This window comes from Triticum urartu, chromosome 6A (genome assembly GCF_056163025.1).
Source record: "Triticum urartu cultivar PI428250 chromosome 6A, HENAU_Tu73, whole genome shotgun sequence".
NCBI classification, from domain to species: Eukaryota; Viridiplantae; Streptophyta; class Magnoliopsida; order Poales; family Poaceae; genus Triticum; species Triticum urartu.
The window spans coordinates 593,365,321-593,437,409 of record NC_141878.1 but is presented as its reverse complement, the minus strand read 5'-3'; the positions used below and the strand labels follow the sequence as shown (position 1 = coordinate 593,437,409).

Genomic DNA, 72,089 nt, shown 5'->3' with positions numbered 1-72,089 from the left:
TTTTGCGACAAGTCGAGCTTTGTAGACAGTAACATTACCGTCAGCGTCAGTCTTCTTCTTGAAGATCCATTTATTCTCAATTGCTTGCCGACCATCGGGCAAGTCAACCAAAGTCCAAACTTTGTTCTCATACATGGATCCCATCTCAGATTTCATGGCTTCAAGCCATTTTGCGGAATCTGGGCTCACCATCGCTTCTTCATAGTTCGTAGGTTCATCATGATCTAGTAGCATGACTTCCAGAACAGGATTACCGTACCACTCTGGCGCGGATCTTACTCTGGTTGATCTACGAGGTTCAGTAGTATCTTGTTCTGAAGTTTCATGATCATTATCATTAGCTTCCTCACTAATCGGTGTAGGTGTCGTAGAAACAGGTTTCTGTGATGTACTACTTTCCAATAAGGGAGCAGGTACAGTTACCTCGTCAAGTTCTACTTTCCTCCCACTCACTTCTTTCGAGAGAAACTCCTTCTCTAGAAAGGATCCATTCTTAGCAACGAATGTCTTGCCTTCGGATCTGTGATAGAAGGTGTACCCAACAGTCTCCTTTGGGTATCCTATGAAGACACATTTCTCCGATTTGGGTTCGAGCTTATCAGGTTGAAGCTTTTTCACATAAGCATCGCAACCCCAAACTTTAAGAAACGACAACTTTGGTTTCTTGCCAAACCATAGTTCATAAGGCGTTGTCTCAACGGATTTTGATGGTGCCCTATTTAACGTGAATGCGGCCGTCTCTAAAGCATAACCCCAAAACGATAGCGGTAAATCAGTAAGAGACATCATAGATCGCACCATATCTAGTAAAGTATGATTACGACGTTCGGACACACCATTACGCTGTGGTGTTCCGGGTGGCGTGAGTTGCGAAACTATTCCGCATTGTTTCAAATGTACACCAAACTCGTAACTCAAATATTCTCCTCCACGATCAGATCGTAGAAACTTTATTTTCTTGTTACGATGATTTTCAACTTCACTCTGAAATTCTTTGAACTTTTCAAATGTTTCAGACTTGTGTTTCATTAAGTAGATATACCCATATCTGCTTAAGTCATCTGTGAAGGTGAGAAAATAACGATATCCGCCACGAGCCTCAATATTCATCGGACCACATACATCTGTATGTATGATTTCCAACAAATTTGTTGCTCTCTCCATAGTACCGGAGAACGGTGTTTTAGTCATCTTGCCCATGAGGCACGGTTCACAAGTACCAAGTGATTCATAATCAAGTGGTTCCAAAAGTCCATCAATATGGAGTTTCTGTTGGGGAACGTAGCAGAAATTCAAAATTTTCCTACGTGTCACCAAGATCTATCTATGGAGAGACCAGCAACGAGGGGAAGGAGAGTGCATCTACATACCCTTGTAGATCGCTAAGCGGAAGCGTTCAAGTGAACGGGGTTGATGGAGTCGTACTCGTCGTGATTCAAATCACCGATGACCAAGTGCCGAACGCACGGCACCTCCGCGTTCAACACACGTACAGCCCGGTGACGTCTCCCATGCCTTGATCCAGCAAGGAGAGAGGGAGAGGTTGAGGAAGACTCCATCCAGCAGCAGCACAACGGCGTGTTGGTGATGGAGGAGCGTGGCAATCCTGCAGGGCTTCGCCAAGCACCGCAGAAGAGGAGAAGAACTTGGGAGAGAGGGAGGGGCTGCACCAAAGGCAAAAGGTATGTTTGAGAGGCCCTCCTACCCCACTATATATAGGGATCCCAAGGGGGGATGCGCCAGCCCCTAGGAGATCCAATCTCCAAGGGGGCGGCGGCCAGGGGAGGAGTCCTCCCCCCCCCAAGGCACCTAGGAGGTGCCTTCCCCTGATGGGACTCTTCCTTTAGGGTTTCCCCTTCACCCTAGGCGCATGGGCCCTAGGGGAAGTGGCGCCCCAGCCCACTTTGGGCTGGATCCCTTCTTACTTCAGCCCATGGGACCCTCCGGGATAGGTGGCCCCACCCGGTGGACCCCCGGGACCCTTCCGGTGGTCCCGGTACAATACCGATGACCCCGAAACTTGTCCCGATGGCCGAAACAGGACTTCCTATATATAAATCTTTACCTCCGGACCATTCCGGAACTCCTCGTGACGTCCGGGATCTCATCCGGGACTCCGAACAACATTCGGTAACCACATACAAGCTTCCTTTACAACCCTAGCGTCATCGAACCTTAAGTGTGTAGACCCTACGGGTTCGGGAGACATGCAGACATGACCGAGACGTTCTCCTGTCAATAACCAACAGCGGGATCTGGATACCCATGTTGGCTCCCACATGTTCCACGATGATCTCATCGGATGAACCACGATGTCAAGGACTTAATCAATCCCGTATTCAATTCCCTTTGTCTATCGGTACGATACTTGCCCGAGATTCGATCGTCGGTATCTCGATACCTTGTTCAATCTCGTTACCGGCAAGTCTCTTTACTCGTTCCGTAACACATCATCCCGTGATTAACTCCTTGATCACATTGTGCACATTATGATGATGTCCTACCGAGTGGGCCCAGAGACACCTCTCCGTTTACACGGAGTGACAAATCCCAGTCTCGATTCGTGCCAACTCAACAGACACTTTCGGAGATACCTGTAATGTACCTTTATAGCCACCCAGTTACGTTGTGACGTTTGGCACACCCAAAGCACTCCTACGGTATCCGGGAGTTGCACAATCTCATGGTCTAAGGAAATGATACTTGACATTAGAAAAGCTTCAGCATACGAACTACACGATCTAGTGCTATGCTTAGGATTGGGTCTTGTCCATCACATCATTCTCCTAATGATGTGATCCCGTTATCAACGACATCCAATGTCCATGGTTAGGAAACCATAACCATCTATTGATCAACGAGCTAGTCAACTAGAGGCTCACTAGGGACATGGTGTTGTCTATGTATCCACACATGTATCTGAGTTTCCTATCAATACAATTATATCATGGATAATAAACGATTATCATGAACAAGGAAATATAATAATAATCAATTTATTATTGCCTCTAGGGCATATTTCCAACAGTCTCCCACTTGCACTAGAGTCAATAATCTAGTTCACATCGCCATGTGATTAACACTCACAGGTCACATCGCCATGTGACTAACACCCAAAGAGTTCTGGGTTTGATCATGTTGCTTGTGAGAGAGGTTTTAGTCAACGGGTCTGAACCTTTCAGATCCGTGTGTGCTTTACAAATCTCTATGTCATCTCCTAGATGAAGCTACCACGTTCTATTTGGAGCTGATCCAAATAACTGTTCTACTTGGAGCTATTCTAAATTGTTGCTCCATTATATGTATCCGGTATCTCCACTCAGAGCTATCCGGATAGGTGTTAAGCTTGCATCGTCGTAACTCTTTACGTCGAACTCTTCATCACCTCCATAACCGAGAAAAATTCCTTAGTCCACTAGTTACTAAGGATAACTTTGACCGCTGTCCTGTGATCCATTCTTGGATCACTCTTGTACCCCTTGACTGACTCATGGCAAGGCACACTTCAGGTGCGGCACACAGCATAGCATACTGTAGAGCCTATGTCTTATGCATAGGGGACGACCTTCGTCCTTTCTCTCTATTCTGCCGTGGTCGAGCTTTTAAGTCTTAACTTCATACCTTACAACTCAGGCAAGAAGTCCTTCTTTGACTGATCCATCTTGAACACCTTCAAGATCATGTCAAGGTATGTGCTCATTTGAAAGTACCATTAAGCGTTTTGATCTATCCTTATAGATCTTGATGCTCAATGTTCAAGTAGCTTAATCCAGGCTTTCCATTGAAAAACACTTTCCAAATAACCCTATATGCTTTCCAGAAATTCTACGTCATTTCTGATCAACAATATGTCAACAACATATACTCATCAGAAATTCTATAGTGCTCCCACTCACTTCTTTGGAAATACAAGTTTCTCATAAACTTTGTATAAACCCAAAATCTTTGATCATCTCATCAAAGCATACATTCCAACTCCGAGATGCTTACTCCATTCCTTACAAGGATTGCTGGAGCTTTGCATACTTATCAGCATCTTTCAGGATTGACAAAACCTTCCGGTTGTATCACATACAACCTTTCCTCAAGAAAAACGTCGAGGAAACAATGTTTTGACATCCTATCTGCAAGATTTCATAAATAATGCAGTAATCGCTAATATAATTCCAACAGACCTTTAGCATCGCTACGGGTGAGAAAGTCTCATCGTAGTCAACTCCTTGAACTTGTCGGAAAACATCTTAACGACAAGTCGAGCTTTCTTAATGGTGACATTTACCATCATTGTCCGTCTTCCTTTTAAAATCCATCTGCACTCAATAGCCTTACGACCATCGAGCCGTTCTGCCAAAGTCTACACTTTGTTTTCATACATGGATCCTCTCTCGGATTTTATGGCCTCGAGCCATTTATCGGAATCTGGGCCCACCATCGCTTCTCCATAGCTCGTAGGTTCATTGTTGTCTAGCAACATGACTTCCAAGACAGGATCACGTACCACTCTGAAGTAGTACGCATCCTTGTCATCCCACGAGGTTTGGTAGTGACTTGATCTAAAGTTTCATGATCACTATCATAAGCTTCCACTTCAATTGGTGTAGGTGCCATAGGAACAACTTCCTGTGCCCTGACACACACTAGTTGAAGAGACGGTTTAATAACCTCATCAAGTCTCCACCATCCTCCCACTCAATTCTTTCGAGAGAAACTTTTCCTCGAGAAAGGACCCGATTCTAGAAACAATCCCTTATTGCTTTCGGATCTGAGACAGGAGGTATACCCAACTGTTTTGGGTGTCCTATGAAGATGCATTTATCCGCTTTGGGTTCGAGCTTATCAGCCTGAAACTTTTTCACATAAGAAGCCCCAAACTTTTAAGAAATGACAGCTTAGGTTTCTCTAAACCATAGTTCATACGGTGTCATCTCATCGGAATTACGTGGTGCCCTATTTAAAGTGAATGTGGTTGTCTTTAATGCCTAACCCATAAACTATCGTGGTAATTCGATAAGAGACATCATGGTATGCATCATATCCAATAGGGTGCAGTTATGATGTTCGGACACACCATCACACTATGGTGTTCCAGACTGTATTAGTTGTGAAACAATTTCCACAATGTCTTAATTCTGTGCCAAACTCGTAATTCAGATATTCATCTCTATGATCATATCATAGATATTTTATCATCTTGTCACGACGATCTTTCAACTTCAGCCTAAAATTACTTGAACCTTTCAATAATTCAGACTCGTGATTCATCAAGTAAATATACTCAACATCTACTCAAATCATCTGTGAAGTAAGAACATAACGATATCCACTACACGCCTCAGCACTCATTGGACTGCACACATCAAAATGTATTACTTCCAACAAGTTGCTTTCTAGTTCCATTTTACTGAAACCGAGGCTTTCAGTCATCTTGCCCATGTGGTATGATTTGCATGTCTCAAGTGATTCAAAAATCAGGTGAGTCCAAACGGTCCATTTGCATGGAGCTTCTTCATGCGTTTTATACCGATATGACTTACGTGGCTGTGCCACAAGTAGGTGGTACTATCATTACTATCTTTTGGCATGAACATGTGTATCACTACGATCGAGATTCAATAAACCATTCATTTTAGGTGTAAGACCATTGAAGGTATTATTCAAATAAACAGAGTAACCATTATTCTCCTTAAATGAATAAACGTATTGCGATAGACATAATCCAATCATGTCTATGCTCAACACAAACACCAATCTCGATGGTAGAAGGAGCGTACGATATTTGATTATATCAACATTGGAAACACTTCCAACACATATCATCAGCTCACCTTTATCTAGTCTCCGTTTATTCCGTAGCTTTTATTTCGAGTTACTAACACTTAGCAACCGGACCGGTATCTAATACCCTGGTGCTACCAGGAGTACTAGTAAAGTACACATCAACACAATGTATATCCAATATACTTCTATCGACCTTGCCAGCCTTCTCATCTACCAAGTATCTAGGGTAATTCTACTCCAGTGGCTGTTCCCCTTATTACAGAAGCACTCAGTCTCGGGTTTGGGTTCAACCTTGGGTTTCTTCACTAGAGCAGCAACTGAATTGCCGTTTCATGAAGTATCCCTTTGTTCCCTTGCCCTTCTTGAAACTAGTGGTTTCACCAACCATCAACAATTGATGCTCCTTCTTGATTTCTACTTTCGTGGTGTCAGACATCGCGAATATCTCAAGGATCATCATATATGTCCCTGATATATTATAGTTCATCACGAAGCTCTAGCAGCTTGGTGGTAATGACTTCGGAGAAACATCACTATATCATCTGGAAGATCAACTCCCACTCGATTCAAATGATTGTTGTACTCAGACAATCTGAGCACAAGCTCAACAATTGAGCTTTTCTCCCTTAGTTTGCAGGCTAAGAAAATCGTTGGAGGTCTTATACCTCTTGACGTGGGCACGAGCCTGAAATCCCAATTTCAGCCCTCGAAACATCTCATATGTTTCGCGACGTTTCAAAAAACGTCTTCGGTGCCTCAACTCTAAACCGTTTAACTGAACTATCACGTAGTTATCAAAACGTGTATGTCAGATGTTCGCAACATCCACAGACGACGTTCGAGGTTCAGCACACTGAGCGGTGCATTAAGGACATAAGCCTTCTATGAAGCAATGAGGACAATCCTCGGTTTACGGACCTAGTCCGCATAATTTCTACTATCAACTTTCAACTAAATTTTCTCTAGGAACATATCTAAACAGTAGAACTGAAGCGCGAGCTACGACATAATTTGCAAAATCCTTTTGACTATGTTCAGGATAATTAAGTTCATCTTATGAACTCCCACTCAGATAGACATCCCTCTAGTCATCTAAGTGATTACATGATCCGAGTCAACTAGGCCGTGTCCGATCATCACGTGAGACGAACTAGTCAACGTCGGTGAACATCTTCATGTTGATCGTATCTTCTATACGAGTCATGCTCGACCTTTCGGTCTTCTGTGTTCCGAGGCCATGTCTGTACATGCTAGGCTCGTCAAGTTAACCCTAAGTGTTTTGCATGTGTTCCGAGGCCATGTCTGTACATGCTAGGCTCGTCAACACCCGTTGTATTTGAACATTAGAATCTAACACCCGATCATCACGTGGTGCTTCGAAACATGAACTGTCGCAACGGTGCACAGTTAGGGGAGAACACTTCTTGAAATTGTTGTAAGGGATCATCTTATTTGCTACCGTCGTTCTAAGCAAATAAGATGTATAAACATGATAAACATCACATGCAATCAAATAGTGACATGATATGGCCATCATCACTTTGCTCCTTTTGATCTCCATCTTCGGGGCTCCATGATCATCATCGTCACCGGCATGACACCATGATCTCCATCATCATGATCTCCATCATTGTGTCTCCATGAAGTTGTCATGTCATCTATTACTTCTACTACTACAGCTAACGGTTAGCAACAAAGTAAAGTAATTACATGACGTTTATGTTGACACGCAGGTCATAAATAAATAAAGACAACTCCTATGGCTCCTGCCGGTTGTCATACTCATCGACATGCAAGTCGTGATTCCTATTACAAGAACATGATCAATCTCATACATCACATATATCATTCATCACATCCTTTGGCCATATCACATCACATAGCATACCCTACAAAAACAAGTTAGACGTCCTCTAATTGTTGTTTGCATGTTTTACGTGGCTGCTATGGGTTTCTTGCAAGAACGTTTCTTACCTACGCAAAGACCACAACGTGATATGCCAATTGCTATTTACCCTTCATAAGGACCCTGTTCATTGAATCCGATCCGACTAAAGTGGGAGAGACAGACACCCGCCAGCCACCTTATGCAACTAGTGCATGTTTGTCGGTGGAACCGGTCTCACGTAAGAGTACGTGTAAGGTCGGTCCGGGCCGCTTCATCCCACGATGCCGCCGAATCAAGATAAGACTAGTAACGGTAAGCATATTGAACAAAATCAACGCCCACAACTACTTTGTGTTCTACTCGTGCATAGAATCTACGTAATAGACCTAGCTCATGATGCCACTGTTGGGGAACATAGCAGAAATTCAAAATTTTCCTACGTGTCACCAAGATCTATCTATGGAGAGACCAGCAACGAGGGGAAGGAGAGTGCATCTACATACCCTTGTAGATCACTAAGCGGAAGCGTTCAAGTGAACGGGGTTGATGGAGTCGTACTCGTCGTGATTCAAATCACCGATGACCAAGTGCCGAACGCACGGCACCTCCGCGTTCAACACACGTACAGCCCGGTGACGTCTCCCATGCCTTGATCCAGCAAGGAGAGAGGGAGAGGTTGAGGAAGACTCCATCTAGCAGCAGCACAACGGCGTGGTGGTGATGGAGGAGCGTGGCAATCCTGCAGGGCTTCGCCAAGCACCGCAGAAGAGGAGAAGAACTTGGGAGAGAGGGAGGTGCTGCACCAAAGGCAAAAGGTATGTTTGAGAGGCCCTCCTACCCCACTATATATAGGGATCCCAAGGGGGGGTGCGCCAGCCCCTAGGAGATCCAATCTCCAAGGGGGCGGCGGCCAGGGGAGGAGTCCTTCCCCCCCAAGGCACCTAGGAGGTGCCTTCCCCTGATGGGACTCTTCCTTTAGGGTTTCCCCTTCACCCTAGGCGCATGGGCCCTAGGGGAAGTGGCGCCCCAGCCCACTTTGGGCTGGATCCCTTCTTACTTCAGCCCATGGGACCCTCCGGGATAGGTGGCCCCACCCGGTGGACCCCCGGGACCCTTCCGGTGGTCCCGGTACAATACCGATGACCCCGAAACTTGTCCCGATGGCCGAAACAGGACTTCCTATATATAAATCTTTACCTCCGGACCATTCCAGAACTCCTTGTGACGTCCGGGATCTCATCCGGGACTCCGAACAACATTCGGTAACCACATACAAGCTTCCTTTACAACCCTAGCGTCATCGAACCTTAAGTGTGTAGACCCTACGGGTTCGGGAGACATGCAGACATGACCGAGACGTTCTCCTATCAATAACCAACAGCGGGATCTGGATACCCATGTTGGCTCCCACATGTTCCACGATGATCTCATTGGATGAACCACGATGTCAAGGACTTAATCAATCCCGTATTCAATTCCCTTTGTCTATCGGTACGATACTTGCCCGAGATTCGATCGTCGGTATCTCGATACCTTGTTCAATCTCGTTACCGGCAAGTCTCTTTACTCGTTCCGTAACACATCATCCCGTGATTAACTCCTTGATCACATTGTGCACATTATGATGATGTCCTACCGAGTGGGCCCAGAGATACCTCTCCGTTTACACGGAGTGACAAATCCCAGTCTCGATTCGTGCCAACCCAACAGACACTTTCGGAGATACCTGTAATGTACCTTTATAGCCACCCAGTTACGTTGTGACATTTGGCACACCCAAAGCACTCCTACGGTATCCGGGAGTTGCACAATCTCATGGTCTAAGGAAATGATACTTGACATTAGAAAAGCTTCAGCATACGAACTACACGATCTAGTGCTATGCTTAGGATTGGGTCTTGTCCATCACATCATTCTCCTAATGATGTGATCCCGTTATCAACGACATCCAATGTCCATGGTTAGGAAACCATAACCATCTATTGATCAACGAGCTAGTCAACTAGAGGCTCACTAGGGACATGGTGTTGTCTATGTATCCACACATGTATCTGAGTTTCCTATCAATACAATTATAGCATGGATAATAAACGATTATCATGAACAAGGAAATATAATAATAATCAATTTATTATTGCCTCTAGGGCATATTTCCAACAGTTTCTTCATGCGCTTTATACCGATATGACCTAAACGGAAGTGCCACAAATAAGTTGCACTATCATTACCAACTCTGCATCTTTTGGCTTCAACATTATGAATATGTGTGTTACTACTATCGAGATTCATCAAAAATAGACCATTCTTCAAAGGTGCATGACCATAAAAGATATTACTCATATAAATAGAACAACCATTATTCTCTGATTTAAATGAATAACCGTCTCGCATCAAACAAGATCCAGATATAATGTTCATGCTCAACGCTGGCACCAAATAACAATTATTTAGGTCTAATACTAATCCCGAAGGTAGATGTAGAGGTAGCGTGCCGACCGCGATCACATCGACTTTGGAACCATTTCCCACGCGCATTGTCACCTCGTCCTTTGCCAGTGTTCGCTTAATCCGTAGTCCCTGTTTCAAGTTGCAAATATTAGCAACAGAACCAGTATCAAATACCCAGGTGCTACTGCGAGCTCTAGTAAGGTACACATCAATAACATGTATATCACATATACCTTTGTTCACCTTGCCATCCTTCTTATCCGCCAAATACTTGGGGCAGTTCCGCTTCCAGTGACCAGTCTGCTTGCAGTAGAAGCACTCAGTTTCAGGCTTAGGTCCAGACTTGGGTTTCTTCTCTTGAGCAGCAACTTGCTTGTTGTTCTTCTTGAAGTTCTCCTTCTTTTTCCCTTTGCCCCTTTTCTTGAAACCAGTGGTCTTGTTGACCATCAACACTTGATGCTCCTTTTTGATTTCTACCTCCGCCGCTTTGAGCATTGCGAAGAGCTCGGGAATAGTCTTATTCATCCCTTGCATATTATAGTTCATCACGAAGATCTTGTAGCTTGGTGGCAGTGATTGGAGAATTCTGTCAATGATGCAATCATCTGGAAGATTAACTCCCAATTGAATCAAGTGATTATTATACCCAGACATTTTGAGTATATGCTCACTGACAGAACTGTTCTCCTCCATCTTGCAGCTATAGAACTTATTGGAGACTTCGTATCTCTCAATCCGGGCATTTTCTTGAAATATTAACTTCAACTCCTGGAACATCTCATATGCTCCATGACGTTCAAAACGTCGTTGAAGTCCCGATTCTAAGCCGTAAAGCATGGCACACTGAACTATTGAGTAGTCATCAACTTTGCTCTGCCAGACGTTCATAACATCTGGTGTTGCTCCAGCAGCAGGCCTGGCACCCAGCGGTGCTTCTAGGACGTAATTATTCTGTGCAGCAATGAGGATAATCCTCAAGTTACGGACCCAGTCCATGTAATTGCTACCATCATCTTTCAACTTTGCTTTCTCAAGGAACGCATTAAAATTCAACGGAACAACACCACGGGCCATCTATCTACAATCAAACATAAATAAGCAAGATACTATCAGGTACTAAGTTCATGATAAATTTAAGTTCAATTAATCAAATTAATTAAAGAACTCCCACTTAGATAGACATCCCTCTAATCCTCTAAGTGATCACGTGATCCAAATCAACTAAACCATAACCGATCATCACGTGAAATGGAGTAGTTTTCAATGGTGAACATCGCTATGTTGATCATATCTACTATATGATTCACGCTTGATCTTTTGATCTCAGTGTTCCGAGGCCATATCTGCATATGCTAGGCTTGTCAAGTTTAACCTGAGTATTCTGCATGTGCAAAACTGGCTTGCACCCGTTGTAGATGGACGTAGAGCTTATCACACCCGATCATCACGTGGCGTCTGGGCACGACGAACTTTGGCAACGGTGCATACTCAGGGAGAACACTTTTATCTTGATAATTCAGTGAGAGATCATCTTATAATGCTACCGTCAATCAAAGCAAGATAAGATGCATAAAAGATAAACATCACATGCAATCAATATAAGTGATATGATATGGCCATCATCATCTTGTGCCTGTGATCTCCATCTCCGAAGCACCGTCATGATCACCATCTTCACCGGCGCGACACCTTGATCTCCATCGTAGCATCGTTGTCATCTCGCCAATCTTATGCTTCCACGACTATCGCTACCGCTTAGTGATAAAGTAAAGCATTACAGCGCGATTGCATTGCATACAATAAAGCGACAACCATATGGCTCCTGCCAGTTGCCGATAACTCGGTTACAAAACATGATCATCTCATACAATAAAATTTAGCATCATGTCTTGACCATATCACATCACAACATGCCCTGCAAAAACAAGTTAGACGTCCTCTACTTTGTTGTTGCAAGTTTTACGTGGCTGCTACGGGCTTAAGTAAGAACCAATCTTACCTACGCATCAAAACCACAACAATAGTTTGTCAAGTTGGTGCTGTTTTAACCTTCGCAAGGACCGGGCGTAGCCATCCTCGGTTCAACTAAAGTTGGAGAAACTGTCACCCGCAAGCCACCTCTGTGCAAAGCACGTCGGGAGAACCGGTCTCGCGTAAGCGTACGCGTAATGTTGGTCCGGGCCGCTTCGTCCAACAATACCGCCGAACCAAAGTATGACATGCTGGTAAGCAGTATGACTTATATCGCCCACAACTCACTTGTGTTCTACTCGTGCATATAACATCAACACATAAAACCTAGGCTCGGATGCCACTGTTGGGGAACGTAGTAATTTCAAAAAAATTCCTACGCACACGCAAGATCATGGTGATGCATAGCAACGAGAGGGGAGAGTGTTGTCTACGTACCCTCGTAGACCGAAGCGGAAGCGTTGACACAACGTAGAGGAAGTAGTCGTACGTCTTCCCGATCCAACCGATCCAAGTACCGTTACTCCGGCACCTCTGACTTCTTGGCACACATTCAGCTCGATGACACACCCCGGGCTTCGATCCAGCAAAGCTTCGGGGATGAGTTCCGTCAACACGATGGCGTGGTGACGATGATGATGTTCTACCGACGCAGGGCTTCGCCTAAGCACTGCAACGATATGACCGAGGTGGAATATGGTGGAGGGGGGCACCGCACACGGCTAAGGAACGATCACGAAGATCAACTTGTGTGTTCTAGGGTGCCCCCTGCCTCCGTATATAAAGGATCCAAGGGGGGGTGCGGCCGGCCCTAGAGGAGGCGCGCAGGAGGAGTCCTACTCCTACCGGGAGTAGGACTCCCCTCCCTTTCCTTGTCCAAGTAGGAGAGGTGGAAGGAGAGAAGGAAAAGGGGGGGGGGCGCCGCCCCTCCCTCCTTGTCCAATTCGGACTAGGGGGAGAGGGGGCGCGCAGCCTGCCCTGGCAGCCCCTTCCTCTTCTCCACTTTAGGCCCATGAGGCCCATTAACCCCCCGGGGGGTTCCGGTAACCCCCCGGTGCTCCGGTTTTATCCGAAACTTCCGCGGAACACTTCTGGTGTCCGAATATAGTCGTCCAATATATCAATCTTTATGTCTCGACCATTTCGAGACTCCTCGTCATGTCCGTGATCACATCCGGGACTCCGAACTAACTTTGGTACATCAAAACTCATAATATAACTGTCATCGAAACCTTAAGCGTGCGGACCCTACGGTTCGAGAACAATGTAGACATGACCGAGACACGTCTCCGGTCAATAACCAATAGCGGGACCTGGATGCCCATATTGGCTCCTACATATTCTACGAAGATCTTTATCGGTTAGACCGCATAACAGTATACGTTGTTCCCTTTGTCATCGGTATGTTACTTGCCCGAGATTCGATCGTCGGTATCCAATACCTAGTTCAATCTCGTTACCGGTAAGTCTCTTTACTCGTTCCGTAATACATCATCCCGCAACTAACTCATTAGTTGCAATGCTTGCAAGGCTTAAGTGATGTGCATTACCGAGAGGGCCCAGAGATACCTCTCCGACGATCGAAGTGACAAATCCTAATCTCGAAATACGTCAACCCAACATGTGCCTTTGGAGACACCTGTAGAGCACCTTTATAATCACCCAGTTACGTTGTGACGTTTGGTAGCACACAAAGTGTTCCTCCGGCACACGGGAGTTACATAATCTCATAGTCATAGGAACATGTATAAGTCATGAAGAAAGTAATAGCAACATACTAAACGATCGGGTGCTAAGCTAATGGAATGGGTCATGTCAATCAGATCATTCAACTAATGATGTGATCCCGTTAATCAAATAACAACTCTTTGTCTATGGTTAGGAAACATAACCATCTTTGATTAACGAGCTAGTCAAGTAGAGGCATACTAGTGACACTCTGTTTGTCTATGTATTCACACATGTATTATGTTTCCGGTTAATACAATTCTAGCATGAATAATAAACATTTATCATGATATAAGAAAATAAATAATAACTTTATTATTGCCTCTAGGGCATATTTCCTTCAACCCCCAACATTAGGCCCCAGATTGATTTGAACCGGTTCATGTCAATCTTTGAAAACCTTATGAACTGGCCTTTAGTCTTCTGTCTTGCGTGAAAGTTGTAACCCGCCGTGACGTCATCCTCTGGCTCCGGGTTAAATCATCGTGACATCATCTTCAATAAAAACTTATATTTTAATTCATCATATCTTCAATGGATCTTTGCCTTTACTGACCCTCCCGAAAATCGAGGGGTCGGGGCCGCTGGATAATGATGTCTCGGCCTCCTCGTTTCTCGCGCCGTCTCAGTCGGTCCTCCTTATAAATAGGCGTGACCTAGGTCTTTTTCATTTCCTTCGGTCGTCTTCTTCCTTGCACTCCCTCTTCTACCGCTCGAGCTCCGCCGCCGCCACCGTCGGAAACCTCGTCTTCACCGACTCAGGCCGCTGCATCACCCTGTTTTTTGACCAGAGAACAACGGCAACCCTCCGCAGTTCTTCCACATCGGTGAGTTTTCTTTCCCCCCTTTCTCAGATCTGCATTAGTACTGTCTTGAGTTCGTCGACGTTCATCGTCGCCCGACGCAACCTCCATTAGTTCTTACCTCTAATACCTTGTTCAGATCGTAAAAACCACATAGAACTGCTGCGGAGGATGTTGTGTGCTTATTCTGTATGAAAACAGATCTCATTTCCTTGTTTTGGAAGCCCTCCTTGAGTATATGAACTTCCCTGTACTGTTTTAGGTCTAGAAATTTTTTCTTTCCAGACCATCGTTTGATCCAAAATAAGAATTGCAATTTGTGAAACCTGTTTGCTCCACACTTAGCCAAAAACTGTGTCTGTTGATTCTGTTTCAGTCATAGTAGTCCGTGTAACCGGTTTAAGATAATACCGGCTGTCAGCACCACTTGCCTCTGGTGTCTTAAGAAAACCTTAATCATCTTTAATACCTGCAGCTGTTTAAACATTATTACATAGTTACCTGTATGTCATTAGGCTCCTTCTTAAGCCGCTATCTTAAATAACCCAATAATGTTTATTTTCTGGGTTATAATAAACCGGAAAATTTCCTTTATCTTGTTGTAGGCTTCAATTTAGCCAATGGCACCCAAAGCTGTTAAACCTCCGGTTACCTGCAACTGGGTCCCATCCATTGTTACAGAGAGCAAACTGTCCAAGTTTGTAAATTCCGGCCATCTGCCCAAGAAGGATGTCATGTATTATCATGCTCCTGACCCGTCTGAAGAGAAATCTCAACCCAAGGAAGGGGAGGTGATCATTTTTACCGATCACATGAGCCGGGGATTTGCTCCTCCCGGTTCAAAATTCTTTAGAGACGTTTTGTACTTCTTTGACTTAAGACCTCAAGACATCAGGCCCAATTCCATGTCAAATATCTACAACTTCCAAGTTTTCTGTGAGGTATACCTTGGAGAAGAACCCAACCTACTTTTGTTCAGGGAATTGTTCTATTTGAACCGGCAGAATGAGCGGGCCAATGGGCCCAGTCTGGAGCTTGGTGGCATATCGATTCAAAGGCGGAGAGACTGCCTGTTCCCTTATGCTGAATTGCCGAGTCATCCAAAGGACTGGAACCAGACATGGTTCTACTGCCAAGATACTTCTCCGGCTGGTGAAAACCCGCTGCCCGGCTTCCGTGCACTGCGCCTTGAACCTACTCACCCGCTGCCGGATAAGTTGACTGCTATTGAACGTCTGCCACTCACCCCCAAGATCAAGAAGATTAAAGCTCTTTTAGGGAACGGCTTAGATGGCATTGACCTGGTCCGAGTCTGGGTTGCTTGGAGAATAATTCTGTTAAGCCGCCGCCCCGGCTTAATGTGTAATTATTCAGGCGAGAAAGATGACCCTCAGCGTCATAGTCCTGACGACTTACCAGATGACATAGTGGAAGCTACAACTCAGTCTTTGTTGAAAGAGGGCACAGTGAATAGTAATGCTTTCGGCTTACTTCCTTTTTGCAAGAAGAACCCGGCCCCTGCAGTAAGTTTCCAGCCGTCGGGTTATTTTTTATCATGTTATACTATATTCTTACGCATAACCCTTTATAACCTTTTACAGGCAAATGATAACTTCTGGAAAATCCAATATGATCATGAGGCGGCCAAGCAAGCCAGGGCGGCCAAGAGAGTCGAAGGAAAACTGCCAAGCCCACCACTTCAAGGAAAAGGAAGCCAAGCGCTTCTGAGCTGTTTCAGCTTAATGATTCTGATGATAATGAGGAAGAGGTAACTTTTTAATTTCCCTTTCTCCTTTATCACTACCTTACTGATATTAACCTTCTTTCAGGAAGACACGGGCAACAGCCAACCCGTCGAGGAAGAGGTAACTATAATCCCTCCGACTCCGAGCTTCGGCCGCGTCAGAAAATTCGAAGAGTAACCCGAAAAGTAAGATTTTCACACCCTTTGGCTTACCAAGATCCTGACTTTCTTTTGAAGCAACAGCAATTTGAAAACCGGAGGCAGACCGGGACCAGCAAGGATGTAGAGCTATCTTCTGGCCTGCCTGACACAACCCGGAAGCGTCGGACTGAGGTTATCTCCAACTTATACCCCCTTTTTACCTTTGGCGGGTCTAATCCGTCAACCTCTCAATTCATCTGACTCCAATTACCAGGATACCTCTCCTTCATCCGGCGAGTCCATGCAATCAAACATGCCGGCTTTTAAGACTGCCCCTGGGTAATATCAATTTATTCACCTTATGTTTTTCTTTCTTCATGTTTCTTTACTCATTTCTCTGCTTTGCCCACAACGTGCAGGTTAAGCCCAGGAAGAAAACCAAGAAGGATAAACCGGTCCAAACCCCTGTGGTGACTGACCCGGAACAGGGTATAGCTGCTCCCGACTCTTCCACACATCAACCGCCGCCTGAGCCGGCTCAAGATATTCTTGATGGTTCTGTTAACCCGGAGGCACCTAGCCTAGTCAAAACGGCTGACCCAGATGTGGAATTTCTCAAGGCTCAATTCGTTGAGCCGGCCAGGCCTACCGTCCTTGCCAAATGCTCGGCTAAAGAGGAGTTACTAGAACACCGTAAGGCCAAGATGGATATCACCGACTATACTCATTTAAGTATTGGAGAGATCGTCTCGGGCTATATCAACCAGGTGCAAAACAGCCGTGACCTGGAAATTGACATGGTGAAGCAAATACAGCAAAAATCCGAGATATGACTTATGCTTCCTTACTTTCAATCATACTTACTGTACCAGCCCCCAAGTCTATTGCTTATGAATAAATATGCTGTAGACTTAGAAAAATTGTTAGAGCTGCTTGCCCGGCTTAAAGAAAAAAATATTTAAACCGGATGTAACACAATACCTTTAACTTGCGATACACATTAGCCCCCAAGTGCCAAGTATCTTTGCTTGCAAAGTATTTGGGACTTAATATCCAGGACCGGCTTAATAATTTAGAAAGCTTCGGTATACATTAGCCCCCAAGTGGCAAGTACCTTTGCTTGCAAAGTGCATGGGACTTAATATTATTTACCGTAATCTTGACTACTATCCGGTGCAATGCAGGCCACCGCAAGTCAATTTGAATCGGAGATTGCTGACCTGAAGAACCGCCTGGCAGCCCAGGAGATTGAAATTCAAAAGGCCAACTCCAAATTTGAATTCAGCGTCTCTGAACAAGAGAAGCTGAAGAAAAAATTTGAGTCAGAGAAGAAAATTTGGGCTGACAAAAAGGCCGGACTGGTGACCCGGGCCGAGACAGCAGAGGCGTCGCTGGCAAACGCAACAGCCGAACTGACCGGCTTACAACGCCAGATATCTCGGATGGTCTCAGCGATCTTTGGTAAGTTATCTTAAGCAAGCATTAAATATTGTAAATATTCCTTCAATTGTTACCTGAGGTTTACCTTATACTTACCAATACAGGCCCCAGGAGCACAAACCTCAAGCATAATATGCTGATCAAATTGAAGGCGGTGTATACTCTAGTAGAACAACTGTACATCGGGTAACAACGTGCCTTGGCCGTTGTAGCCTTATCAAATGATGTGCCCCACCTCTTGCAAGATGTGTTACAACGGCTTGCTGTACTTCCTCAGCGGATTCAAGAGTTGAGACGGGCCCAAGCAAGAGCCGGAGCAATAGCCGCTTTGAGTCGGGCCAAAGCCTGGTTACCAGAGCTAGACCCGACCGACATCGCTCTTGGGTATCCAAGTTTAAAGGAGGGTGGCACTCCATTTGATGAAAAGGATTTCACCACCTGCGTGAGGGATATACGCCCTGTGGCCACTCAAATTGGAAACGACACTGACCTCACCAAGTGTTAGTCGGGTTATGACAAGGAGAATCGGAGAATCCCCACGCCGCATTATGACGATGTCAGCTTGATCCCTCCAATTCGTAAGCACACCTTTGCCCCTGAAGTCGACCCAACCGGTTTAATAGATGATGAAGCTGAGTTTGAGGCCTTGAGTGGCATTGACTGGGCCTCATCATCCTTCCAGGACAAAGCAGTCGGCGGAGAGGCAGAGAAGGATAACCCGGAGGCTTCAAGTCAACCCCAAGAGTAGATTGCCAGGCGCCACTTGCTTATGTCATTGTAGAAAAACAATGCCGCATCATTCAGACTCGGGGAGTCTTGTAACAGAGTAGAAAATACTTTGAGTTTTGCTATGCCTTTGCGCATGCTTATGGCCCTTAATAATTGCATAAGCCGCCGTCACTATGCACTTTGTAGTTTATATGAATCTGTTATGTCTTTTGCAGAAATGTCTTGCATTGCCCTGTGATGCTTACGGCTGCTTTTCCGGCTTATATAAGCCAACCCCTGAGGGTAAGTTTAACTCCTGAAAATTGGCACATAAAAGTTCACCTGGTACTTAACAACCTGATATAACCAATATTAATCTTGGAGGATTGCAATGTATTCCATTGTATTTTCAAGAGGGTCGCAAGATATCCAATGTTGATACTTGTAAAATATGATGAACAAAATTCAAGGGTTTCTGATTCGAATACGATCAGTGAACCATTCCAAAGGGGTTGAGCTAAGATTCAGATACGATCTGTTAGCCCCCAGTGGCTGTGGCGATGCCGATCAAGTGGGTATCGACAGCTATGTTCTCTTTGGTTCGAATACGACCTATGTTTGAACAGGAAGCCCCCAAGTGACCATAAGAGTTGTTTAATGATGCTGATTCGAATACGATCCACGTCAGACCCAAAGGGGGTTAAGCTATGATTCAAATATGATCAAGAAGCCCCCAAGTGGGTTTGGCAGTATGCCGATCAAGTGGGTATCGACAACTATGTCCTCTTTGGTTCGAATACGACCTATGTTTGAACAGGAAGCCCCCAAGTGATCACGGCTAGATTCAGATATGATCATAAGCCAGACCAAAGGAAAGCTGGATTCAGATATGATCCGCTTCTCCTTGGTTATCTCCACCACCTGACAAAGAAAACACATAAACCTTTTTTTGGGAGTGGAAAAAAGGACAGAGGTCCTGCTTTATTGCTTTATGTAATATACATAGTATAAGTATATACACATTAGAGCCGATGGCTCAAGTATAATAAGGCCGAAGATGAGCGATATTCCACGGCCGACGGGTCTCCTCCTCCGACTTACGTGAGTCTTTGTGCTCCCGAACGTCGACAAGGTAGTATGATCCGTTGTTCAGATTCTTGCTGACCACAAAGGGTCCTTCCCAAGGAGGGGATAGCTTGTGCATGTCAGATTGATCCTGGATGAGTCGGAGCACTAAGTCGCCTTCCTGAAAGGTTCTGGACCTAACCCGACGGCTGTGGTAGCGGCGCAGGTCTTGCTGGTAAATCGCCAAGTCTCGCTCTTCATCCAACAGGTCAAGTGCGTCTTGCCGAGCTTTTTCATTGTCTTCCTCAACATAAGCTGCCACACGGGGTGAGTCATGACGGATGTCACTTGGCAGGACCGCCTCTGCTCCATACACCATAAAGAAAGGCGTGTAACCCGTAGATCTGTTAGGTGTAGTATTGATGCTCCAAAGTAACTCCTCCACCCAACAACCCGGCGTCCGCTGCAAGGGGACCAAGAGCCGGGGCTTGATACCCCTCAAGATTTCTTGATTAGCTCGTTCTGCTTGACCATTGGATTGAGGGTGAGCCACAGCTGAAACTTCAAGCCGGATATGCTCTCGTTGACAGAATTCTTCCATAGCTCCTTTGGAGAGGTTAGTGCCATTATCAGTTATAATGCTGTGTGGAAAACCAAAGCGAAAAATCACCTTTTTCATAAACTGGACCGCCGTGGCCGCATCACACTTACTGACTGGCTCCGCCTCCACCCACTTTGTGAACTTGTCAACCACCACCAAGAGGTGCGTCTTTTTATCCTTAGACCTTTTGAAAGGCCCGACCATATCAAGCCCCCAGACTGCAAACGACCAAGTAATTGGAATCATCCTCAATTCTTGAGCCGGCACATGGGCTCGTCGTGAGAATTTCTGACATCCATCACATTTACTGACCAGGTCTTCTGCATCAGCATGAGCCGTCAGCCAATAAAACCCATGACGGAAGGCTTTGGCCACAAGAGATTTTGAGCCGGTGTGATGACCACAATCGCCTTCATGAATCTCACGAAGGATCTCATGACCCTCTGTAGGTGACACGCAACGTTGAAATGCTCTAGTGACGCTGCAGTGATGTAACTCGCCATTCACAATTGTCATGGACTTGGACCGCCGGACGATTTGTCTTGCCAAGGTCTCATCTTCAGGCAACTCTCCTCGGGTCATGTAAGCCAAATAAGGAACTGTTCAATCCGGGATAACGTGGAGAGCCGCCACCAGTTGTGCCTCCGGGTCTGGTATTGCCAGATCTTCCTCTGTAGGTAACTTAACAGAAGGATTATGCAAAACATTAAGAAAGGTGTTAGGCGGCACCGGCTTACGCTGAGACCCCAGCCGGCTTAAGGCATCAGCCGCCTCGTTCTTCCTTCGATCAATGTGTTCCACCACATAACCCTTGAAATGTCCAGCCACAGCATCGACTTCACGACGGTAAGCCGCCATAAGGGGATCTTTAGAGTCCCACTTGCCTGACACCTGTTGAGCCACAAGGTCTGAGTCTCCCAAGCATCTTACCTGGCTCAAGTTCATCTCTTTGGCCATCCGGAGACCATGGAGTAGGGCCTCGTACTCAGCTGCATTGTTAGTACAAGGAAACATAAGCCGGAGCACATAACAAAATTTGTCACCTCGAGGGGAAGTTAACACGACTCCAGCCCCCGAGCCTTCCAACTGTTTGGACCCATCAAAGTGAATAGTACAATAAGTGTTATCGGGCTTCTCCTCAGGTGCCTGTAGCTCTGTCCAGTCATTGATGAAATCCACCAAAGCTTGAGACTTAATGGCAGTGCGTGGTACGTACTTCAGACCATGAGGCCCGAGCTCAATGGCCCACTTGGCGACTCGTCCTGTAGCCTCTCTGTTCTGAATAATGTCTCCCAAGGGGGCAGAACTTACCACAGTGATAGGGTGACCTTGGAAGTATTGCTTCAGCTTCCGGCTTGCCATGAACACCCCATAAACAAGTTTCTGCCAATGAGGATATCTTTGTTTTGACTCGATGAGTACCTCACTCACATAATAAACCGGCCGTTGAACCGGATGTTCCTTACCAGCCTCCTTGCGCTCTACCACAATTGCCACACTGACGGCTCGTGAATTAGTAGCCACATATAACAGCAAAGGCGCTTTGTCAATGGGAGCTGCAAGAACTGGCGGCTCAGATAACTGCCTCTTCAAATCCTCAAAAGCAGCATTAGCAGCATTACTCCAGACAAAGGTGTCTGCCTTCTTCATCAGTTGGTACAGCGGTAGGGCCTTCTCACCTAACCGGCTTATGAACCGGCTTAAAGCGGCAACACGACCCGCCAGTCGCTGAACATCATTGATACATGCCGGTTTAGCCAAAGAAGTGATTACCTTAATCTTCTCTGGATTAGCCTCGATGCCCCTGTTTGAGACCAAGAATCCCAAAAGCTTGCCTGCAGGCACACCAAATACACACTTCTCCGGGTTAAGCATCATTTTGTAAACCCGGAGATTGTCAAAGGTTTCTCTGAGATCAGATATCAAGGTTTCCGCCTCTCTGGATTTCACCACTATGTCATCCACATAAGCATGAACATTGCACCCAATCTGATTGTGGAGACAATTCTGTACACACCGTTGATAAGTCGCCTGGGCACTCTTGAGCCCAAAAGGCATAGACACATAGCAGAAGGCTCCAAACGGAGTGATGAAAGCCGTCTTCTCCTGGTCCTTAACTGCCATCTTGATCTAATGATAACCAGAGTAAGCATCCAAAAAGCTCAAACGCGCACAACCCGCCGTAGCATCGATGATTTGATCAATACGGGGGAGAGCGAAAGGATCAGCCGGACAAGCCTTATTTAAGTCCGTGTAATCCACACACATCCGCCAGGTGCCGTTTTTCTTGAGCACGAGCACCGGGTTAGCCAACCACTCCGGGTGAAACACTTCGACAATGAACCCGGCCGCCAAGAGCCAGGCGACCTCTTCTCCTATAGCTTTTTGTCGTTCCTCATTGAATCGCCGCAGAAACTGCCTGACTGGCTTATACTTCGGATCAATATTAAGAGTGTGCTCAGCGAGTCCTCTCGGTACACTCGGCATGTCAGAAGGCTTCCATGCAAAGATGTCGCGGTTCTCACGGATGAACTCGATGAGCGCGCTTTCCTATTTAGGATCCAAGTTGGCACTAATGCTGAATTGCTTAGACGAATTTCCCGGAGTAAAATCAACAAGCTTAGTCTCTGCAGCTGATTTAAACTTCATGGCCGGGTCATGCTCCGTAGTCGGCTTCTTGAGGGAGGTCATATCCGCCGGGTCAACGTTATCTTGATAAAATTTGACCTCCTCTGCTGCACAGACAGACTCGGCATAAGCCGCATCGCCTTCTTCGCACTCCAGGGCCACCTTTCGGCTTCCATGCACAGTGATGGTACCCTTGTAACCCGGCATCTTGAGCTGTAAATAAACATAACACGGCCGCGCCATGAACTTGGCATAAGCCGGCCGCCTGAACAAAGCATGATATGGACTCTTGATTTTTACCACTTCAAAAGTTAACTTTTCTGCCCTAGAATCATGCTCGTCTCCAAAGGCCACCTCTAGCTCAATCTTACCCACAGGATACGCCGACTTACCAGGCACCACTCCATGGAAGACGGTGTTGGAAGTCTTTAAATTCTTGTCAGTTAAGCCCATGCGCCGAAAGGTCTCGTAATAGAGGATGTTGATGCTGCTCCCTCCATCCATGAGCACCTTAGTAAATTTATAACCACCAACCTGCGGTGCCACCACCAAGGCCAGTTGACCTGGATTATCAACCCGGGGAGGGTGATCCTCCCTGCTCCAGACAATAGGCTATTCCGACCACCTCAAGTAACAAGGGACTACCGGCTCAACAGAATTCACAGCCCTCTTATGAATTTTCTGATCACGTTTACACAAACTTGTGGTGAACACGTGATACAGCCCACTGTTTAGCTGTTTTGGATGACTGTGATAACCCGACTGCTGCTGCTGCTGACCTCCTTGACCGGACTGTTGTTGATTATAACCACCCTAGCTTCCCTGAAAACCGGATCCTGAACCGCCGCCCGGGCCATGAAAGCCGCCAGCTCCTGAGCCGCCACCTGGGCCTTGATTGCCATCAAAAGTATTAGAATTCTTGAAAGCCTTCATGATTGCGCAATCCTTTCATAAATGAGTCGCTGGTCGTTCCCGTGTGACGTGTTTTGGGCAGGGCTCATTGAGTAGTTGCTCAAGAGACGGACCTGACCCGCCAAACCGAGGGGGTGGCTTTCCTTTGCGCTTCTGATTGTTACCCTGTGCATTGGCCACAAATTTCGGGTTACTGTCCGCCTTACGCTTACTGCCTCCTTGACTCGCTGGGTTATGCTGCTGACCCTTTCCATTACCGTTCTTCTTTCCCTTCCCTGTCTTTTCCTCATCAGACGCGGGATCCTTGGTACTATCAGAATCGACATACTTGACTAGAGCCGCCATCAGCGTCCCCATATCGTTGTAATCACGCTTAAGGCGCCCCAGTTTCTATTTTAGAGGCTCAAAGCGGCAATTCTTCTCCAGCATGAGAACTGCTGAGCCGGCATCCATCTTGTCAGACGAATGTATTATATCTTTGACTCGGCGCACCCAATGAGTCGTAGATTAACCTTCCTCCTGCTTACAATTTGTCAGGTCCACAATTGACATAGACTGCTTGCAAGTGTCCTTGAAGTTCTGGATGAAACGGGCCTTTAGCTCCGCCCATGAACTAATGGAATTGGGTGGCAAACCCTTTAACCAAGAACGGGCCGTTCCGTCCAACATCATGGTGAAGTATTTAGCCATCGCTTCATCACTAACCTCCAGAAGCTCCATGGCCATCTCGTAACTTTCAATCCACGCCCCAGGCTGTAAATCGGCCGCATAATTCGGCACTTTTTGAGGTCCCTTGAAATCCTTGGGCAGACGTACATTACGTAGAGCCAGTACCAGACAAGGAACTCCTCCGGTTCTAGTAGCAACACCCGCCTCAACGGAAGTCGTCGGGTAAGCCGGTGAGTCCTGTTGGGCTGCTAACTGAGCCGCTAGCTGAGTCGCCCGCTCGTCCTCCTGACGTATCCGATCCTGAACCGGGTTATACCCGCCGGGCTGGTTCCGGCGCTGAGCGCTACCTGACAAGGCCTCTGACTCCATGTGTCTACTGTAACTCGGGCTCCGGTTTTGACAAGGTGGAGCTAACCAGGGCGGAGGAGTTGAGTGAATCATGTCCCGGCTGTAGGAGTAGGTCTCTTGCTGAGCCAGGGCTGTTTGGACAAGTTCCCTGATCCTCCGGGTTTCCACCGCTGTCGGATCATCACCATCTACTGGGAGAGACGCCAAACGTGCTGATGCTGCGATTAAGTTCTCCATGGGGTTGGAGAAGTGACCCGGTGGCATTGGTACGTAATGGGGCGGTGCCATATTGCCGTGAAGAGGCGCCGTCACCGGAGGCTGGACTGGGCCTCCTGCTCCGGCTGTCATAAACTGATTTGCACCTGGCGGGTTACTTGGGCCGGGACCGGGTGTAGGAAAGAGATTCCGAGGATCATAAATCTGAGGTAAACGGGACTGAATTTTCTGATGTCTCCTCATTACCTCATTAGATGCGTTCAAGCTCAACGTGAGCTGAAAGGCCTCTGCCTGAAGTTGCTGCGCCCGTACGTCCAAAGCCGCCCGCTCTGTGGCTAATCTAGTATCTTCAGCTGCTAAGGTTTCCTTGGCCCGGGCGATCTCATCGCGAACCTGTGCCACCTCTGCCTCATGCTCAGATTGGTTTGCAGGGACGACTGTAACAGTTAACAAGGCCGTAAGTTTATCCATGAGATCCATCAACACCTGAGCCGGTGAGCGCACAGGGCCTCCTGCCCCGGCTGCTCCTAACCCGGACATTATCGCCGCTGAGGCCGTAGAATTTTGGCCGGGTTGAGTACCAGCCATGAAGACTACTGCCCAGTTTGGCGACTCTGAGGGGTCCAGAATAGTGCTGCCATCGGAACAGCCCCCAAGCACACCATCTTGAACTTGATACAGCGAATCTGTTGAGCCGGCGGATGAATCACCGTCAGAGAGGACGGCCGGCTCACCATCACCTTCAGATCCTTCAGAAAGTTCACCTCCGTGGATGCAACCCACAAAGGCACGCTTCACGACGGGTTGAGCTCGGGCAGGTTTCGCACGCTGAGCCGTCTTGACGAGGTCGGTGCAGCTGTCCGGCTCAGGGCCCGGCTCACCAATCCGACCGATGAAGACGTGAATTCCGCCAAAGGGGACCTGGTACCCGTACTCAATTGAGCCGGCATCGGGGCCCCAGCCTTCGTCGTCGATGTAGATCTTGCCGCGACGACTCTTGGTCATCCGGCCAACTGCGTATCCCTTGAGCCCTTCAAAGCTGCCCTTCAAGAACTCAAATCCACCGTGTGCTGGCCCCACGGTGGGTGAGGGAGTCCTGGATTAGGGGTGTTCGGGTAGCCGGACTATACCTTCAGCCGGACTCCTGGATTATGAAGATACAAGATTGAAGACTTCGTCCCGTGTCCGGATGGGACTTTCCTTGGCGTGGAAGGCAAGCTTGGCGATGCGGATATTCAAGATCTCCTACCATTGTAACCGACTCTATGTAACCCTAACCCTATCCGGTGTCTATATAAACCGGAGGGTTGTAGTCCATAGGACAGAATCAACTCCATACACAACAATCATACCATAGGCTAGCTTCTAGGGTTTAGCCTCCTCGATCTCGTGGTAGATCTACTCTTGTACTACCCATATCATCAATATTAATCAAGCAGGACGTAGGGTTTTACCTCCATCAAGAGGGCCCGAACCTGGGTAAAACATCATGTTCCCTGCCTCCTGTTACCATCCGGCCTAGACGCACAGTTCGGGACCCGCTACCCGAGATCCGCCGGTTTTGACACCGACATTGGTGCTTTCATTGAGAGTCCCTCTGTGTCGTCGCCTTTAGGCCCGATGGCTCCTTTGATCATCAACAACGATACGGTCCAGGGTGAGATTTTTCTCCCCGGACAAATCTTCGTCTTCGGCGGCTTCGCTCTGCGGGCCAATTCGCTCGGCCACCTGGAGCAGATCGAAAGCTATGCCCCTGGCCATCAAGTCAGGTTTGGAAGCTTAAACTACACGGCTGACATCCGCGGAGACTTTATCTTCGACGGGTTCGAGCCACGGCCAAGCGCGCCGCACTATCTCGAGGGGCATGATCTAGCTCTGCCTCCGGACAGTGTCGTAGAGGCCGCACACGCATCGGTTCCGATCCCTAACTCGGAGCCTATTGCGCCAATCGAGGATGAGCGGTTGGACGTCACCTCGGGGGCTGCGATCTCAAAGGCGATCGAGCCGAACGCTAGCCCCGCACTCTGCACGACCCGTGACTCCGAGGATCCGGACTCCTCCCCAGACTCCGAACCCCCCGCGCCACTGCCAATCGAATCCGATTGGGCCCGGATAATGGAGTTCACCGCCGCAGACATCTTTCAGCATTCGCCTTTTGGCGACATCCTGAATTCTCTGAAGTCTCTCTCTTTATTAGGAGAGCCCTGGCCGGACTACGGTCAGCAAGGGTGGAATACGGCCGATGAGGAAATTCAAAGCCCACCCACCACCCACTTTGTAGCCACTGTCGATGATCTAACCGACATGCTTGACTTCAGCTCCGAAGACATCGACAGCATGGACGACGATGTAGGAGACAAACAGGAACCAGCACCTGTAGGGCGCTGGAAGGCCACCTCGTCATATGACATATATATGGTGGATACTCCAAAAGATGGAGATGGCGATGGAACAGTCGGGGATGACCACCCCCAAGAAACAGCCAAAATGCCGGCATCAGCGGCGCCGCTCTAAATCCCGCCAAAACAAAAAGGGTGATTCCGGCACGGGAGATAATACTACCCCGGATAGCGCCGAAGAACACCCACCTCAGCAAGATTCGGCACAGGAAGATGGAGAAGCCAGCCCTCACGAGAGAGCGGCAGACCGAGAGGTCGAGGATGATAACTATACGCCTCCCTCCGAAGACGAGGCAAGCCTCGATGACGACGAATTCGTCATACCATCAGACCCCGCCGAACAAGAGCGTTTTAAACGCAGGCTTTTAGCCACGGCAAGCAGCCTCAAGAAAAAGCAGCAATAGCTTAGAGCTGCCCAAAATTTGCTAGCTGACAGATGGACTGAAATCCCTGCGGCCGAAGAGTATGAACTCGAACGCCCCTCCAAGAGTTACCTGAAGCGCAGGCCGCTACCCCGATCAGAGGAGGAAGCACCTACATCACCAGCGCACGACATGGCAGACCGGCCACCTCGCGGCCACAACAGAGAGGCCTCTCGGCCCTCCACCCAAGCCATGCCCCGACGCCGCTCAACTAAGGCACGGGAAAATGCGCCCGACCTGCGAGACATACTGGAGGATAAGGCAAGACAAACAAGATCGATCTACGGATCGCGCAGGCGCCCTACGGCATGTGACAATGATCTTCACTCCGGATACAACAAATCCGGCCGGGCCAAACACAAAAGACATAGCTCTTTCGAGCTGCGTCGTGATATAGCCCAGTACAGAGGCGCCGCACACCCGCTATGCTTCACAAATGAAGTAATGGATCATAAAATCCCAGAGGGTTTCAAACCCGTAAACATCGAATCATACGATGGCACAACAGATCCGGCGGTATGGATCGAGGATTATCTCCTTCACATCCACATGGCATGCGGCGATGATCTACACGCCATCAAATACCTCCCGCTCAAACTTAAAGGACCGGCTCGGCATTGGCTTAACAGCTTGCCAGCAGACTCAATTGGTTCTTGGGAGGACCTGGAAGCCGCATTCCTCGACAACTTCCAGGGCACCTATGTGCGACCGCCGGATGCCGACGACTTAAGCCACATAATTCAGCAGCCAGAGGAATCGGCCAGACAATTCTGGACACGGTTCCTAACAAAGAAAAACCAGATAGTCGACTGTCCGGACGCAGAGGCCCTAGCAGCCTTCAAGCATAACATCCGCGACGAGTGGCTTGCCCGGCACCTGGGACAGGAAAAGCCAAAATCCATGGCAGCCCTCACGACACTCATGACCCGCTTTTGCGCGGGAGAAGACAACTGGCTAGCTCGCAGTAACAACTTATCAAAGAACCCTGGTAATTCAGATACCAAGGACAAAAGTGGCAGGACACGTCGGAATAAGCAAAAATGCCGCGTTAGCAGCGACAGCAATGAAGACACGGCAGTCAATGCCGGATTCAAAGGCTATAAATCTGGTCAGCGGAAAAAGCCATTCAAAAAGAATACTCAGGGCCCGTCCAGTTTGGACCGAATACTCGATCGCTTGTGCCAGATACATGGCACCCCCAAAAGGCCAGCCAATCACACTAACAGGGATTATTGGGTGTTCAAGCAGGCAGGCAAGTTATGGGCCGAAAACAGAGACAAGGGGCTGCACAGCGACGACGAGGAGCCCAAGCCGACGAACAACAATGGATAGAAGGGCTTTCCCCCACAAGTGCGGACGGTGAACATGATATACGCAACCCACATTCCCAAGAAGGAGCGGAAGCGTGCGCTACGGGACGTATACGCGATAGAGCCAGTCGCCCCAAAGTTCAACCCATGGTCCTCCTACCCGATCACCTTTGATCGAAGGGACCATCCCACTAGCATCCGTCATGGCGGCTTCTCCGCATTGGTTCTCGACCCAATCATCGACGTATTTCATCTCACAAGAGTCCTCATGGACGGCGGCAGTAGCCTGAACCTGCTTTATCAGGACACAGTGCGAAAAATGGGCATAGATCCCTCAAGGATTAATCACACAAGAACGACCTTTAAAGGCATTATACCAGGTGTAGAAGCCAACTGTACAGGCTCAGTAACACTTGACGTGGTCTTCGGATCCCCGGACAATTTCCGAAGCGAAGAGTTAATCTTCGATATAGTCCCGTTTCGCAGTGGCTATCACGCCCTGCTCGGACGAACCGCATTCACAAAGTTCAATGCGGTGCCGCACTATGCATATCTCAAGCTCAATATGCCAGGCCCTCGAGGAGTAATTACGGTCAATGGAAACACCGAACGCTCCCTCCGTACGGAGGAGCATACGGCGGCTCTCGCAGCGGAGGTACAAAGTAGCCTTCTCAGGCAATTCTCCAGTCCGGCCATTAAAAATCCAGACACTGCCAAGCGCGCCCGGAGTAACCCACAGTAGGACCGCCTGGCACACTCTGAGCAAGCGTAGCAATGCGGCCCCAACCCCAACTTTCACGACATAGCGAAACCAGTACCTCACGTACATAACTACGCCCTTGAAATACCATGGGCACAGGGGAAGGGGCACAACAACGGCACGCCCAAAATACGGCTTAAAACATACTAGGGGCTGCCGGACTCTTTTTAATTTTTTTTCTTACTTTCAGGACTCCATACTTCGGACGACCTGTTCGGCAATTCGGCTGCCGAAAAATGATGCAAGATCCAGGGAGGCAGACAAGCCATGCCGCATTATGGAACTCCCAGGTGGTCTCTGTTACGAGCGGTATACCTGTTTTAAATATAATTCCGCGACCTGCCCCTGGTCAGGACATACTGAATAGTCCAATATCTTTTGCTTACCGCACTATTTGTATCGTTCGGCTTTGATAAATAGCCTCTCTATAAACAATGCTTAGCTTCTTGCTTATTTTTTGCATTATCTTCTTCTCACATTTATGTTTATTAAATGACATGATTGCACCCGTACACCATGGTACGGCAAACATGCCAGGGGCTTCAGTACCCCTCATAATGGTGTGAGAAGTCCGTACACTTTCACAAGTGCGGCACCCCGAACTTCTAGCACTATATGCATCGGCTCCGAATCATGATTTGGGTCAATAGTTGGGTTTGCCCGGCTCCTATGTTTTGGTGCCTTACGTTCCGCTCTATCGGCTAAGGTAGCACTAGGAGAACCACTGCGGTTGTGCCCCGGTTCAGCTGGGTTAAGCACCTCAGTGGAGAAAGCTAAAACTGACTGTCATGATGTGGCAAGAGACCGGTCGCTGTTCGAGAGGTTTTTCGAGTCCCTAAAGGCTTATGCCGCTTCGAGCGAGGAGCTGGCTTTGTCCGGCCAAGGCGTGGATAGCGCCCCGAACTCGGTCTTCCGAACTAGGGGCTTCGCCAAAATTTAAAATTATAGAGTTCTATGGCTAAGTGAGAGTCAAGCATTATAGTCCGATTGCCTGGTTCGTTGTGCTGAGCGCCTCCCTCGAAGGACCCAACTATGGGAAAAGAGCGCTCAGGTTTATCCCGAACACCCCAGCACTAGTGGCACGGGGGCAGAAGCCGACGACTGGCCATCTCTCAATTTTTTGATAAACGGCCGCACAGAAAGTAATATTTTAAATTCAATAAGCATTGCTTAGTGCATATGAACAAGTTTTCAGCGCACAGGATAACACGAGCGAGTTCATTCAAAAATTACATCCTTGGTACATTCATCCGCCACAAGGCGGGCACCAGCAAGAACATCCTTGTAATAGTTCTTGGGCTTGCGATGCTCCTTCCCCGGCGGCGGCCCGTCCTTCACAAGCTTCTCACCGTCCAGCTTACCCCAATGCACCTTTGCACGGGCGAGGGCCCTACGGGCACCTTCGATGCAGACAGAGCGCTTGATGACCTCGAGCCTTGGACAAGCCTCCACCAGCCGCCGCACCAGTCCGAAGTAGCTCCCAGGCAAGGCCTCTATAGGCCACAGCCGAACTATGAAGCCCTTCAGGGCCTGTTCGGCCGCCTTGTGGAGCTCGACCAGCTGCTTCAGCTGGTCGCTCAAGGGCACAGGGTGTCCGGCCTCAGCGTACTGAGACCAGAACACCTTCTCCGTCGAGCTGCCTTCCTCGACTCGGTAGAATGCGGCGGCATCGGATACGCTGCGGGGAAGATCTTCGAATTCCCCTGGAGAGCTCCGGATTCGGGTAAGTAACAAGTAGTTTACTTTTATATGTCTGCTTCGCATATAGAATGCCTTACCCGCCGCTATCTTTTTCACCGCATCCAATTCCTGGAGGGCCTTCTGGGCTTCGGCCTTGGCAGATTTGGCAGTTTTAAGGGCCGCAGCAAGCTCGGACGCTCACGTCTTCGAGTCGAGCTCCAAACTCTCATGTTTTTTCATGAGAACCTGAAGCTCTTGCCGCACCTCGCCGACCTGCGCCTCAAATTTCTCCCGCTCGGCGCGCTCCGTGGCCGCTTTCTTCTCGGCCTCGGACAGCGCCTGCTTGAGGGTCGCCACCTCAGTTGTGGCCCCCACAATAAGCAGTATACTCCTGTTATTTTTTGCAATTGCGCCTCCCTATAGGCACTTTTTTCTGTAAGGTATTTCTTACCTTCTTTCTCCTCGAGCTGCCGCTTGCCAAGGCCGAGCTCTTGCTCGGTTCGCTTGAGTCCCTTTTTCAGGGCACCCACCTCCGCAGTCAGTGCGGCGGTGGCTAGCAGCGAAGCCTGCATACGCATATTGACTCTTTGTTGTTAGACTCCTGCGAAATTTACTAGATCCTTTATTCGGCTTTTCTTTCCGAACACCAAACAGAGCATCAGGGGCTACTGTCTATGCGGTAATATTTTTACTTACCTCGAAGCCTATTAGAAGGCTAGCACAAGCTTCAGTCAGTCCGCTCTTGGCGGACTGAACCTTCTGGATCACCGTACTCATAATAGTACGGTGCTCCTCGTCGATGGAGGCGCCGTCAAGCACCTCCAGCAGATTGTCCGACACCTCCAGTTGGACGGAGGCCGCCGGCTCAGAAGGCTTGCTCCTCTTGGAAGGAGTTTGCCTACCGCGGTCCGGAACTGTTGAAGATTCCGGTGCGGTGTCCGGCACAAAGCCGGACTTGGAGCCCTGGGGGGTCTTGTCCCCTTTACTCCTGGAGTCCGAGAGGTCGCCTTGCGGCTCCTCCAGGACCACCTCCTCCTGCCCCGGAGCTCGTTGCGACGCCACTTCGGCGTCATCCGCAGTGCGGGGTAAGACAGCGGGCAGAACTGAGTTCATGTCTGATGAATCCAGGGAGCCGCTCGACGACTCGTTGAGTTCGGCCCGGGGCGGGCTGCATAATTATGTTCGACATTAGGGAAGGCTGTGCAAAAAAGGAACGTCATGAGTTACTCTGATATCCGAATACTTACGATTTCGCCGGACGCTTGGCCCTATCTAGCCACTCCTCTTCGTCCTCTTCGGCATCGGGGGAGTAGTTCGGCGGAGGGGTCTTCCTCTTCCTGGACCCTTCGGCCTCCCCTGTTGGGGCGGCCTTCCTTTTCTTTCCACCCCCCGCTGGAGGGGGAGAGTGTTCTTCTTCCTCCTCCTCGTTCTCGCGGGAGGAGAGCGTCTCGGACTCGTCGGATGACGAGTCCGACACCACCACATTACGGGTACTCCTTCGAGTCCCCGTGGCCTTCTTCTTCTTGGCCTTCTTCTCCGGCACCACATAAGGCGCCAGAACCGGCAGCTTCACTAGGAGAGCAGGGGCTGGGTCTTCGGGCAAGGGAGCCGGACAGTTAATCGATCCGGACTGCGCCTGCCAAGCCTGTCAAAGGTGAGGGAGTTTAGATCCCACATAGAGTCAAACTATGAAGAAATTTAACATCCTATAAAAGGTGAAAATAGTTTACCTCGCTAGCGTGACGCTGCGAGTTGTATCCGCGGTCCTCGGAAGCAGATGTGGGAGCCTCGGCGCCTTTGGTTAGCACCTTCCAGACGTCTTCATACGTCGTGTCGAAGAGCCGGTTAAGGGTTTGGTGTTGCGTCGGGTTGAACTCCCACAGATTGAAGCCCCGTTGTTGACACGGGAGGATCCGGCGGACGAGCATAACCTGGACTACATTGACGAGCTTGATCGGCTTGCTCACCAGGGACTGGATGCATGTCTGCAATCCGGTCACCTCTTTTTCGTCACCCCACGACAGGCCCGTCTCTTTCCAGGAATAAGCCGCGTGGGGGGTCCGGATCGAAACTCAGGGGCTGCGATCCATTTCGGATTGCGCGGCTCGGTGATGTAAAACCACCATGATTGCCACCCCTTTAGGGTCTCCACGAAGGAGCCCTCGAGCCATAGGACGTTGGCATCTTGCCCGCCATGGCGCCTCCGCACTCTGCCTGGCTGCCGCGCACCACCTTGGGCTTGACATTGAAGGTCTTGAGCCAGAGGCCGAAATGGGGGCGGACGCAGAGAAAAGCCTCGCACACGATGATAAACGCCGAGATGTTGAGGATGAAGTTCGGAGCCAGATCATGGAAATCCAAGCCGTAGTAGAACATGAGCCCCCGGACAAATGGGTGGAGTGGAAAGCCCAGTCCGCGGAGGAAGTGGGGGAGAAATACTACCCTCTCATGAGGCCTTGGGGTGGGGATAAGCTGCCCCTCTTCGGGAAGCCGGTGCGCAATGTCCTTGGACAGGTATCCGGCCTTCCTTAGCTTCTTGACTTTACCCTCCGTGACGGAGGAGACCATCCACTTGCCTCCCGCTCCGGACATTGCTGGAGAAGGTTGAGGTGGGAAGTGTGGGCTTGGGTGCTGGAGCTCGGGTGCGCAGGAGATGGATAGGCAAAGGAGGAAAAAGGCGTAGGTAAAAAGGTGGATCCTTGTCCCCTTATATGGGCGGACGCGGTTGTGCGTCCCCACCTGCCTAGTAAAACTCGCTTGCCTCCCAAACGCCGTGATAAGTGGCGCGATTGGGTTACCCACGTCCGTATTGATGAGAATCCCGTAAAATGGGGGTACACGATCTCTGCTTTGACAAGACGTGCCAAGGAAACCGCCTCGCAAAACACGCTGAGGTGGAAAAGTGAAAACGATTCGAGTGAAGGACTTGGCTGTAGTGTGATGACGCACTGCGGAATACGTCAGCAGATTTGATTTGTGCTAATATTATTCTCTCTATGGCAATATGTGGAAGCTTATTTTGCAGAGCCGGACACTACTCCTGGTGTTTACAATCTTCTATGAAGGACTTGGAGGAGGAACCCGCCTTGCAATGCCGAAGACAATTTGCGCGCCGGACTCGTCATCATTGAAGCCTGGTTCAGGGGCTACTGAGGGAGTCCTGGATTAGGGGGTGTTCGGGTAGCCAGACTATACCTTCAGCCCGACTCCTGGATTATGAAGATACAAGATTGAAGATTTCGTCCCGTGTCCGGATGGGACTTTCCTTGGCGTGGAAGGCAAGCTTGGCGATGCGGATATTCAAGATCTCCTACCATTGTAACCGACTCTATGTAACCCTAACCCTATCCGGTGTCTATATAAACCGGAGGGTTGTAGTCCGTAGGACAGAATCAACTCCATACACAACAATCATACCATAGGCTAGCTTCTAGGGTTTAGCCTCCTTGATCTCGTGGTAGATCTACTCTTGTACTACCCATATCATCAATATTAATCAAGAAAGACGTAGGGTTTTACCTCCATCAAGAGGGCCCGAACCTGGGTAAAACATCGTGTTCCCTGCCTCCTATTACCATCCGGCCTAGACGCACAGTTCGGGACTCGCTACCCGAGATCTGCCGGTTTTGACACCGACAGTGGGCGCCAACTGTCGGGAATTGTCACGGCAGATGTCCTTTTGCAAGGACTTAGTCATGGAGCCATCGCAACTAGGAAGCTTAAAGGGGTTAATCGGGACAAGGACACGTGAGGTTTATACTAGTTCAGCCCCTTAAGTAAAGGAAGGCCTATGTCTAGTTGGGTTGGAATTGCTTGAGGTTTCGATGACCAAGGAGCGAGATACGCTATGCCTGGCTCTCGATCAGTTGTTTTTCGCCCTAAGCCGCTTTCGGGTCGTCCCCTTATATATACGGGTTGACGCCCTGCGACCTACAGAGTCCCGGCCGGCTCATAAACAGTGTCCTGCTCGGCGACTAGTTACTTCTACCTTACAGTACAAGTTATACCATCACGGCAGTTTATCTTTACGGGCCTCAGAGTCGCCTGTGGGCCTTTAAGCCTTTTAGTGAACCGCCATCTTCATGCGTTGGTCTTGGGCTTCTGATGAACCTCTATTTGCGTAACCCGGCCCCTCCTGGATGGCTTACACAAATAGTCATATCCCCAACAGCGCTTATCTCTTCCCTACTGTCAGCACCAGCCACGTCACACGTGTCCTTTCAATGTTGCAATGGACATGCGCGCACTGGGGGGAGGTGCCTTCCTCTACCTTAAAATATCATAACTGACATACGTGCTTGAGTCTCTCCAGTCACGATTGCGGGCACACCCGTACGTCCTCCCTGATCTCCATCGCTTGCCCATCTCTCATTCTGGTGGCACCCTCCACTGGATATCATGAGCGCGACGGGTCGCCGTTTCGACCTTTTGCGGCCGCGCGCAGTGGCCTCCTCATGGTCCAAGCCGGCACGTCTGCAACCAACTGTGGATAGCTCACGGCTATGCTGCTCTCCATCCCGTCGGTCTTCTCACCGTCGGTGTCGGTACATGCGTCGATGTTCTTGAGCTCGAGCACTCATTGGTCCTAATGACATTTACAATAGAGTAGGCTTAGAAATAGGGTGAAGTTGAAGAAAGGCTCCTCAAGTGGCCCTGGAGTACATTTGTGGTAACCACAATATCACCATCAACGACCATAACTAATATGCACTTGAAGTGCCAAAAGAGAAACTGCTTACAACATGGGAGAAAGCACGAACAAAGCAATGGCAGCTCAGCATGACCCGCTAACCACCCACCGGAACAAATTTGCAAGGCAAATAAGAATTCTAGCCAAATATGCAATAACTTCTTTGATGTGATACTGCTCACATTGTGAAGATCCTATCATTACCTACATAGGTGCCAAGCCGCTTGTGGGCCAGAGGCAACAGTTCACAGAAGTTCTTTATCACTTCATCATGAGCACTAATCCTGCAAGAGCCCACACTAGGATGATCAAATCTAGCAATAATTATCTATGTTTCTTTCTTCTTACTGTAGTAGAGTCGTGCCACAACAAGAATAAATGATCACTATCAAATATGTATGAACATGTATTTCCGTGTTTAGCAACATGCAACATGCATGGTGCCAATAAATTAGCTTATTTCTTACTTATTTTCCTGTATCCACAATTTTACGTACAATAATCTGCTATACAAGATAGATAACACTAACTGCAAATAGTAAACATGGTATCGACGGGCACAGCGTGCCGCCGCACGGGCTATGCTAGTACCCTCTGTGATGAAAATTCAGAAAAGTGACCAGTTGCATATAAGAATTTACTAGTACAAAAAATTAAATCTCATTTGTTAATTCCATCTTTGCTTGGTCTGACAACAATGTCAAGAAACAATTTGTAACTGTCTCTAATGAAATATAGAAGTTAGCATTCAAATATAAGTTTTTCATACAGGTAAAATGAATTATCTCAAATGTGATCGCCAAGAACTCAAAGTTTTGTCATTCTTCACATAAAGCCAGCAATTAAGGTAAGCAGATAAAATAGTAACTAGTGAGCTACCATAGAACCATATATATTTATATCAGATGGACCAACCATACATTGGAGACATACATTTATAGAATGAACCACTTTGTCCAAAAGATCTCCGAAAACTAAAAGACTTGGCAGCCTCATCTCAGGTCGCTATGTATCAAAAGTAACTATGTAGAAGCCAACCCATGATGGGAATGCTAGATCTAGCACGACTTCATTTTATTCTCCAAACCAACATGATAATGATCTTCTAGAACTGAAGGACAAGCAGTAGCTCATACCAGGTTGACATACTAAATTTTGCGGGACTTAACTGTCCTCTCAAACAAATCAACAATGATGTCAGGAAACGATCTTTTGAGATGTAGATACCCTTGGCTTGCGAGCACATCATTCATTCTATTCGAAGAGAGAATAAATTCAATGCAAGCATCTTTGAGATTGCTGCAATGATACTGCTCAGCTAGAGCTAATATTGTCGCCACAGTCTCGACATCAAGACTCTTGCATAGTAGGCCTTCACATATCACCTTCATCCTTTCCATTGCATACTTATCTGCAGCCACAAGTAAGTGCTTAACCATTTCTATTTTGTCATTATCATCTAGATCAACCATGGAAGGCAATGAATCCGTGTAGATGAAGTGAAGAAATGCCTTGAAAACAGAAGGCTGCATGTCATCGATAGTTATGTCATGTGACTCTTTCTCCCCCATAGCCATTGGCCCATAGAACTTGGCATCAAAGACTGCTGACCGCATCGCAAGCAAAATCTTATGAGCAAAAAAATCTCCCCTTGAACCTTGAAAGTCACATCTGCTCCTTTCTTCCCTTCTAGCAATGTTGCAAGATTATCCGAAAGCTCAGAGGGTGGCACTTGGATCTCTAGTGTTTCCTTGATAATTCGGACCTCCCACTCCATCACGAGACAATCATTCCGCACAAACGTCATCTCGGTGGTCTTCATGAACTTATCAAAGCCCCAAGATGGGCTTTTAGGGCCGAACACATTTGTCACTTGGCTACTGAACAACGGCTTAATCATATGCCCCCTAACCGCATCTAGATGCCACAACCTGTAGAAAGCCCTCACCAAGGCGTTCTTGGTCAGGAGCTTGAGGAAGACAGAGGCATAACCTTGGCTCCTCTCGTCCCCGGAACCATTGGGGTAGTAGAGGATGCACCATTCATAACCGCTGATGGAGAAGGGCGGAGAAGAGAGGAATTCACCTCTATCGAGGCCCTTGAGCAGGTTGTAGCCGGCAATCTCGAACGCGACCGTGGCCTCCGTCATCTCTTGTGTGCGCCTCGACGGCACCCTCACTATTGAACCCTACGATGCTGCCATTGAGGGAGTCGGGAGCAGGAGGGGGGTCAGGGCAGGGCGGGCGGGGCTCTCGATGAAGGCCCTCGGCGATGCTATTGGTGGGAGGGTGTGGGTGGAGGAGTGGCGGCGGCGGCGCGACCTCAGAAAGTGACCGGGCGGATTGGGGGAAGGTTAGGGTTTCGATTTGGAAGGGGAAGTTTTGTGTTGTATATAGAGACATTATAACTTAGCACTTTTCCAGCCATCTTAGACCATTAGCAATATTAACCGTCGGATGCGCTGTTGTTGGCATTCCTGTCTGTAGGATGCCCCTTGTGCTTTCGCTTGGGCTTTGTTGCGGATACCACAGAGCGTTGGATGGTACTGGGCCGCTGCTTCGATAAGTAATTTGGGTGTTTGTCATCGATTTGGCCCAGATCGGCTAGACGTGATGCGTTGACCGCGAAAAAAGTGGTAACACATCGTCTGCACAGGAGCACCTGCGCAGCTCTTGCCTGCCAGTGGACACGCCGTGCCTCGCATGGGGCCGAGCCTACGGTCGGGCGAAGAATGGCTCGCATGGACACCACGCCTGCAGTCCGACCCACATGAGTTATACGAGTCTTTGACTCCTACCAACGTAACATCAGCTATAAGTGTATTTGGTTTGGTGAATTTACGGATTTGTTTAAGTGCCGAAATTAGATAGCTTCCTGATTTGTGGTGCTCATTCTACATTTCTACTTGATCGAAGACAAGGGTTGTTGGGCATGGAAAGGGATTAATTTTTTCACTCCAGTAGTACCAATGTGTGGGCTTTCTCCATTCTTGTAGTAACATTGTACTTTGGCTATGTGGTGGCATCTACATTATGAGCAATTGGGCACATTGATTTTGTTTTTTGGAAAATAAAATTGTACTAGCATGTGTTATTTAAATATTAGGGTCTGCATAGCTATCTACGTATTGTCAAACCTTTCTATAACTTGACAATTCAATGTTGATATGGTGAATTATGTATCTTCATTTCTATAGGCGTAGTGATCCATTTATTCTTGCGAAATATCTAAACTTCCCATGAGCAAAGGAATTAAGACAAAATTCTAAGTTCGCCTAAAATGGTACATTGTTAATATTACTCTTGAACAAACGCTTCGTGATAAGCAACTATGAAAACAATTGTTATATGATTTGATTCTTATTCTATATGATGAACTTATATTTCATAAACCTTTATCGCATGAATGTGGATGGAAGCATTGTTGGAAATATGCCCTAGAGGCAATAATAAAAGGATTATTATTATATTTCCTTGTTCATGATAATTGTCTTTTATTCATGCTATAATTGTGTTATCCGGAAATCGTAATACATGTGTGAATACTTAGACACCAACATGTCCCTAGTAAGCCTCTAGTTAACTAGCTCGTTGATCAACAGATAGTCATGGTTTCCTGACAATGGACATTGGATGTCATTGATAACGAGATCACGTCATTAGGAGAATGATGTGATGGACAAGACCCAATCCTAAACATAGCACAAGATCGTATAGTTCGTTTGCTAGAGTTTTTCCAATGTCAAGTATCTTTTCCTTAGACCATGAGATCGTGTAACTCCCGAATACCGTAGGAATGCTTTGGGTGTACCAAACGTCACAACGTAACTGGGTGACTATAAAGGTATACTACGGGTATCTCCGAAAGTGTCTGTTGGGTTGACACGGATCAAGACTGGGATTTGTCACTCTGTATGACGGAGAGGTATCTCTGGGCCCACTCGGTAATACATCATCATAATGAGCTCAAAGTGACCAAGTGTCTGGTCACGGGATCATGCATTACGGTATGAGTAAAGTGACTTGCCGGTAACGAGATTGAACGAGGTATTGGGATACCGACGATCGAATCTCGGGCAAGTAACATACCGATTGACAAAGGGAATTGTATACGGGGTTGCTTGAATCCTCGACATCGTGGTTCATCCGATGAGATCATCGAGGAGCATGTGGGAGCCAACATGGGTATCCAGATCCCGCTGTTGGTTATTGACCGGAGAGCCATCTCAGTCATGTCTACGTGTCTCCCGAACCCGTAGGGTCTACACACTTAAGGTTCGGTGACGCTAGGGTTGTAGAGATATGAATATGCAGTAACCCGAAAGTTGTTCGGAGTCCCGGATGAGATCCCGGACGTCATGAGGAGTTCCGGAATGGTCCGGAGGTGAAGAATTATATATAGGAAGTGCAGTTTCGACCATCGGGAGAGTTTCGGGGGTCACCGGTATTGTACCGGGACCACCGGATGGGTCCCGGGGGTCCACCGGGTGGGACCACCCATCCCGGAGGGCCCCATGGCTGAAGTGGGAAGGGGAACCCGCCCATAGTGGGCTGGTGCGCCCCCCTTGGCCCACCCCCTGCGCCTAGGGTTGGAAACCCTAGGGTGGGGGGGCGCCCCACTTCCTTGGGGGCCACTCCACCCTTGGCCGCCGCCGCCCCTAGGAGATCCCATCTCCTAGGGCCGGCGCCCCCCTTGGGGAGCCTATATAAATGGGAGGAGGGAGGGGCAGCCGCACCCTTGACTCTTGGCGCCTCCCTCTCCCCTGCTACACCTCTCCCTCTCGCAGAAGAACGGCGAAGCCCTGCTACGGTGACTGCTGCATCCACCACCACGCCGTCGTGCTGCTGGATCTTCACCAACCTCTCCTTCCCCCCTTGCTGGATCAAGAAGGAGGAGATGTCACGCTGACCGTACGTGTGTTGAACACGGAGGTGCCGTCCGTTCGGCGCTAGGATCTCCGGTGATTTGGATCGCGTCGAGTACGACTTCCTCATCCCCGTTCTTTGGATGCTTCCACGCGTGATCTACAAAGGTATGTAGATGCAGTCCGATCACTCGTTGCTAGATGAACTCCTAGATGGATCTTGGTGAAACCGTAGGAAAATTTTTGTTTTCTGCAACGTTCCCCAACAGTGGCATCATGAGCTAGGTCTATGCGTAGTTCTCTTTGCACGAGTAGAACACAATTTGTTGTGGGCGTAGATGTTGTCAACTTTCTTGCCACTACTAGTCTTATTTTGCTTCAGCAGTATTGTGGGAAGAAGCGGCCCGGACCAACCTTACACGTATGCTTACGTGAGACCGGTTGCACCGACTGACATGCACTAGTTGCATAAGGTGGCTGGCGGGTGTCTGTCTCTCCCACTTTAGTTGGAGCGGATTCGATGAAAAGGGTCCTTATGAAGGGTAAATAGAAGTTGACAAATCACGTTGTGGCTTTCACGTAGGTAAGAAAACGTTCTTGCTAGAACCCTATTGCAGCCACGTAAAACTTGCAACAACAATTAGATGACGTCTAACTTGTTTTTGCAGCAAGTGTTTTGTGATGTGATATGGCCAAAGTTGTGATGAATGATGAATGATATATATGTGATGTATGAGATGTTCGTGCTATTGTAATAGGAATCACGACTTGCATGTCGATGAGTATGACAACCGGCAGGAGCCATAGGAGTTGTCTTTATTTTTTGTATGACCTGCGTGTCATTGAGAAACGCCATGTAAATTACTTTACTTTATTGCTAAACGTGTTAGCCATAGTAGTAGAAATAATAGTTGGTGAGCAACTTCATGGAGACACGATGATGGAGATCATGGTGTCATGCCGGTGACAAGATGATCATGGAGCCCCAAGATGGAGATCAAAGGAGCTATGTGATATTGGCCATATCATGTCACTATTATTATTTGATTGCATGTGATTTTTATCATGTTTTGCATCTTGTTTACTTAGAACGACGGTAGTAAATAAGATGATCCCTCATAATAATTTCAAGAAAGTGTTCCCCCTAACTGTGCACCGTTGTGACAGTTCGTTGTTTCGAAGCACCACGTGATGATCGGGTGTGATAGATTCCAACGTTCACATACAACGGGTGTAAGACAGATTTACACATGCGAACACTTAGGTTGACTTGACGAGCCTAGCATGTACAGACATGGCCTCGGAACACAGAAGACCGAAAGGTCAAGCATGAGTCGTATAGAAGATACGATCAACATGAAGATGTTCACCGATGTTGGCTAGTCCGTCTCACGTGATGATCGGACACGGCCTAGTTAACTCGGATCATGTTATACTTAGATGACTGGAGGGATGTCTATCTGAGTGGGAGTTCATTGAATAATTTGATTTAGATGAACTTAATTATCATGAACTTAGTCTAAAATCTTTACAACATGTATTGTAGATCAAATGGCCAACGTTGTCCTCAACTTCAACACGTTCCTAGAGAAAACCAAGCTGAAAGATGATGGCAGCAACTATACGGACTGGGTCCGGAACCTGAGGATCATCCTCATAGCTGCCAAGAAAGATTATGTCCAACAAGCACCGCTAGGTGAAGCACCTGTTCTCCCTGCAGAACAAGACGTTATGAACGCTTGGCAGACACGTACCGATGATTACTCCCTCGTTCAGTGTGGCATGCTTTACAGCTTAGAACCGGGGCTCCAAAAGCGTTTTGAGAGACACGGAGCACATGAGATGTTCGAAGAGCTGAAAATGGTTTTTCAAGCTCATGCCCAGGTCGAGAGATATGAAGTCTCCGACAAGTTCTTCAGCTGTAAGATGGAGGAAAATAGTTCTGTCAGTGAGCACATACTCACTATGTCAGGGTTACATAACCTCTTGACTCAGCTGGGAGTTAATCTCCCGGATGACGCGGTCATTGACAAAATCCTTAAGTCGCTTCCACCGAGCTACAAGAGCTTTGTGATGAACTTCAATATGCAAGGGATGGAAAAGACCATTCCTGAGGTATTTGCAATGCTGAAATCAGCAGAGGTAGAAGTCAAAAAGGAACATCAAGTGTTGATGGTGAATAAAACCAATAAGTTCAAAAAGGGCAAGGGTAAGAAGAACTTCAAGAAGGACGGCAAGGGAGTTGCCGCGCCCGGTAAGCAAGCTGCCGGGAAGAAGCCAAAGAATGGACCCAAGCCCGAGACTGAGTGCTTTTATTGCAAGGAAAGTGGTCACTGGAAGCGGAACTGCCCCAAATACTTAGCGGACAAGAAGGCCGGCAAAACGAAAGGTATATGTGATATACATGTAATTGATGTGTACCTTACCAGTACTCGCAGTAGCTCCTGGGTATTTGATACCGGTGCAGTTGCTCACATTTGTAACTCAAAACAGGAGCTGCGGAATAAGCAGAGACTGGCGAAGGACGAGGTGACGATGCGCGTCGGGAATGGTTCCAAGGTCGATGTGATCGCCGTCGGCACGCTACCTCTACATTTACCTACGGGATTAGTTTTGAACCTCAATAATTGTTATTTAGTGCCAAGTTTGAGCATGAACATTGTATCAGGATCTCGTTTAATACGAGATGGCTACTCATTTAAATCCGAGAATAATGGTTGTTCTATTTATATGAGAGATATGTTTTATGGTCATGCTCCGATGGTGAATGGTTTATTCTTAATGAATCTCAAGCATAATGCTACACATATTCATAGTGTGAGTACCAAAAGATGTAAGGTTGATAATGATAGTCCCACATACTTGTGGCACTGCCGCCTTGGTCACATAGGTGTCAAACGCATGAAGAAGCTCCATGCAGATGGACTTTTAGAGTCTCTTGATTACGAATCATTTGACACGTGCGAACCATGCCTCATGGGTAAAATGACCAAGACTCCGTTTTCAGGAACAATGGAGCGAGCAACCAACTTATTGGAAATCATACATACTGATGTGTGTGGTCCAATGAGTGTTGAGGATCGCAGTGGCTATCGTTATGTTCTCACCCTCACTGATGACCTGAGTAGATATGGGTATGTCTATTTAATGAAACACAAGTCCGGGACCTTTGAAAAGTTCAAGGAATTTCAGAGTGAGGATGAGAATCAACGTGACAGGAAAATCAAGTTCTTGCGATCAGATCATGGAGGAGAATACTTGAGTCACGAATTTGGCACACACTTAAGAAAATGTGGAATAGTTTCACAACTGACGCCGCCTGGAACACCTCAGCGTAATGGTGTGTCTGAACGTCGTAATCGCACTTTATTAGATATGGTGCGATCTATGATGTCTCTTACCGATTTACCGCTATCATTTTGGGGCTATGCTTTAGAGACTGCCACATTCACTTTAAATAGGGCTCCATTGAAATCCGTCGAGACGACACCGTATGAATTATGGTTTGGGAAGAAACCTAAGCTGTCGTTTCTAAAAGTTTGGGGATGCGATGCTTATGTCAAGAAACTTCAACCTGAAAAGCTCGAACCCAAGTCAGAAAAATGCGTCTTCATAGGATACCCTAAAGAAACTATTGGGTATACCTTCTACCTCAGATCCGAAGGCAAGATCTTTTTTGCCAAGAATGGATCCTTTCTAGAGAAGGAGTTTCTCTCGAAAGAAGTAAGTGGGAGGAAAGTAGAACTTGATGAAGTATTACCTCTTGAACCGGAAAATGGCGCAACTCAAGAAAATGTTCCTGAGGTGCCTGCACCGACTAGAGAGGAAGTTAGTGATGATGATCATGAAACTTCAGATCAAGTTGCTACTGAACTTCGTAGGTCCACAAGGACACGTTCCGCACCAGAGTGGTACGGCAACCCTGTCTTGGAAATCATGTTGTTAGACAACGGTGAACCTTCGAACTATGAAGAAGCGATGGCGGGCCCGGATTCCGACAAATGGCTGGAAGCCATGAAATCCGAGATAGGATCCATGTATGAAAACGAAGTATGGACTTTGACTGACTTGCCCGTTGAGCGGCGAGCCATAGAAAATAAATGGATCTTTAAGAAGAAGACAGACGTGGATGGTAATGTGACCATCTATAAAGCTCGGCTTGTCGCTAAGGGTTATCGACAAGTTCAAGGGGTTGACTATGATGAGACTTTCTCACCGGTAGCGAAGCTGAAGTCCGTCTGAATCATGTTAGCAATTGCCGCATTCTATGATTATGAGATATGGCAAATGGACATCAAAACGGCATTCTTTAATGGTTTCCTTAAGGAAGAATTGTATATGATGCAGCCGGAAGGTTTTGTCGATCCTAAGAATGCTGACAAGGTGTGCAAGCTCCAACGCTCGATTTATGGGCTGGTGCAAGCATCTCAGAGTTGGAACATTCGCTTTGATGAGATGATCAAAGCGTTTGCGTTTATGCAGACTTATGGAGAAGCCTGCGTTTACAAGAAAGTGAGTGGGAGCTCTGTAGCATTTCTCATATTATGTGTAGATGACATACTTTTGATGGGAAATGATATAGAGCTTTTGGACAGCATTAAGGCCTACTTGAATAAGAGTTTTTCAATGAAGGACCTTGGAGAAGCTGCTTATATATTAGGCATCAAGATCTATAGAGATAGATCAAGACGCCTCATAGGTCTTTCACAAAGCACATACCTTGATAAGATATTGAAGAAGTTCAATATGGATCAGTCTAAGAAGGGGTTCTTGCCTGTGTTGCAAGGTGTGATATTGAGCTCAGCTCAATGTCCGACCACGGCAGAAGATATAGAAGAGATGAGTGTCATCCCCTATGCCTCAGCCACAGGTTCTATTATGTATGCCATGCTGTGTACCAGACCTGATGTAAACCTTGCCGTAAGTTTGGTAGGTAGGTACCAAAGTAATCCCGGCAAGGAACACTGGACAGCGGTCAAGAATATCCTGAAGCACCTGAAAAGGACTAAGGAAATGTTTCTCGTTTATGGAGGTGACGAAGAGCTCGTCGTAAAGGGTTACGTCGACGCTAGCTTCGACACAGATCTGGATGACTCTAAGTCAAAAACCGGATATGTGTATATTTTGAATGGTGGGGCAGTAAGCTGGTGCAGTTGCAAGCAGAGCGTCGTGGCGGGATCTACATGTGAAGCGGAGTACATGGCAGCCTCGGAGGCAGCGCATGAAGCAATTTGGGTGAAGGAGTTCATCACCGACCTAGGAGTCATACCCAATGCGTCGGGGCCGATCAAACTCTTCTGTGACAACACTGGAGCTATTGCACTTGCCAAGGAGCCCAGGTTTCACAAGAAGACCAGGCACATCAAGCGTCGCTTCAACTCCATTCATGAAAATGTTCAAGATGGAGACATAGATATTTGTAAAGTACATACGGACCTGAATGTAGCAGATCCGTTGACTAAAACCTCTCCCTAGAGCAAAACATGATCAACACCAGAATTCCATGGGTGTTCGATTCATCACAATGTAACTAGATTATTGACTCTAGTGCAAGTGGGAGACTATTGGAAATATGCACTAGAGGCAATAATAAAAGGATTATTATTATATTTCCTTGTTCATGATAATTGTCTTTTATTCATGCTATAATTGTGTTATCCGGAAATCATAATACATGTGTGAATACTTAGACACCAACATGTCCCTAGTAAGCCTCTAGTTAACTAGCTCGTTGATCAACAGATAGTCATGGTTTCCTGACTATGGACATTGGATGTCATTGATAACGAGATCACATCATTAGGAGAATGATGTGATGGACAAGACCCAATCCTAAACATAGCACAAGATCGTATAGTTCGTTTGCTAGAGTTTTTCCAATGTCAAGTATCTTTTCCTTAGACCATGAGATCGTGTAACTCCCGGATACCGTAGGAGTGCTTTGGGTGTACCAAACATCACAACGTAACTTGGTGACTATAAAGGTATACTACGGGTATCTCCGAAAGTGTCTTTTGGGTTGACACGGATCAAGACTGGGATTTGTCACTCCGTATGACGGAGAGGTATCTCTGGGCCCACTCGGTAATGCATCATCATAATGAGCTCAAAGTGACCAAGTGTCTGGTCACGGGATCATGCATTACGGTACGAGTACAGTGACTTGCCGGTAACGAGATTGAACGAGGTATTGGGATACCGACGATCGAATCTCGGGCAAGTAACGTACCGATTGACAAAGGGAATTGTATACGGGGTTGCTTGAATCCTCGACATCGTGGTTCATCCGATGAGATCATCGAGGAGCATGTGGGAGCCAACATGGGTACCCAGATCCCGCTGTTGGTTATTGACCGGAGAGCCATCTCGGTCATGTCTACGTGTCTCCCGAACCCGTAGGGTCTACACACTTAAGGTTCGGTGATGCTAGGGTTGTAGAGATATGAATATGCAGTAACCCGAAAGTTGTTCGGAGTCCCGGATGAGATCCCGGACGTCACGAGGAGTTCCGGAATGGTCCAGAGGTGAAGAATTATATATAGGAAGTGCAGTTTCGTCCATCGGGAGAGTTTCGGGGGTCACCGGTATTGTACCGGGACCACCGGAAGGGTCCCGGGGGTCCACCGGGTGGGACCACCCATCCCGGAGGGCCCCATGGGCTGAAGTGGGGAGGGGAACCAGCCCATAGTGGGCTGGTGCACCCCCCTTGGCCCACCCCCTGCGCCTAGGGTTGGAAACCCTAGGGTGGGGGGGCGCCCCACTTGCCTTGGGGGCCACTCCACCCTTGGCCGCCGCCCCCCTAGGAGATCCCATCTCCTAGGGCCGGCGCCCCCCCTTGGGGAGCCTATATAAAGGGGGGGAGGGGCAGCCGCACCCTTGACTCTTGGCGCCTCCCTCTCCCTTGCTACACCTCTCCCTCTCGTAGAAGAACGGCGAAGCCCTGATGCGGTGACTGCTGCATCCACCACGACGCCGTCATGCTGCTGGATCTTCATCAACCTCTCCTTCCCCCCTTGCTGGATCAAGAAGGAGGAGACGTCACGCTGACCGTACATGTGTTGAACACGGAGGTGCCGTCCGTTCGGCGCTAGGATCTCCGGTGATTTGGATCACATCGAGTACGATTTCCTCATCCCGTTCTTTGGACGCTTCCGCGCGTGATCTACAAAGGTATGTAGATGCAGTCCGATCACTCGTTGCTAGATGAACTCCTAGATGGATCTTGGTGAAACTGTAGGAAATTTTTTGTTTTCTGCAACGTTCCCCAACAAGCATATCACTTAAATTGCAAAATTGTGTGAGAAAATCCAGTATACTCCCTCCGTCCCAAAATAAGTGCCAAAATGTTTCATGACAAATGTATACAAGTTGCTTTATATTGCTAACAACTAAAAGACAAAATAGACGGGCATACAAAGATCTAGTATAAGATAAGAATTAGTACTAACTCTTATTCTTAGGTTTTTACGGTTTTATTAGATGGCACGAGAAAGAAATTTGCAAAACTTCCCCCTTTCCAAATTTGGAGGCAGGATGAAGGAGAGCAATTTAATCTCTCTCCCAAATTTGCATTGTTAAGTTTTTTCTCTGATGCTACATTACTTAGGGTGTTAGATGAATGTGGCGTAGGAATCCGGCAGGGGATTGATCCTTCTTCGTCTTGTGCCGAATTCATGTCACTTATTCGTTCAGGGAGCTCGCTCAGGCTGCCCAGTCCAATGCAGCGGCTAGGGTTAATATTGCGTTCATACAAACTCATGCACACTACGTAGATCATAGGAGATAGCATAAAAACTTAACAATTCAGACATCGGACATCCTATTAGTTAATCCAAAAAGGCCAACGAAGTTCAAATTCAACCCAATAAATTACAAAACATTAAGACTCAGCTACCTACAAGCCTTCACAACGACTTGGGCTCTTAGCCATCGGATCAAGTCGTACGAACGCACACGATTTGCCCGATCGTCCAGATTATTTTTCTTAGGGAAGCTCGGTCAGAGTCACGGCAAACAAACACCATGGCAAACCTTATTTGGCGCTGCAGGCGCCCGTTACAGGGCATTTTGCTAACAGGTGCCTGTAGCGCACACCCTCTGCGAGATTTTGGGCCGGCCCAGTTTCTTCCCCTTCCCTTCTCTTTTTCTGTAAAAACTGGAAAAAAAAAGGGGTATGCAGCAAAGGATTCGACCCTGCAACCTGTACCATAGGGTAGCAACGCTGCAACCACTTGAATCAACCCATTCCATGTGAACAGGTAGCTCATTTTTCTCCTATTCTTTCGCCAAATAACGACCAGTTTTCTTTTTATTTCTTATCTTTATTTCTGTTTCTTTTTTCTTTTTTTTTCTTTTGCAAATGCGTGAACTTTTCTCAATTTTTGGAAAAAATATAAAAATCAATGAACTCTTTTTTATATTTGTGACCTTTTTTCAGAGTCGATGAACTTTTTTCGAATTTGAAGATATTTTTAAAAACTTGATGAACTTTTTTTGAATTTGATGAACTTTCTTTAAAATTTGGTGAACTTTTTTCGACTTTGATGAACTTTTTTTTAAAATTGATTAACGTTTTTTTAAAATTTGATGAACGTTTTTAAAAATCGCTGAACTTTTTATCAAAATTGATGAACCTTTCTCAATTTCAATGAACGTTTTTCATATTTGTTTTTTTCTCCTAAAAATCTGTGAACATTTTTCAAATTTGATGAACTTTTCTGCAAAATCGATGAACTTTTTGAAATCAATGAACTTTTTTCAAAATCACGATCTTTTTTCCAATTAATTCAAAAAAAGTTAAATGGTACAATAGATGAATAAAATAGCGATGTAGCCTTGTTATTATGCGTTTGCCTCTGTTACTAATTAGCAATAGCAAGTAGCTCGTCTGGCAGTTGGCACATGTACAACCACAAGAGTTGATAAGTTCGAATCTTGTAGAATGCTTTATTTTCCATTTTTTGGAGCGCGAACAGGCGCCGTATAGGAGCTCCCCAAAACCGTTTCCATGTGTTACAGTTTTTTTTGAGACAACCATGCGTTACAGCTGCTCCACAGAATGACCTACACTTTTCGAAAACATTTCATGACAAATATATATACAAGTATGTATACAAATATGTATACAAGTTGCTTTATATTGCTAACAACTAAGAGCCAAAATAGACGGGCGCACAAAGATCTAGTATAAGATAAGAATTAGTACTGACTATTACTCTTAGGATTTTACGGTTTTATTAGATGGCACGAGAAATAAATTTACATATCTTATTAATGAAAGTCATCGCTGATTATCTCTGATATATAGGTATTTCCACACAAATTTTATATCCAAATCTTGTCATTCATGTTGTTGCAGGGATTTGCGCGGTGGAGACAGCTATCCATTTGTGCGGTCATTGGATTAGTAAACAGAGAGGGGGGAGGGAGGGAGCAATGGACAAGAAGGCAACAAAGATGAAGATGCTCCCATCGGCAGCGGCTTTCGTGGAGGGTGGCGTGCAGGACACCTTCGACGATGCCTGCATCATCTGCCTTGAGGCCTTCTGCGACAGCGACCCCTCCGGTAGCGACCTCTCTCTTGCGGATGTAATGGTGATTGGCGATGGAAATCTTTTGATTTGGTGGTAGACGTGTCGGAAGTTGAAGTTGTTCTGGTTCTTGTTTTGGATTGTCACAGGTTACAAGCTGCAAGCATGATTTCTATCTCCAGTGCATCCTTGAGTGCTGAGGACCATGCTTTCTTGTCTTTGCAATTTCCCCTCAAGTTCTTTGGCCACTTGATTAGAAATTTAGAATGATAATGCCTGAAACTATCATACGAGTATGCATTTTGCTGTTGTTAGTTTGTTCATTGGCCTTGGCTTTATTTAAAAGTGTATGTTTCATTGGCCTTGGCTTTATTTAAGAGATACCTCGCCGGCTCTTTTTTTAAAAGCTAAAGGGACTATCTGATTTGTTCTCTCTGGTATGCTACCACCCCTTATTCTTGGGCCTTGGTCTGCTACATTTGGCCTGATATTCTTCTTTGGTGTCCACATGAGAAAAAAGGATGCCTATGATCAAATATCAATCACTTATTTTTATAGGTTGTATAGATTTCTTGAATTGCCTGCAGTATACTCCCTCCGTCCCAAAGTTCTTGTCTTAGATTTGTGTAGATACGGATATATCTAATACTAAAACATGACTAGATACATCCGTATTTAGACAAATCTAAGACAAGAATTTTGGGACGGAGGGAGTACTTCTTTGTCAACTAATATATGTCTCCCTGATGATTTCAACAAATACCAAGGATATGGTTAGGTGCACATATGCTTGTGTTTATGACGACACCTGCACCAGTCGTCATAGTAGTTGTTCTCCCCCCCTCCCCCTCAAACTCCCTTCTCTGGGTAACAGATCCCTCTCCTTTCCTTTCTATTTGTTGGGTTTTGCTTTGTGCCATCATTTGATTGGTTGAATGACACATGAAGAAAGTGAGAACAGAGTGCTTCTCTCCTAAGTTATACTTGTATGTCTAATTTTTTCTCAAATGACATGATACCCAGTGTCCTGCATGATATTTTCACACAAACATGTTAATTGTTTTGCATATATTGGTGATGTTTAATTCAGCTTCAGAAATGAGGGCATGCGATACATGTTGTGTGCATTTGATTTCAGAATGTTGTTAACCCGCTATGCATGATAATCGTGCGGTAGCTACATCTTTGTTAGATTGCTGGACATCTGAAGGAGCTTGAATAGGTATTTCACCATCTTATGCAACACCGTTGCGTATCTACCCCTATATCATGTTTATTAACTTCACGTTCTTCCATGTGAAACTCACTAGATCTTTGGTATGTGTTTTCCTCCAATCCTTGCTTAACTGTGTGATGTTGAATCGTTTAAAATGGATGTTGAATCCTACATGCTATGTTATGTCGTTCTGATTTATAATTTGATTTCCTATTATTGTTGGCAAGCTCTTGCTCGCAGTTCACATTATATGATTGGTATTTTGTGCATGACATGGTGCGGATTTCCTAGCTTCTTCAAGAATGTCTGCTTGGTTTCTCCTGATTTTCTAAATTCTTTCTTCAGTGACTTCTGTAATTCATGAATGTGTGTGTCACTCGTCATGTTAGTTTATGCCTTTTGCTCGGGCTTTGGGTCTATTAATTGGACTAATTAGTAGATTTAACTTACTTAATGGTTAGATAGCATCTTAGGACTGTTGTGTGTCTGTGAAACTGTGAGTAGAAACACTTGAAATTTGATGTTTTGTTGGCTACCTATTATTGCAGTTATAGAAGGTCATGACTGACCTGTGAAACACTTGGGCACACCAAAGGTTGGTGATTCGAGTCAAAGATTAGCGTATGCTATGTTACATTGTTTCCCTAATCAGATTATTGTTGCTGCTGGGTTAACATGAATGCTAAGTTATAGGCGTCTTGACTGATTAATAAATGAAACCAAAGAGGATGGGCAGAAAGCAAATTAATTTTATGTACGCCCAACATTGTTTCTTTGGATGCTTATATGAATGGTTTTAAACTTTTAATGGATGAGCTGATGGCATAACTTGGTTCTCCTCTTACAGATAAGCGCATTCATGTTCTGAAGCAATGCCTTCTTGAACGTGTATAGGAAATAAGCTCCGATGCATTTAGTACTTAGATACTCTTTTGCTTACATGTCTGCCGGGAAGATACAATGTCCTACAAGTTCGAATACAGAGCTACCACTATAAATTCTACTTGGTTGCATCTGACCTAATGTTATTCATTTCCTTCTGCTCCAGACAAGACAAGCAGCAGCGGCGACGCCGGACCGGTCACCCCCGCACCTCCAGTTTTTCTTCAGGGTAACTAACCACGGGCAAATGCTTCTGTTATTTCTTTTGCTTGTGATTCTGCTCGTTGGGACCATGGTTGTTGCCTTTCCCTCTGCCTGTAAAATCGTACTGCAGAGGCATCTAGCACCCACCATGAACATCGGTGTGAGGTCTTCGATCGGGGCTCCCCTGGACCAGCATCGTCTGCTAGCGCACGCGTGCCTGCTTCTGTGCAGATTGACTGATCTAGCCTCCACCTAAATTTCCTGCAATTACGATTCAGCAAGAGATCATAGGTAGTCTAATTTGTTTTCCCAAAACCTGAGTTCAACGATGGAGTTAGATACAGATTATCCATATGCTTATTCTGTCCATATTACTGTCCTGAACATATAGCCTGATTGTTCCACTTAATTTAGGTCACTAATTACATGCAAATAGTACTACACTATACGTCCAATTTTTCTGCAATTGCTTCATTAGATAGTCCGAGTGTTCAAAAAATTGTTCTATACTTTGTCTTTGTCTTCCCTGATTTTAATTAACCCTGTTGAGCTTCTTTAGGACGTAGGCTGAGCCTTGTGTTGTGAGGATCCCAGGCCGAATGATGCTTGATCTCCTTTTGGAGGAGCTTATGTTTCCTGCAGCCCGTTATAGTCGAAGGGGCTATTTAAGTAACACCATAAGTTCATTTACTGGTGTTCGATCCTCCTATGAGGCAGCGGCGGAAGACTTGCCTTTTTGAAGCCATCAGGACCATCGAAAATGCCACAAGCACAGTGGTCAAAGATCTGAATTATGGACGCTTAATGTTGGGTGGTAGGTGCGACATATGCCAACGGGTGGCTTATCATTGTGGGAGCCAGTAAAACGTCGCCGGTGCCTGGAAACGGGATGAGGCGAAGACATGCACGCCGGCGAATCTTACCCAGCTTCGGAGCTCTCCGTGGAGATAACACCCCTACTGCTGCTCTACGGAGTCTCCGCATGATCACTAGATGAACAAGTAGCTACATGATGCTCCTTGAGCTGTTTGCCGAGAGGAGGAAGAAAGGCTCTGCCCGTTCTCTTCTCCTCCCTGTGTGGTGTTTAGAACTAGCAGGGATCAACCCTTTGCATGGGTGTCCCGGGGGGTTTATATAGGCCTACCCCCGGGGGTACAATGGTAATCCGGCTGGGCGTGGGGCCCAGCCGTCTGTGTCTACACTCGCCGACTTCTGCGCCGGCTGCTGGGGCCCGCCGGCTGGTGGGTCCCGCCGGCTGCCGGCTCCTGGGTCGACAGGCAGGCCCCACTATCCAGGGCCTTGTCGGTGGCTGGTTACTGTTGCTCAATCCTGGTGACGAGGGCTTCGTCGAGGTGGGCGCGGCTACAGCGCCGCCGTCCGGCGGGTGATCACTGTAGCCTCACCGCGTCTTGTCTCCTTAATGGGGCGTCTCCTTCGAGGGGGCGGCAAGCCGGCCTGGGAGAGCCGGCACTGTCTTGGGCCGACTAGGAAAGGCCAGGCCGCCTTCGGGTGTCTCTCTGCCCGAAGGGGCCCACCGCCCGTGGGCCACTCTGGCAGCCCGTCGTGGATGACATCAGGGTCAACGTGGCAACAGTGCCACGTCGGGCGGGTCATGGCCCCCCGTACGGCGCACTGTGCCAGGCGTGCTCCTGGATTCGAGGGTGGCAGGCTTTACTGTAGCCACGCCCCGTCACGTCGCCGTTATGTGGATGTAGACTTTGAGGGTACGATCTTGACCGCTTTGTGGGAGCCGGCCTCTTGGAGCCGGCCTTCTCGCGGCCGGCTTCTCGGAGCCGGCCCTCCCGCGGCTTTCTTCATGATGGCCGGAGTCGGGCCGCCTTCCGATAGTCGGCCTGGGAGACAGCCGGCCAGGGGAAGGCGACCCCACGTCTTGGATTCTTGAGGGTCGGATCGCTCGTAATTTTTTCAGAAAGGCCAGGGGGAGCCGGCTAGGCTACCCATGGTCATTTACTCCGACAGTAGTCCCCGAAGCTGATCGAGCTTCGAGGCTGACGAAGGGACGAGAAGCTTGGTCAGCTTCCTATCCTGAGGGGCCGGTTTTGCTTGTGTGTGCCTGTTGGGGAACGTAGCATAAATTCAAAATTTTCCTACGTGTCACCAAGATCTATCTATGGAGTCATCTAGCAACGAGGGAGGAGTGGATCTACATACCCTTGTAGATCGCGCGCGGAAGCGTTCAAGAGAACGGGGTTGATGGAGTCGTACTCGTCGTGATCCAAATCACCGATGATCCTAGCGCCGAACGGACGGCACCTCCGCGTTCAACACACGTATGGAGCAGCAACGTCTCCTCCTTCTTGATCCAGCAAGGGGGGAGGAGAGGTTGATGGAGATCCAGCAGCACGACGGCGTGGTGGTGGAAGTAGCGGGATTCCAACAGGGCTTCGCTAAGCGCTGCGGGAGGAGGGAGATGTGTCATGGGAGGGAGAGGGAGGCGCCAGGGCTCAGGTATGGTTGCCCTCCCTTCCCCCCACTATATATAGGGCCAAGGGAGAGGGGGGGCGCAGCCTTGGCCCTTCCTCCAAGGAAGGGTGCGGCCAGGGAGGAGTCCCACCTCCCCAAGGCACCTAGGAGGTGCCTTCCCCCTTTAGGACTCTTCCTTTCCCTCTTCTCTTGGCGCATGGGCCTCTTGGGGCTGGTGCCCTTGGCCCATATAGGCCAAGGCGCACCCCCTACAGCCCATGTGGCCCCCCGGGGCAGGTGGCCCCACCCGGTGGACCCCCGGGACCCTTTCGGTGGTCCCGGTACAATACCGGTGACCCCGAAACTTGTCCCGGTAGCCGAAATAGCACTTCCTATATATAATTCTTTACCTCCGGACCATTCCGGAACTCCTCGTGATGTCCGGGATCTCATCCGGGACTCCGAACAACATTCGGGTTACCGCATACTAATATCTCTATAACCCTAGCGTCACCGAACCTTAAGTGTGTAGACCCTACGGGTTCGGGAGACATGCAGACATGATCGAGATGACTCTCCGGTCAATAACCAACAGCGGGATCTGGATACCCATGTTGGCTCCCACATGTTCCACGATGATCTCATCGGATGAACCACGATGTCAAGGACTTAATCAATCCCGTATACAATTCCCTTTGTCTATCGGTACGATACTTGCCCGAGATTCGATCGTCGGTATCCCGATACCTTGTTCAATCTCGTTACCGGCAAGTCTCTTTACTCGTTTCGTAACACATCATCCCGTGATCAACTCCTTGATCACATTGTGCACATTATGATGATGTCCTACCGAGTGGGCCCAGAGATACCTCTCCGTCACACGGAGTGACAAATCCCAGTCTCGATTCGTGCCAACCCAACAGACACTTTCGGAGATACCCGTAGTGCACCTTTATAGTCACCCAGTTATGTTGTGACGTTTGGCACACCCAAAGCACTCCTATGGTATCCGGGAGTTGCACAATCTCATGGTCTAAGGAAATGATACTTGACATTAGAAAAGCTTTAGCATACGAACTACATGATCTTGTGCTAGGCTTAGGATTGGGTCTTTGTCCATCACATCATTCTCATAATGATGTGATCCCGTTATCAACGACATCCAATGTCCATGGTCAGGAAACCGTAACCATCTATTGATCAACGAGCTAGTCAACTAGAGGCTTACTAGGGACATGGTGTTGTCTATGTATCCACACATGTATCTGAGTTTCCTATCAATACAATTCTAGCATGGATAATAAACGATTATCATGAACAATGAAATATAATAATAACTAATTTATTATTGCCTCTAGGGCATATTTCCAACAGTCTCCCACTTGCACTAGAGTCAATAATCCAGTTCACATCGATATGTGATTAACACTCAAGGTCACATCCCCATGTGACTAACACCCAAAGAGTTTACTAGAGTCAATAATCTAGTTCACATTACCATGTGATTAACACTCGATGAGTTCTGGGTTTGATCATGTTATGCTTGTGAGAGATGTTATAGTCAACGGGTCTGAATCTTTCAGATCCGTATGTACTTCGCAAATTTCTATGTCATCTTGTAGATGCAACTACTATGCTACATTTGGAGCTATTCCAAATAACCGTTCTACTATACGAATCCAGTTTACTACTCAGAATAATCTGGATTAGTGTCAAAGTTTGCATCGGCGTAACCCTTTACGACAAACTCTTTTACCACCTCCATAATCGAGAAAATTCCTTAGTCCACTAGTTACTAAGGATAACTTTGTCCGCTGTCCTGTGATCCATTCTTAGATCACTCTTGTACCCCTTGACTGACTCATGGCAAGGCACATTTCAGGTGCGGTACACAACATAGCATATGTAGAGCCTATGTCTTAAGCATAGGAGACGACCTTCGTCCTTTCTCTCTATTCTGCCGTGGTCGAGCTTTAAGTCTTAACTTCATACCTTACAACTCAGGCAAGAACTCCTTCTTTGACTGATCCATCTTCAACACCTTCAAGATCATGCCAAGGTATGTGCTCATTTGAAAGTACCATTAAGCGTTTTGATCTATCCTTATAGATCTTGATGCTCAATGTTCAAGTAGCTTAATCCAGGCTTTCCATTGAAAAATACTTTCCAAATAACCCTATATGCTTTCCAGAAATTCTACGTCATTTCTGATCAACAATATGTCAACATATATTTATCAGAAATTCTATAGTGCTCCCACTCACTTCTTTGGAAATACAAGTTTCTCATAAACTTTGTATAAACCCAAAATCTTTGATCATCATCAAAGCATACATTCCAACTCCGAGATGCTTACTCCAGTCCCTAGAAGGATTGCTGGAGCTTTGCATACTTATTAGCATCTTTCAGGATTGACAAAACCTTCCGGTTTGTATCACATACAACCTTTCCTCAAAAAAAAACGTCGAGGAAACAATGTTTTGACATCCTATCTGCAAGATTTCATAAATAATGCAGTAATCGCTAATATAATTCCAATAGACTCTTAGCATCGCTACGAGTGAGAAAGTCTCATCGTAGTTAACTCCTTGAACTTGTCAGAAAACATCTTAACGACAAGTCGAGCTTTCTTAATGGTGATACTTACCATCATTGTCCGTCTTCCTTTTAAAATCCATATGTACCTAACAGCCTTACGACCATCAAGTAGTTCTTCCAAAGTCTACACTTTGTTTTCATACATGGATCCTATCTCGGATTTTATGGCCTCGAGCCATTTATCGGAATCCGGGCCCACCATCGCTTCTCCATATCTCGTAGGTTCATTGTTGTCTAGCAACATGACTTCCAAGACAGGATTACGTACCACTCTGAAGTAGTACACATCCTTGTCATCCCACGAGGTTTGTTAGTGACTTGATCTGAAGTTTCATGATCACTATCATAAGCTTCCACTTCAATTGGTGTAGGTTCCACAGGAACAACTTCCTGTGCCCTGCCACACACTAGTTGAAGAGACGGTTCAATAACCTCATCAAGTCTCCACCATCCTCCCACTCAATTCTTTCGAGAGAAACTTTTCCTCGAGAAAGGACCCGATTCTAGAAACAATCCCTTATTGCTTTCGGATCTGAGACAGGAGGAATACCCAACTGTTTTGGGTGTCCTATGAAGATGCATTTATCCACTTTGGGTTCGAGCTTATCAGCCTGAAACTTTTTCACATAAGCGTCGCAACCCCAAACTTCTAAGAAATGACAGCTTAGGTTTCTCTAAACCATAGTTCATACGGTGTCATCTCATCGGAATTACGTGGTGCCCTATTTAAAGTGAATATGGTTGTCTCTAATGCCTAACCCATAAACTATCGTGGTAATTCGATAAGAGACATCATGGTATGCATCATATCCAATAGGGTGCAGTTATGATGTTCGGACACACCATCACGCTACGGTGTTCCAGGCTGTATTAGTTGTGAAACAATTTCCACAACGTCTTAATTATGTGCCAAACTCGTAATTCAGATATTCATCTCTATGATCATATCATAGATCTTTTATCCTCTTGTCACGACGATCTTTCAACTTCACCCTGAAATTACTTGAACCTTTCAATAATTCAGACTCGTGATTCATCAAGTAAATATGCTCAACATCTACTCAAATCATCTGTGAAGTAAGAACATAACGATATCCACTACATGCCTCAGCACTCATTGGATTGCACACATCAAAATGTATTACTTCCAACAAGTTGCTTTCTAGTTCCATTTTACTGAAAAACGAGGCTTTCAGTCATCTTGCCCATGTGGTATGATTTGCATGTCTCAAGTGATTCAAAATCAAGTGAGTCCAGACGGTCCATTTGCATGGAGTTTCTTCATGCATATACACCAATAGACATGGTTCGCATGTCTCAAACCTTTCAAAAACGAGTGAGCCCAAAGATCCATCAACATGGAGCTTCTTCATGCGTTTTATACCGATATGACTTACGTGGCTGTGCCACAAGTAGGTGGTACTATCATTACTATCTTTTGGCATGAACATGTGTATCACTACGATCGAGATTCAATAAACCATTCATTTTAGGTGTAAGACCATTGAAGGTATTATTCAAATAAACAGAGTAACCATTATTCTCCTTAAATGAATAAACGTATTGCGATAGACATAATCCAATCATGTCTATGCTCAACACAAACACCAATCTCGATGGTAGAAGGAGCGTACGATATTTGATTATATCAACATTGGAAACACTTCCAACACATATCATCAGCTCACCTTTATCTAGTCTCCGTTTATTCCGTAGCTTTTATTTCGAGTTACTAACACTTAGCAACCGGACCGGTATCTAATACCCTGGTGCTACCAGGAGTACTAGTAAAGTACACATCAACACAATGTATATCCAATATACTTCTATCGACCTTGCCAGCCTTCTCATCTACCAAGTATCTAGGGTAATTCTACTCCAGTGGCTGTTCCCCTTATTACAGAAGCACTCAGTCTCGGGTTTGGGTTCAACCTTGGGTTTCTTCACTAGAGCAGCAACTGAATTGCCGTTTCATGAAGTATCCCTTTGTTCCCTTGCCCTTCTTGAAACTAGTGGTTTCACCAACCATCAACAATTGATGCTCCTTCTTGATTTCTACTTTCGTGGTGTCAGACATCGCGAATATCTCAAGGATCATCATATATGTCCCTGATATATTATAGTTCATCACGAAGCTCTAGCAGCTTGGTGGTAATGACTTCGGAGAAACATCACTATATCATCTGGAAGATCAACTCCCACTCGATTCAAATGATTGTTGTACTCAGACAATCTGAGCACAAGCTCAACAATTGAGCTTTTCTCCCTTAGTTTGCAGGCTAAGAAAATCGTTGGAGGTCTTATACCTCTTGACGTGGGCACGAGCCTGAAATCCCAATTTCAGCCCTCGAAACATCTCATATGTTTCGCGACGTTTCAAAAAACGTCTTCGGTGCCTCAACTCTAAACCGTTTAACTGAACTATCACGTAGTTATGAAAACGTGTATGTCAGATGTTCGCAACATCCACAGACGACGTTCGAGGTTCAGCACACTGAGCGGTGCATTAAGGACATAAGCCTTCTATGAAGCAATGAGGACAATCCTCGGTTTACGGACCTAGTCCGCATAATTTCTACTATCAACTTTCAACTAAATTTTCTCTAGGAACATATCTAAACAGTAGAACTGAAGCGCGAGCTACGACATAATTTGCAAAATCCTTTTGACTATGTTCAGGATAATTAAGTTCATCTTATGAACTCCCACTCAGATAGACATCCCTCTAGTCATCTAAGTGATTACATGATCCGAGTCAACTAGGCCGTGTCCGATCATCACGTGAGACGAACTAGTCAACGTCGGTGAACATCTTCATGTTGATCGTATCTTCTATACGAGTCATGCTCGACCTTTCGGTCTTCTGTGTTCCGAGGCCATGTCTGTACATGCTAGGCTCGTCAAGTTAACCCTAAGTGTTTTGCATGTGTTCCGAGGCCATGTCTGTACATGCTAGGCTCGTCAACACCCGTTGTATTTGAACGTTAGAATCTAACACCCGATCATCACGTGGTGCTTCGAAACATGAACTGTCGCAACGGTGCACAGTTAGGGGAGAACACTTCTTGAAATTGTTGTAAGGGATCATCTTATTTGCTACCGTCGTTCTAAGCAAATAAGATGTATAAACATGATAAACATCACATGCAATCAAATAGTGACATGATATGGCCATCATCACTTTGCTCCTTTTGATCTCCATCTTCGGGGCTCCATGATCATCATCGTCACCGGCATGACACCATGATCTCCATCATCATGATCTCCATCATTGTGTCTCCATGAAGTTGTCATGTCATCTATTACTTCTACTACTACAGCTAACGGTTAGCAACAAAGTAAAGTAATTACATGACGTTTATGTTGACACGCAGGTCATAAATAAATAAAGACAACTCCTATGGCTCCTGCCGGTTGTCATACTCATCGACATGCAAGTCGTGATTCCTATTACAAGAACATGATCAATCTCATACATCACATATATCATTCATCACATCCTTTGGCCATATCACATCACATAGCATACCCTACAAAAACAAGTTAGACGTCCTCTAATTGTTGTTTGCATGTTTTACGTGGCTGCTATGGGTTTCTTGCAAGAACGTTTCTTACCTACGCAAAGACCACAACGTGATATGCCAATTGCTATTTACCCTTCATAAGGACCCTGTTCATTGAATCCGATCCGACTAAAGTGGGAGAGACAGACACCCGCCAGCCACCTTATGCAACTAGTGCATGTTTGTCGGTGGAACCGGTCTCACGTAAGAGTACGTGTAAGGTCGGTCCGGGCCGCTTCATCCCACGATGCCGCCGAATCAAGATAAGACTAGTAACGGTAAGCATATTGAACAAAATCAACGCCCACAACTACTTTGTGTTCTACTCGTGCATAGAATCTACGTAATAGACCTAGCTCATGATGCCACTGTTGGGGAACATAGCAGAAATTCAAAATTTTCCTACGTGTCACCAAGATCTATCTATGGAGAGACCAGCAACGAGGGGAAGGAGAGTGCATCTACATACCCTTGTAGATCACTAAGCGGAAGCGTTCAAGTGAACGGGGTTGATGGAGTCGTACTCGTCGTGATTCAAATCACCGATGACCAAGTGCCGAACGCACGGCACCTCCGCGTTCAACACACGTACAGCCCGGTGACGTCTCCCATGCCTTGATCCAGCAAGGAGAGAGGGAGAGGTTGAGGAAGACTCCATCTAGCAGCAGCACAACGGCGTGGTGGTGATGGAGGAGCGTGGCAATCCTGCAGGGCTTCGCCAAGCACCGCAGAAGAGGAGAAGAACTTGGGAGAGAGGGAGGTGCTGCACCAAAGGCAAAAGGTATGTTTGAGAGGCCCTCCTACCCCACTATATATAGGGATCCCAAGGGGGGGTGCGCCAGCCCCTAGGAGATCCAATCTCCAAGGGGGCGGCGGCCAGGGGAGGAGTCCTTCCCCCCCAAGGCACCTAGGAGGTGCCTTCCCCTGATGGGACTCTTCCTTTAGGGTTTCCCCTTCACCCTAGGCGCATGGGCCCTAGGGGAAGTGGCGCCCCAGCCCACTTTGGGCTGGATCCCTTCTTACTTCAGCCCATGGGACCCTCCGGGATAGGTGGCCCCACCCGGTGGACCCCCGGGACCCTTCCGGTGGTCCCGGTACAATACCGATGACCCCGAAACTTGTCCCGATGGCCGAAACAGGACTTCCTATATATAAATCTTTACCTCCGGACCATTCCGGAACTCCTTGTGACGTCCGGGATCTCATCCGGGACTCCGAACAACATTCGGTAACCACATACAAGCTTCCTTTACAACCCTAGCGTCATCGAACCTTAAGTGTGTAGACCCTACGGGTTCGGGAGACATGCAGACATGACCGAGACGTTCTCCTATCAATAACCAACAGCGGGATCTGGATACCCATGTTGGCTCCCACATGTTCCACGATGATCTCATTGGATGAACCACGATGTCAAGGACTTAATCAATCCCGTATTCAATTCCCTTTGTCTATCGGTACGATACTTGCCCGAGATTCGATCGTCGGTATCTCGATACCTTGTTCAATCTCGTTACCGGCAAGTCTCTTTACTCGTTCCGTAACACATCATCCCGTGATTAACTCCTTGATCACATTGTGCACATTATGATGATGTTCTACCGAGTGGGCCCAGAGATACCTCTCCGTTTACACGGAGTGACAAATCCCAGTCTCGATTCGTGCCAACCCAACAGACACTTTCGGAGATACCTGTAATGTACCTTTATAGCCACCCAGTTACGTTGTGACATTTGGCACACCCAAAGCACTCCTACGGTATCCGGGAGTTGCACAATCTCATGGTCTAAGGAAATGATACTTGACATTAGAAAAGCTTCAGCATACGAACTACACGATCTAGTGCTATGCTTAGGATTGGGTCTTGTCCATCACATCATTCTCCTAATGATGTGATCCCGTTATCAACGACATCCAATGTCCATGGTTAGGAAACCATAACCATCTATTGATCAACGAGCTAGTCAACTAGAGGCTCACTAGGGACATGGTGTTGTCTATGTATCCACACATGTATCTGAGTTTCCTATCAATACAATTATAGCATGGATAATAAACGATTATCATGAACAAGGAAATATAATAATAATCAATTTATTATTGCCTCTAGGGCATATTTCCAACAGTTTCTTCATGCGCTTTATACCGATATGACCTAAACGGAAGTGCCACAAATAAGTTGCACTATCATTACCAACTCTGCATCTTTTGGCTTCAACATTATGAATATGTGTGTTACTACTATCGAGATTCATCAAAAATAGACCATTCTTCAAAGGTGCATGACCATAAAAGATATTACTCATATAAATAGAACAACCATTATTCTCTGATTTAAATGAATAACCGTCTCGCATCAAACAAGATCCAGATATAATGTTCATGCTCAACGCTGGCACCAAATAACAATTATTTAGGTCTAATACTAATCCCGAAGGTAGATGTAGAGGTAGCGTGCCGACCGCGATCACATCGACTTTGGAACCATTTCCCACGCGCATTGTCACCTCGTCCTTTGCCAGTGTTCGCTTAATCCGTAGTCCCTGTTTCAAGTTGCAAATATTAGCAACAGAACCAGTATCTTCATGTTGATCGTATCTTCTATACGACTCATGCTCGACCTTTCGGTCTCTTGTGTTCCGAGGCCATGTCTGTACATGCTAGGCTCATCAAGTTAACCTAAGTGTTTCGCATGTGTTTCGAGGCCATGTCTGTACATGCTAGGATCGTCAACACCCGTTGTATTCGAACGTAAGAATCTATCACACCCGATCATCACGTGGTGCTTCGAAACGACGAACTTTCGCAACGGTGCACAGTTAGGGGGAACACCTTCTTGAAATTTTAGTGAGGGATCATCTTATTTCCTACCGTCGTTCTAAGCAAATAAGATGTATAAACATGATAAACATCACATGCAATCAAATAGTGACATGATATGGCCAATATCATATTGCTCCTTTTGATCTTCATCTTCGGGGCTCCATGATCATCATCGTCACCGGCATGACACCATGATCTCCATCATCGTGTCTCCATGAAGTTGCCTCGCCAACTATTACTTCTACTACTACAGCTAACGGTTAGCAATAAAGTAAAGTAATTACATGACGTTTATGTTGACACGCAGGTCATAAATAAATTAAGACAACTCCTATGGCTCCTGCCGGTTGTCATACTCATCGACATGCAAGTCGTGATTCCTATTACAAGAACATGATCAATCTCATACATCACATATCATTCATCACATTCTTCTTGGCCATATCACATCACATAGCATACCCTGCAAAAACAAGTTAGACGTCCTCTAATTGTTGTTTGCATGTTTTACGTGGCTGCTATGGGTTTCTAGCATGAACGTTTCTTACCTACGCAAAAACCACAACATGATATGCCAATTGCTATTTACCCTTCATAAGGACACTTTTCATCGAATCCGATCCGACTAAAGTGGGAGAGACAGACACCTGCTAGCCACCTTATGCAACTAGTGCATGTCAGTCGGTGGAACCAGTCTCACGTAAGAGTACGTGTAAGATCGGTCCGGGACGCTTCATCCCACAATGCCGCCGAATCAAGATTGGACTAGTAACGGTAAGCATATTGAACAAAATCAACGCCCACAACTACTTTGTGTTCTACTCATGCATAGTAACTATGCATAGACCTAGCTCATGATGCCACTGTTGGGGAACGTAGCATAAATTCAAAATTTTCCTACGTGTCACCAAGATCTATCTATGGAGTCATCTAGCAACGAGGGAGGAGTGGATCTACATACCCTTGTAGATCGCGCGCGGAAGCGTTCAAGAGAACGGGGTTGATGGAGTCATACTCGTCGTGATCCAAATCACCGATGATCCTAGCGCCGAACGGACGGCACCTCCGCGTTCAACACACGTATGGAGCAGTGACATCTCCTCCTTCTTGATCCAGCAAGGGGGGAGGAGAGGTTGATGGAGATCCAGCAGCACGATGGCGTGGTGGTGGAAGTAGCGGGATTCCAACAGGGCTTCGCTAAGCGCTGCGGGAGGAGGGAGATGTGTCATGGGAGGGAGAGGGAGGCGCCAGGGCTCAGGTATGGTTGCCCTCCCTTCCCCCCACTATATATAGGGCCAAGGGAGAGGGGGGGCGCAGCCTTGGCCCTTCCTCCAAGGAAGGGTGCGGCCAGGGAGGAGTCCCACCTCCCCAAGGCACCTAGGAGGTGCCTTCCCCCTTAAGGACTCTTCATTTCCCTCTTCTCTTGGCGCATGGGCCTCTTGGGGCTGGTGCCCTTGGCCCATATAGGCCAAGGCGCACCCCCTACAGCCCATGTGGCCCCCCGGGGCAGGTGGCCCCACCCGGTGGACCCCCGGGACCCTTCCGGTGGTCCCGGTACAATACCGGTGACCCCGAAACTTGTCCCGATAGCCGAAATAGCACTTCCTATATATAATTCTTTACCTCCGGACCATTCCGGAACTCCTCGTGACGTCCGGGATCTCATCCGGGACTCCGAACAACATTCGAGTTACCGCATACTAATATATCTATAACCCTAGCGTCACCGAACCTTAAGTGTGTAGACCCTACGGGTTCGGGAGACATGCAGACATGACCGAGATGACTCTCCGGTCAATAACCAACAGCGGGATCTGGATACCCATGTTGGCTCCCACATGTTCCACGATGATCTCATCGGATGAACCACGATGTCAAGGACTTAATCAATCCCGTATACAATTCCCTTTGTCTATCGGTACGATACTTGCCCGAGATTCGATCGTCGGTATCCCGATACCTTGTTCAATCTCGTTACCGGCAAGTCTCTTTACTCGTTTCGTAACACATCATCCCGTGATCAACTCCTTGATCACATTGTGCACATTGTGATGATGTCCTACCGAGTGGGCCCAGAGATACCTCTCCGTCACACGGAGTGACAAATCCCAGTCTCGATTCGTGCCAACCCAACAGACACTTTCGGAGATACCCGTAGTGCACCTTTATAGTCACCCAGTTACGTTGTGACGTTTGGCACACCCAAAGCACTCCTACGGTATCCGGGAGTTGCACAATCTCATGGTCTAAGGAAATGATACTTGACATTAGAAAAGCTTTAGCATACGAACTACATGATCTTGTGCTAGGCTTAGGATTGGGTCTTTGTCCATCACATCATTCTCCTGATGATGTGATCCCGTTATCAACGACATCCAATGTCCATGGTCAGGAAACCGTAACCATCTATTGATCAACGAGCTAGTCAACTAGAGGCTTACTAGGGACATGGTGTTGTCTATGTATCCACACATGTATCTGAGTTTCCTATCAATACAATTCTAGCATGGATAATAAACGATTATCATGAACAAGGAAATATAATAATAACTAATTTATTATTGCCTCTAGGGCATATTTCCAACAGTGCCGTCTTCGGAGAGCTCCGTTTCTCGTAGGCGGGAACGCGGTCGACCTGCGAGCTGACCGCAGGCCATCCCGCGGGCCACGTGGCAAGGAAACCCTGCCAGTGCATGCGCGCGACGGGACGCCGCCACAGGCCCGGGCCCGCCACTCCTAGGCCTCGGCCCGAGCGTGGATCTTCTGCGACCCGCGCGGACCGTTCGCCTTCCCGCGGCGATTTTATTACGCCATCAAGGCGCAATAATCGCGGGACGTGGGGGAGTGGGCACAGTTGATCCCCACGTTCCCCCACGCCACGCCTCCTCGGCTCCGCCGCGCGGGTCTATAAGTAGGGGGAGGAGGGGGAGAGACAGAGGCTCGCACACTCTCCCTCGCTCCGCCCCTCCTCGTCTTCCTTCTTCTTTCTGCCGCCGCGGCCACCTATTGTTGCGCCGCTCCGCCGCCGGATCGTCTTGCTTCTCGCCGCGTTGCCCCATGGCGCTGTCAAGCTCGTGGGATGGCTCTAACGTCCATGAGGATCACGTCGAGTTCCTCCGTCAGACGCGGCGCCTGCCGGGCGAGAACTTCGTGCGGGTGCGTCAAGCGCCGGAGAAGGAGATTTCGCCGGCATCGAAGGAGGGCGAGCGGGTGATCTTCCGCTCGCACTGCCTGCGCGGCTTCGGCCTTCCAGCGAGCGGGTTCCTTTGGGCCTTCCTCGACTTCTACAACCTCCAGCCGCATCACCTCACGCCCAACACGGTGATGCTGCTGTCGGCCTTCGCCACCCTGTGCGAAGGCTTCCTTGGGGTCCTCCCCACGCTCGAGCTCTGGGGGGGATTCTTCCAGAGCAAGCTCGGCACCGTCATCGCGGGCGTGCCCGCCCCCTGCGGAGCCTATATTGCCATGAGGCGGTCGGGCGAGAACAACCCGTTCCCGCCCATCCCGCTGATCCAGTCGGTGAAGCTCTGGCAGAAATCTTACTTTTACGTGAAGAACGTCGCCCAGCAAGGCGACTACGTCAACCTGCCAGCTTATGAAGCCGGCCAGCCGGCTGGGAGGCAACCTTCGTGGAGCTACCGGGCCAGGTCGTTGTCTCAGGCCGGGAACGCAGCCGTCTCCCGGCTTCGGGTGATGATCCAGTCGGAGGGCCTGACCGGAGCCGACTTGGTGGCCGCCTTCATGGAGCGCCGGGTACTTCCCCTCCAAAGCCGGCCTCACATGATTTGTCAGATGAGCGGCCGCTTCGACCCATGCCGGCTGAGCACCAGGGAGATGCCTCATGCAGAGGTGTCTTACATGGTGAACTATATCTCCAACTGCAAGCTCGCCGAGGACTGGCGATACGGCAAGGAGCCGTACTCTCGCGCCAACCCTCCGCCCGTCGTAAGTTTTTCCTTCTTTTCTTCCGTTGGTAGCCGGCCTCGTGATAGCCGGCCTCTGATTAGTTGGTTTGCCCTTAGCAGAACCCTCTCCTTCTGCCAACGACCGGGGCCGCAGGGGTAGAGCGCCAGCTCCTCCCCGACCGCACGGTGGACGACGCCGACGATCCGGACCTGGGTGCGGCCGCCATGGAAGACGCCGTTGTGGGGGGAAGCGACGAGGCCGGAGGCGCGGGGCTCAGGGCCAGCTTCGAGGACTGGCCGGACGATGCCGAGGTCGAAGTCGCCCCGCGCCGCCAACCGGCGCCTGATCATCAAGGCGCGAGCTCGTCCGCCGCGCCGGCTGCCGGTGGCGGCGCGCAGAAGCGCCGGGCCGCGTCGATCCTCTTCGGCAGCCGGCCGAAGAAATCCAAGGCTTCCACGGCGGCGACCAAGCGAGATGAGGCGGCTGCGAAGGCGGCCCGCTTCCGCAAGACAGTGAAACAGCCGCAGGCGATCTCGGCGTAAGTCGTCGAATGCCTTGTATATATATTTTTCGTTGTCCCTTTCGACCGAAACTCTTCTAAACCTTTCTTTGCTCACCGGACAGGGCACCGCTTTCCCTTGAGCGGGGTCCGGGCGGCTCCGTAGTCGGGCCGACTGGAGGGTCTTCGGGCTCCCGTCGCGTGGATCCCCGCGCCGACCTTAGGGAGGCCACGGAGTGGAACACACGGGAGGCGCGGGAGGAGCGGGAGGCGGCGGAGCGAAGGACCGCCCAGGCTATGAAGGAGCAAGCCGACGCGGCGGCTAAGGCCCGGGCGGATGCGGCAGCCGTGGAGACGGAGGCGGAGGCCTCGCACAACCCGCCTCCGCTGCTCATCATTCCCCTCCGCGTCGTGGCCCCCGACATCCCAGTGCCCCCGTCGGAGGAGGTCGACCAAGATCCGCCGGTGATGGAGAGGAGGGAGGTCCATGTGGCCTCCGTGCAAGGGACGGCACCGACCGGAGCGGGCCAAAGTGGCCAATCCGCTGCGGCGCCAGAGCAGCCGGTCGGGGGTGAGCCGGAAGCAGGAGCCGGCCTCGAGGTGTAGTCGGCAATGCGCCGGCGCGCAGGGGGAGGCACCGCTGCGCCGGAGCCGCACCGAGTTACGGGTGCCAGCCAGACGGCGGAGACCCTGGGGGCGGCCAGCACCAGCACGTCCGAGTGGACTCCCAGCGGGGGGACGGGCGAGCTGAACGTGGCGGCCCAAGAGGTTCGGAACCGGCTTCAGGCCCAAGCCGCCTCGCTGCAGCAATACACCCAGGAGTTCCTTGCGACGCGGGCCGTCATCCGGGTGAGTCTTCTAGCCTTGGTTGTTTTGTTCTCTTGATTTCTTCTGTGGGGGCGCGTCAGCGCACCCACTGGGTGTAGTCCCCGAGTTCCGAGTCGGCTGCTGTGCAGGCGGCTCGGAACTTACTAGGTCCTGACAACCATCTTATACCCGCCTCCTGTCTGTTCTTTCAGGAGTATCATAACCGCCACGCTGCTGCCTTCAACTCCCAGGCTCAGGAGCTGGGCCGGAGAACCGAAGACCTGATCAGCAGCCGGAGTGCGTACTTGGTTTCGTTCATCTCCTGTGGGGGCGCGTCAGTGCACCCACTGGGTGTAGTCCCCGAGATTCAGGCCGACTGCTGAGCAGTTGGGTCGGATCTTCCCTGACGACTTCACCTTATTGGTTTTTCTTTTGTCTTTCATGCTCGCAGGAGCCAATGCTGACTTGAGGGGGCAGCTCAGCGAGGCGCAGGCCGCCCTTCGCGCCAAGGAAACCGAGTACGACGCCTTGGTCCTGGAGCGTGACCGCCTGGCCAAGAAGCTGGCTGACCAGGAGGAGAGCCACAAGGCGGCCCTGAAGAAGGCGCAGGATAACGAAGCCGCCCTGAAGGCCGAGTTCGAGACTGAAGCGGCGGGCTGGGCTGAGACCAGGCAAGCGCTGAATGAAGGCTTCGGCCGTATTGAGGATTTGATCGACGGTAAGCCGCCTTCCTCGCTCCTTGCATGCCCCTTGCCGCCTGATTTGTGTTCTGACTTGTGCTGCTTTTTATTCTCTGTACAGACTACTTTCCCGGCTACTCCGTCTTCGCTACCCAAACCATCGAGGCCCATCGCGAAGCGCGCCGTCAGGCGGGGGCCGACATCGCGCCGGACGTGAGCCGGACGCTTGAGGAGCAACTCTTGGCGGTCCAAGCGCGGCTGCAGCCGGCTCATCGTATGCTCCGCCGCCTCCAGCGCACCGGAGCGCAGGTGTTGGCCGCCCTCTGGCCAGGCGAGACGATTCCCCGCACCCCGAGCCGGACTGCCGACTGGCTGGAGGTTGCGGTTGGCCGTTTCGAGGCTTGGAAAGCATCAGCGGCCCGGCTTGGAGCTGGGCGGGCGCTGGAGTTCGTCCGAGCTTGGTATCCGGGGCTGAACCTGGACCAGCTGCGCACCTGGCGGCTGGAGGCCGACAAAGAGCTGGAGGAGGTGCGGCCGGCTATCGCTCAGCGTGCTTCAACGATCGCCGAGTGTACTGACATCAGCGTCTTCGCTCCTGAAATTAATGATGACGGTGTTGCCCAGCCGGAGGAGTGGTTCGGGCTGAACCCGGCAGCGGGTGAAGACTCGGCAGAGGAGATCGCCTCCAGCGATGAAAGCGAAGACGACAAAGGAGAGGAGGGCGAAGACGTCGAGCCGGCCGGTGAAGCGGCCAGCCAGCCTCAGCCTGATCGTGCCTCCAGCAACGAGGCGCGTGCTAGCGCGCCCTCTGCGGGAGGCAGTGATCATGCCGAGGTTCGCCAGCCGGCCACTCCTCCAGCCGGCACTGCCATCTCCACCGACCTGCCCGACTCGCCAGTCGCTCCCTTGGCTTAGTCTGCCGTCTTTCTTGTTTCCTGCTTGTTGCCTTTTGAACAATTTTATCAAACTTGCGCAGTTCCACCCACTGGGGGTGTATTCAAACTATGTCGAATGCTGGCCTTTTGAAGGTCTTTTATGTAAATATTATTGTGTGCGTGTTTGGCTTCCATTTACATATGCTTTTTGTCCTTAGGTTGTTTCCTTTGCCGCCTTCCTCTTTTGGGGAGGTAAGTACTCGAGCTTTTTTAGATTGAAGTGAGGTGAATGGAAGCCGGCCGGCCGGCTACTCTGGTAGTCGGTCGGCGGTGGGAGAAAAACCGGCTTTTGTTATATTAGTCCGTTAGTCCCTAGCCGTTTTTCGTGTGGGCATCCTTTCCTGCCTTTAACTCTTGCCAGCCGGACAGCCGGTTCTTCGAACTGCGACTTTTGGCAAGAGAAGGCTTGGGTGCCGGCACACTACTTGTCTGACCGCGGGTAGGACTTCTAATATAACTCCAGGCGGTCAGTCCCCGGGCCGACTAATCGAACCCGGTGCCGGACGAAAAGAGTGAATGTAATGACAAGGTCATAAGCATGATACTCTTCATTCATAGATAAAAGATGGCAGTCCCCGAGCTCTCCTTGGGGGGCCTATTGTCTCGTACTTAGTACAAAAGTTAGCATGATACATACTGTATTTCAACTGTAAAATCTTCAGAGGAGGTTGGCGTTCCATGGTCGTTCCGACTCCTTGCCGGAGTCGTCTCTCTTTTGTGCCTTCGGCTTCTGCGCGTCGATTAGGTAGTAGGAGTCGTTGCCTAAAGCTCTGCTGATGACGAAGGGGCCCTCCCAAGGGGACGAGAGC

At 48.1% G+C, this 72,089-nt stretch overlaps 1 protein-coding gene and 1 pseudogene across 1 annotated transcript; one reads left to right on the top strand and one right to left on the bottom strand.

Annotated features, from left to right (window-relative positions):
• Positions 1 to 37,034: 37,034 nt before the first annotated feature.
• Positions 37,035 to 38,691, bottom strand: LOC147966905 (BTB/POZ and MATH domain-containing protein 1 pseudogene; annotated as a pseudogene).
• A 28,819-nt stretch (positions 38,692 to 67,510) lies between these two features.
• Positions 67,511 to 71,499, top strand: LOC147966904 (uncharacterized). Its single transcript, XM_087530973.1, has 4 exons — positions 67,511 to 67,655; positions 70,117 to 70,383; positions 70,467 to 70,806; positions 71,439 to 71,499. Exons 1-4 carry the CDS (start codon positions 67,511 to 67,513, stop codon positions 71,497 to 71,499), a joined length of 813 nt encoding a protein of 270 aa, XP_087387099.1.
• Positions 71,500 to 72,089: the final 590 nt, after the last annotated feature.

Coding starts and splice junctions, on each gene's coding strand:
- LOC147966904 (XM_087530973.1), top strand. CDS start 67,511: ATGGCGCTGTCAAGCTCGTGGGATGGCTCTAACGTCCATGAGGATCAC. Junction 67,656..70,116: donor TTCGCCGGCATCGAAGGAGG/GCGAGCGGGTGA, acceptor TCATGCTCGCAG/GAGCCAATGCTGACTTGAGG. Junction 70,807..71,438: donor CTGGAGTTCGTCCGAGCTTG/GTATCCGGGGCT, acceptor TTTTGTCCTTAG/GTTGTTTCCTTTGCCGCCTT.